This window comes from Podarcis erhardii (genome assembly GCF_964252035.2).
Source record: "Podarcis erhardii genome assembly, chromosome: Z".
NCBI lineage: Eukaryota > Metazoa > Chordata > Lepidosauria > Squamata > Lacertidae > Podarcis > Podarcis erhardii.
In genome coordinates this window covers 30071139-30131711 of record NC_138504.1, presented here as the reverse complement: position 1 = coordinate 30131711, position 60573 = coordinate 30071139, and the positions used below count along the sequence as shown (strand labels likewise).

At 44.1% G+C, this 60573-nt stretch overlaps 1 protein-coding gene across 1 annotated transcript; it reads left to right on the top strand.

The window, feature by feature from the left end:
- Positions 1 to 2774: 2774 nt before the first annotated feature.
- Positions 2775 to 17037, top strand: LOC309333606 (G-protein coupled receptor 83-like; the record flags this gene model as incomplete). Its single annotated transcript, XM_081847342.1, is given in 8 exon segments — positions 2775 to 2834; positions 2837 to 2894; positions 3254 to 3585; positions 8218 to 8343; positions 9512 to 9645; positions 10983 to 11537; positions 14813 to 14890; positions 15959 to 17037. Coding segments are annotated over 8 exon segments (1377 nt in total). The 3' UTR covers positions 15993 to 17037.
- Between the last annotated feature and the right edge of the window lie 43536 nt (positions 17038 to 60573).

Genomic DNA, 60573 nt, shown 5'->3' with positions numbered 1-60573 from the left:
AGAGATTAAACAAGGATGGGGGAGAACATCATTTGCCACTTTGAGTTTCTTGGAGGAAAAGATGGGAAAGAAATGCAATAAATAAAATAAAATAAATATGGGATAGGGTCAGAATGTTCTTGGGGAATGGTTTTCTTTTTGATATGAAGATATATATTTATTTAAATACATATACAGTACTTATATAGCACCAGTTATGTAGGCATCTCAAGAGTGTGTACAACAAAGCATAAAATACAAGACTAAAAATGCAATTTATTTACATTTATATCCCAACTTTCTCCCAAGGGGCTTAAGGTGGCATACATGATGCTGCTCTTTCCCATTTCATCCTCACAGCAATGCTGTGAGGTAGGCTAGGCTGAAAGGGGCAGTGGCTGGCCAGAGATCACCCAGTGAGCTTCATGGGCAAGTGGGCTTTTGAGTGTTTTAGCAGCTGTTCCCCACTTGTGATTCCCAGCAACTGGTAGAGAGTTGTGAGGCACTGACAGTGAAGATAGAGCACAGCCATCGTGGCTAACAGCCATTGATAGCTTATTGTCCTCCATGAATTTGGCCAATCCTCTTTTAAAGCCACCCATCACTCCCTGTGTTGGGAGTGAGTTCCATAGTTGAACTACGTGCTATGTGTAATATTTGTATTACAAGGTATAGTACATTGCCTTTATGGAAAAACTGTAAAAGAAGCTGAGAGTAGTCTCTAAGTCTGACAAATTTATTTCATCATGGCATTCTTGTATTAATTATCTCAATAATTAAAATAACAGTCAACATCCCCCTGTTGCATTATACAATAATTTGGCATGCTTAGTTTCATAAGAGCAGTACAGCTTTATTCATTATTACACAAACAAGAAATGAGTACCTGTGGCATTTAAAAGCTTTTGGATCTCATATAGATTCCCCCCTCCCCATCAGATATTCTTCACTCACTGGAAATGCCCTGTGAAGAGCTAGAAATAACAAATAAGGCTGTTCGTACTATATGGAATGCTTTTCCCCATTACATATATTTAGGTGCCAGGTGAAAACGTTCCTCTTCTCCCAGGTCTTTGGCTCCTTAAACAGGGGGTAGTTATTGTTTTGTTTGTACTATTTCATATTTTTGTGTTTTCATTCTGTAAACTGCCCTGTGATCCTTGGATGAAAGGCAGAATATAAATTTAGTAAGTAAATAAGTACGGTAAGTAAATGGTTTTCTGCTTCCTGTTACATCAATATTGTATGTTTCCCACCTGAACAATTTTTTCTTTTTATTTTCTTTTACTTACCTGTACCCTTCATTGCTTTTCTCTATCCACTTTCTCCAGGACATGCATAAATTTATAAACGTCTATCCTGTCGCTTCTTACGTACCCTTTCTCTAAACTGAAAAGTCTCAAACACTGCAACCTTTCCTCTTGGGGAATTGCTCCATCCCTTTGATTATTTGGATTGTCAAATAGCTATCCTGTAGGTACCTCTTTCAGGTATCTGTGTTCCTCCCCGCCCACAGCTTAAGCTGTCTGCCAACCTTCCCAGCTAAGGGTGCTCTCTCTCCCCACTTACTCAGTTTGCCCCCTGAATTATCAGGGGCAAAAGGTCTATTTGGAGACAGAGAAGAAAGGAGGGAGGCTCCAGGAAGGGGACACCTAACAGAGGAGTAAAAGAGGTTGCAGCCTTTGCCCTCCAGAACTCTCCGTGACTTTGGAAAAAAGGAGGGAGAGAACCAGTGCAGAATAAGGTTACAGCAGGTAGAGCATCAGGGTTTGAATTCCCACTTGACCATGAAGTTTGCTGGGTGACCTTGGAGCAGTCAATTTCCCCCAACTTTAGAGGGTTTGTTGTGGTGATTAAATGAGGAAGGGGAGAACCATGTACCCAACCTTGAGATCTTAGGAGGGAAAGGAGGTGTAGACTGTCTGTCTCTGGAGACAGTGGAAGACTGCACCTTTGGAGATGAAGTCAAACTGTTGGAAGGTTTAAGCTCCTGCTCTGGCTGGAGAGACATGTTTTGTTGCAGCTGGGGCAGATGAAGGTGTCAGGTTGTGCTGATGCAGGTACACCACAGAGTTTCTTCTTTCTGCACTCCTCCCAGAGGTCATTCCTCCTCTGGTATATAAAATATGTCTGGGTGGCAGCCTCTTCCTGCCTTCTATATGAATGGCATTCACTGTCTCATCAGTGGTGAGAGTCAGGGGATATGGCAATTAAGGCAGTGTGGTATAGTGTTTAGGGTGTCAGACTAGGACCAGGGAGGCCATGGTTCGAATCCCTGCCTGGCCATGAACCTCATCTTGGGCCAGTCACCCACTCTCAGTCTGACATAGACCAGAGGGTTGTTGTGTTGATAGTGGCAGACAGCAATGTTCCTGAATGCCAGTTGCTGGAAACCACAGGAGGGGAGAGGGCTGCTGGGGTGCCCAGGTTTCCCACAGGCATCTGGTTTGCCCCTGTGAGAACAGGATGCTGGGCTAGAGGGACTATCCGCCTGATCCACTTGGACTGGGTCTCTCGTGAGGATAAAATGGGAAGAGAACGGCGCCGCCACTTTGAGCTCCTCGGAAGAAAAGGCGGCTATGCGAACGTAGGAGTGAAATGAAACAAAGACGTTGCAGTTTTGACCCCCGTATGGGACAGCTGCATTGCAGGGGGTTGGGGCCAGACGATCCTTCCAACTCAACAGGTCTTTATTCCACTTTCTTCTTCGCTCCTCGCGTGGAGCATTCAGCTGGATGAGTCTCTGTCTCTCTCTCTCTGGCCGAGCGAGGACTCCTCCTCCTCCTCCTCTTTCAATGCAATCGTCGCCGCCTCGCCTCCAGAAGGGAAATGGGAGGGAGGGAGGGGACAGTCAGCCCCCCCCCCTACTCCTAGTCCCCATTCCTTGACTGTTGACGGCTTCGTTGCGCGGCCAGGTACAGCAACACTCTGGGCGCGCGTGGCGGACAGAGGGAGGAGCAGAGCGTGGTGGGGGTACTTTTAAGCAGGGGTAACAGCCCATCTCCGACCGGGTGGGGGGAGAGAGAAAGCAGATATAAGGCAGGCAGGCAGAGGCTGTCCAACGTCCCGGCGGCTCCCTCTGCCTCCGTAGCCGCAGCTGGGACGCAGCTGGCAACAGCTGGCTCGCAACTTTCCGGACCCCTCGCAAGAAAGCTTAGATCCGAATCCAATGGGCGCTGCAAGACCCTTGGCTTCTGACCAACTATGAGCCGGCAGCGGCCCTTCTGGCTGCCTCCGCCTCTCTTCCTCTCAAATCCCTTTTTCCGCAGCCAAGATGCCGAGAGCGAGAACAGCAGCGAAGACTTGTTTTCAGACTTCGAGGGCTTCGACAACGAGAGCTCCTTCTCCCTAGACGACTGGGACGTGGACGACCTAGACGGTTTCGACAGCGGCGCGCGCTACGAAGGGGCGTCCCAGAGCGGCAGGGTGAGAGCGCTGCTCATCATGGCCTACTCGGTCATCATCTGCATCTCGCTCTTCGGGAATCTGCTGGTCTGCCACGTGGTGGTGAAGAACAAGAAGATGCACACGGCCACTAGCCTCTTCATCGCCAACCTGGCCGTGGCGGACATCATGATCACTACTCTGAACACGCCCTTCACTTTGGTAAGAAATGGTCACTGGAAGGGAACGCTCCCCTACTCACCCAGCCAGCAAGTTGCAGTGAGCAAGAATAAGTTATGTAGCTCCTGGCTCCAGGCTTAGAATCATAAAGGGCATAGAACAAAAGGAAAGGGGATTGGGTGGGAAGAGGGGGAAAAAACTCCAATCCAGAGGCTAGCTCTGAGTTGCAAAGTTCTTATAAGTATTCAGTCTGGCAGGGAAGCGCAACACCAGCTGCATCTTCTCCAGTGGATGGATGAGACCAGGCTGGTTTCCCCCTCACCATGATGTTGCTCCTTGGGAAGAGTAATTCCTTTTGTAGATCTAAATCTGAATAAGCTAGCAGCAGCTGGGTCATCAGGTCTTAGAATCGCTAGCCCACAGCATTTAGGATTGTGCTGGCTCCCAAACAGGGCTCAGTCCCAAGACAGGAGACAAAATAACAGGGGCAAGAGTTCCCCTGATGGTATGCAGAGTGCCTTCCCTCCTCTTTCCAAGTGGCTGCTCCAAACTGCATCTCTGTGCTGGTGCCAGCCTCCAGCAAAAAGCTCTGCACACCATGTAAAGCATATAAGAGTTAATCAATAATTTTTATCTGTCTGTGCAATTGCTCCAATTTAAGTCTCAAGGTTAAGCAAGTTTATCAGAAAGTATTACAGCACCTTAAAGCTGATGAATGTACTGAACAGGCATAAACTTTTGTTTGTCTTTGCTGTTTTTGCAGGAATAGACTGACGGGAGGCGGGGGGGGGGGAGGCATGCCTCTATCCTAACCAGGAGTCAGTTTCCTTCTTTGAAAGCCTTTGGGGGCTCGCTTGTACCCCTCTTTAAAAAGCCCTACCCCAATCCCAGAAGCTAAAGGAGAACTGTCTAGTCCAGTGTTTCTCAAACTTGGGTCTTCAGCTGTTTTTGGACTACAACTCCCATTATCCCTAGCTAGCAGGGAATATGGAAATTGTAGTCCAGAAACAGATGGAGACCCAAGTTTGGGAAACACTGGCTCTAGGGTTATTCAACAAGGAGTGAACAGCAAACTACATTTTAAAAAGAAAATAATAAAATAACAATCCCCCTCAGGACCCTTGCACCTCCCATCCTTCACAACTATGCCACTTTTTGAGAACTAAGCTCTAGCAGGCTCCTATTAAGTTTATTTACTTACTATATTTATATCGTACCTTTCCTCCAAGGAGCCCAATGTGTGGACGGACATCTTCCCATTTTATCCTCATAGCAACCCTGTGAGGTAGGTTAGGCTGAGAGACAGTGACTGGCCCCCAAAGTCCTAGCCCAGGTCTCCCAAGTCCTAGTCCAGGACGCTAACAACCTTACCAACACTGGCTGTCTAGTTCTGGCTATGGTTCTCAATTTCTTACAATGTGTGCAGGTTGTTGGTATGTGTGTACTGGATTTCAACTTCCTGCTGTAGTTTTATCTGCTGGCTGGTAAGAACAGCTTGCCTATCTAGTCCAACATCCTGTTCTCACAGTGACCAATCAGTTTCCTCCTTGGGAAACATGCAAGCAGGAGTTGAGCACAAGAGCAAACTCTTCCCTCTTGTGGTTTCCAGCAACTGGTATTCAGAAGCATTGCTGCCTCTGACTGCGGTGGCAGAGCATGGCCACTGATAGTTACCGTAGTAGCCATTGGTAGTCCTCCATGAATTTGTCTAATCCTTTTCTAAAGATATCCATGTTGGGGGCCATCACTGCCTCCTGTGGGAGAGAGTTCCACAGTTTCACTATGTGCTGAGTGAATTATCTGCCCTGAATCTGCCAATGTTCAGCTTTGTTGGGTGTCCACGAGTTTTAGCATTATGATGAGAGAGGGAGAAAATCGTTACTTTCTCCATGCCATGTGTAGTTTTATAAACTTCTATCATGTCACCTCTTCCTCACCTTTTCTCTAAATGAAAAAGTCCCTAACTCTCCATCTGCTTGATCATTCTAGTTGCTCTTTTTCTGAACCCTTTTCCAACTCTACAATATCCTTTTTGAGTTGAGGCAACCAGAACTGAACACGGTACTCTGTGGGGATACTCTCCTTCTCTTCATTCAGAGAACTGTTATCTATTCCTGCTCTTTGCTTCCTGTGACTTAACCAATTCCTGACCCACAAAAGGACCTCTCCACACTAGCACAGTGTGTCAGAATGTCTTGGTTTATAGCGCCATCAGGGCAGGACTTTGGGGCAGAGAGCAGATGCAGTTGGACTGCCTTGCCACATGTTTGGTGTGAGTGAAGTTACACACATTTAAAAAGCCACCCACCCATCATATGACCATTAAGTCCTGAGTCTAAAATTACCAAAGTGCATTTCTAGGGTGTGCTTAAGCTTCTGTGTATTTTAAACCTTTTAAACTTCTGCAAATGCTATTGTTTTGGAATGCCGTGTATAGTCATGTACAGCCCCCAACTGTGCGAGAGTATGATTTCACAGGGGAATAAGAGGGAAGGTGTACATTTATTATTATTTATTTATTTACATTTTTCTCCCAACTTTCCTCCCAAGGAGCTCAAGGTAGCATAAATGCCATAATTCCTTTCCATGCTATCCTTGGAATGACCCTGTGAGGTAGGTTAAGCCAAAAGAAAGTGACTGGCTCAAGGTCACATCTAGTGAGCTTCATGGCAGAGTGGGGATTCGAACCCTGGTCTCCCAGGTCTTAGTGCAGCACTCAAACTGCTGCACCAGCACTGGCTGGCCTTATTTCTCTTCTGGTAATAAGCATTTGGAGTTTTTGTTCCTGATCCAGCAGGGACTTGCTCTGTTCTCTACTGGACCACCACCATTTGTGCACAAAGTTAAAACTCCCCCCCCCAGTATTGGGGCAAAGGAGAATGTGTACCATTCACGTCTCTAGAAAATGAAGGAACTTCCTGTCCCTTCTCAGTGCAACAAAAATGGTGCTCAGTTCTTTCAATCAGTTTTCAGTAATGATGTAGTTATCCCACACTTCCTCCATAGAGCAGAGGGTAACATACATAAGTCCCCCCCCTTTCCTTTTTAAAAAATAATCCTCACAACAAACCTGTGAGGTAGGTTAGGTGGGAGAGATTGAAGGACTGTTGCTCCAGGTAAAGCATCTTCCTTGCAAGCAGACATTCCCAGGTTCTGTCCCCAGCATGGCCAGGTAAGGGGAGGAGAGACTATCTCTGGAAACCTGGAGAGCCACTGCTGGTCTATGTATACAGTACTGAGGAGGATGGACCAATGGTCTGACTTCATCCATAATTTAAAATATATAAAAAATTTAAACCACTACAGAATAAATTAAAACAAATTAAAACTTTCTAATCATCTGGATAGGCTTGTCTAAATAAGAATGTCTTCAGCAGGCACCAAAGAGAGTACAGTGAAGGCACGTGTCTGATATCAACTGCAAATCTAACCCTAAATCACATATTCACCACCACCCACTCTCCTTACTTAAAGTACTTTAGCTTGATACTGGGCTTGGAGAGGTGTGCAGATAGATGACTCTTCTCTGACAGCTCCTGAAACAGCTCCTGACCGAACAGAAGAAACTGGTCGTCCCATCCCCCCCCGTCCCCCAAAGTAATGTTAGTTTGGGAAATGTTTTGAAAACACAGTGTACAGTCCACTGGGAAAATCTCTTGTACCATCCCAAATGGATTGTGGCCCCATTTCCTCACAGACACTTTTACAATTGGCCTCAGGGCCAGTCCACCCATGAGTCAAAGTGAGGTGACTGCCTCAGGTGGCAGAATCCCCAGGGGCAGCAGATCCCAATGCTGATCTTTATTCCCCTCTTGTTCCTGATGTAGATCTTCACTTATCCCTTCTTCCCTGGCTGGAAGCAGGGTGCTGTTTTGTACTTCATTTGAGGTGCCCAGAAGTCTTGGGCTGGCCTTGGTTGGTGTGATGAAAGTCTTCTGCCCTTGTTTACAACAATTCATGCAGTTCAATGGGAATTGTACCCTAAAAGGGAAGCTTTGGTAACTCGTTTTCAAATTTGCATCTGGTGTGTGTGTATTGATGGGGGGTTGTATGACAGGTTCACCTGTCTGCCAATCTATCTCACTATACAGTGCTCTTGTAAGGATACACTGAAGAGGAACTATGAATCCTATGTTCCTTGGTCTGACGAAGTGGCTAGAGTTTGAGGCTAAGACCTGGGTTCAAATCTCCACTCAGCCATGAAGCTTTCACTGGGTAACCTTGGGGGCTAGTCACACTGCCTATCAGCCTAACCTACCACATGGGGTTGCTTTGGAGATTAAATGAGGAGGAGCCCTCTGAAAGCCCCTGGAGCTCACTGGAGGAAAAGGTGGGATATAAATGCAATAAAACAAACAAACATACAAACAAGTAAACAACTAGGAGTGCTTCCACATGGGTGTCTACTGTGGGATGTGTCCTCAGATATGCAAATATTTTGTACACCCACATGGTGTCTCTATTACCCCCCTCAAAAAAAAAAAAAATAATAATCCAGGTTTGCCCTTTCTAGTAAGATTCTGATAATGTGAAAAAACATTTTGCCAGCAACCCATTTACGATATCTGAATGATCCGTTATGATATTAAGCTCCTGTTTGGGGGAGGGGGGAAAACCCCTTCACTTTAATCCACATTTGGGATGATTTAAAAACTGCCTGCTATACTTTTCTAGGTCCGATTTGTTAGCAGAACCTGGGTTTTTGGAAAGCAGATGTGCCACGTGAGCCGGTTCGTTCAGTATTGCTCTGTCCATGTATCTGTGCTGACTCTGACAGCTATTGCTCTGGACCGCCATCAGGTAGAGTATCGTTTTTTTAAATCCCAATACTTTACAAAGAGAATACGAAATCTGCACCAAGAGAATGCAGATTCCACAATCAGAATTAATAATGCACTTTAAAAGCTGAGAGAAACAGAATGGCCTGCTAATGGCAGGCAAGAAGGAACACTGAACGTTCCTTGGGCAGGTGGGTGGGACACTGGAACAGTCGATGTCAGCCTGTGCTGGCCTTCCAAGACAAGTGTATAAAGGCATTTTCACATATCAGCTGACAGCCAGTTTTACTGGTGTTTTCCGAGAATGTCTTTCAAACATAACACTGGCTGGAATGGGCTTATGTTGTTGTTCTTTTTTAAATGGGCCTCAGATTTGACCAATAATGGCTACCAACCTTGATTGCTTAAAAAGAGGATTAGACAAATTCATGGAATAACTACTGCCCTGGCTCCACTGTCAGAGGCAGCAACGCTCCTGAATGCTACTTGATAGAGCTGGAACAGAGAGCTGCTCCTGTGCTCAAATCCTGCTTGTGGGTTTTCCACAGGTATCTGGGTGGCTAGTAAGATAACCGGATGCTGGAACAGATGAGCCATGGCCCTGATCTAGCAGGCTCTTCATTTGTCCTTATGTTCATGAAATAATATACTAAGCAAATTCAAAGTGGGAGCAAGTAAACATCACCCATACTCTGAAAGGGAGAAGCACTTGTGCCCATATCTGCAATAACCCTGCCACCACCAACCTCAGTTGCAGAGACCATTTTCAGCAGCTTGCAAGACCTTTTGCAAAAACAAACAAAGCCTCTTTTCACCTCTGTTTTGACTCAGCCCACTTTATTACATGAGATTGAGTCCTATTGATCTCCATAAGACATAGGAATATGTTTGTGAGTCAAGGCCTGTACAGTGGTACCTTGGATTAAGTACTTAATTCATTCCGGAGGTCTGTTCTTAACCTGAAACTGTTCTTAACCTGAAGCACCACTTTAGCTAATGGGGCCTCCCGCTGCCGCCGCACCGCTGGAGCACGATTTCTGTTCTCATCCTGAAGCAAAGTTCTTAACCCGAGGTGCTATTTCTGGGTTAGCGGAGTCTGTAACCTGAAGCGTCTGTAACCTGAAGCGTATGTAACCTGAGGTAGCACTGTATGAGGATTTACAACCTTATTCATTCTGTGACTTCCTTAGGTCATCGTGCATCCACTGAGGCCTCGAATGTCCATTGTGAAAGGAAGGATCTGCATTGCTGTCATCTGGTTAATGGCAAGCTGTTTCTCCCTGCCCCATGCCATCTACCAGAAGCTGATGTGGCTTTCTATGGGGTAAGAGGAATAAAAAAGACACATCATTAAAAGGGGCACCTGCTGCATTATTTGTCGCTGCAAATATTACAAATGATGCCTGGAGAGATGGGAAGGTACTGCAGAGGAAATTTATTTGAAGGGTGCAGCTCTGACAATGCTGCTGCTGTCTTTTAGCTGCTTCTTTAGGTGTCCATGCTCTACTTGGGAAACATTCAAACCATACCTTTAAAGCACTGTGATACCACTTAAACAGCCACGGCTTTCCCTAAAGATTTATGGGACTTGGAGTTTGTTTAAGGGTGCTGAGAGTTGTGATGAGGCCCCTATTCCCCTCACAGAATTGCAGTTCTCAGAGTGGTTTAACAGCTGATCCTTCTTCACAGGGAACTCTGGTACTGTAGCTCTGTGAAGGGAATAGAGGATTTCCTAACAATACTCAGTGCCCTAAAACAAAACAAAACAAAATTACAGCTCCCGGGATTCTCCGGGGGAAGCCATGACTGTTTTAAATGTTATGTTGTGAAGGTGGCCTTGGTGTTCCCCAGAACCGCTTCCCTCCCTCCATACAAAGGCTGATAGACCTTTAAAAAAACCTCTTCTAAGTTGCTTCCAAAGTTCCCCACTTCCCCATAGCTTAGCAAGAGACCACACATTTGGTAAGTTAAAAATGGCTTCCTTACAAACTCTTCAAAATGCCATAATCCACCAGCAGCAAGAAAAGACCAGCAGTACAATTTACTTCAAAATTGGCAAATATTTATCAATAACTATTTGTATAAAACACAAAAATGGCTTGCTTAAGCAACGCAATCTAGGCTTGGAACATCCAAATTAGACCACCTTACTGGTAGGGTTCTCATAGTGGAAGAGAAGAGAACGGAGTTTGGTAACCCTTCCTCCCAAGGTGAGGAGATGTGACCTAGTAAAGCCTGGCAGCACAGCTTACTTTATGTTCTTAACCCCTTCATGCATTAATTAGGGTTAAACATGGTGGTTATATGATGCTAGATTTATCACACAGTCCGTCTCTGTCCCCCCGCAACTCCAACAGGTTTGGGATGAGAGGGCTGTTCTGTCTGTCTAGCCCAACTTATCCCATGCAAGATGGAAACCTGTTTCTCACCTTTTGCCTGAAACCTCTTAATACCTCTGTTAACAAACTGCAGCTCCCAGAATTCTCTGGGGGAAGCCATGAATGGTTGTAGTAGTATCATAGCACTTAAAATGGATGGTGTGAACTGGGCCTAGCTTGCCTAGTCTACACCAGTCTGGTGGCCTCCTGATGATTTGGGCTACAACTCCCATCAGTATTGTCTACTCTTCACGGAGGAATTTGTTCTTCTTCTGTATTCCAGAAACAGAACGATTCGTGTGGTCTGCCTCCCAAGCTTCCCCCCTCCAAAAGATCTTTATTGGAAGTACCTGGATTTGACCACCTTCTTTCTCCTGTATCTCCTGCCCCTGTCGGTAATCTCCATCGCTTACACAGTGGTTGCCAAGAAAATCTGGATGCGGAACGCCATTGGTGATGTGACCATGGAGCAGTACTATGCTCACCAGAGGAAGAAGAAGATGACTCTGAAGATGCTGATGGTGGTCGTGCTGGTCTTCGCTGTCTGCTGGTTCCCGTTAAATTGCTACTTAGTCCTCATGTCTAGCAAGGCCATCCAGAGCAACAACATCATTTACTTCGCTTTCCATTGGTTCGCCATGAGCAGCACCTGCTACAACCCTTTCATCTACTGCTGGCTGAATGAGAACTTCCGCTCGGAGTTCAAGTCCCTGCTGCGTATGCGCTGGAGGAAGAGGGCCTCTGGAAATCACACCCTGCAGTTAATAATGGCCCCTTTCAGGCACACCTGCAGTGAGAATTGCCCCTGCAAGCAAGGTACCATTTCAGCAAACAAGAGGTGCATCCCACAGGAATTTGGTATGGACAGAGATATCCAATGTCCAGCCAATAATAATGGGTAGATGCATCTCTGGCTCAGCCTGGTGCCCCCCAGATATTTTGGGCTACAACTCCTATCAGTGTGTTGCCTGGGGCTGAAGGGAGCTGTGTGGCAAAACTACTGTGGGGGCACCAGGCTGATGAAGGCTGCTCTGGGAGAATGAATGGGTTCAGAGGGCTCCCACAGCATTGTGCATGGAGCTAGCCAGCCAGTACAACTCTGGGATATCAGCAGCTCCATACACAGATGCATGGACTGTTCAGGCATTTGAGAAACAGAGGCATTATTGTTTTTTGGCCTGAACTTACGTCAATGCACTCTTGCACAAATCAGTCACAGCTTTAGGGTGCAGCTATCCAGGAAAGATGTGGTGATTTTGGTAGAAGGCAGGCATGGCCAAACTTGGCCCTCCAGATGTTTTGGGACTACAATTCCCATCATCCCTGACCACTGGTCCTGTTAGCTAGGGATGATGGGAGTTGTAGTCCCCAAACACCTGGAGGGCCAAGTTTGGCCATGCCTGGTAGAAGGGATCATTCTCACAAAGCACTTCTGATTGTGGCACAGAAGCTACCATTAGGACTGAGACTTCATTTTCAATCACAGGTTAGAAGGTCCCAGTCAGTAAATTGATGTAGAATGTATTTCCTTAGTGCCTCGCTTGCAGGCCCAGCTACAGAGGTTTTGCCACCTTAGGCAAAACAGAAAATGAAGTGCCTGGAGGTTGCATGGGGGAAGCCCCTGTACAGTGAAGGGGGAGGGGGAGAAAAGAGGCCAGAGAGCAACAGGCAGTGGATGTGGGTGGATAGTGGTGATGAGGATAACAAGTGCAGGAGGCTGCAAGCAGTGTGCTCCTCAGGGCCCAGATCTGCCGCCCCTCCTAGCGACCCCCAGCAGGCCACCTGAGGCAACTGCCTCACCGCAGCTTGTGGTGCCTCAGTTGCCACCTGACACCGGTGCATGTTTTGAAAGTATTTCCTGGGCTATTATTTGCGCACAGGAATGCATGCACACAAAAAGCAGCACTGGTGCATTTTGGACCAAAGAAGGATAGTTTCATCCCTCCTGAAAAGCAAAAAGCTCTGGTTTGGATCCAGCTTACATTTTGGTCATCAGGTGGAGAGAGATTGTGAGAGATGAAGGCATACACTCCAACATTTTTGTCCCCAAAATAGGGAAGTCAGGAGAGGCACACCTTCTGGTCCAGTGCTCTGGGGATCATCAGCAGGATCATTCCAGAGCATCTTCTGGCCCAGCACTCTGGCACAAACCTGCTGACTGACGCCAGAGTGTCTTTAGGTTTGGCGCTCTGGTGTGAGTACTTGCATCAGAGTGTTGGACCAAAAAAAAGAGGACATTCCGGGATCCAAACAGAAGCCAGAATTGACTTCTGTGATCCGGGATGTCCTGCTTAAAGTGGGAAACTTGTGGGTATGAGAAGGTCCTACACGCATCTTTTCCTCTTAAACATTGGAACCTTCAGCAGACCCTCCCTTGTTGAGGCCTGGGAACATGTTCTTTCTATACTTTGGAGATGGAACATTTTTCCTTTGGAGAGGAAATCCAGTTTTGCATTGTCAAATTTTGTCAAGTTATCACATTTTGGCCTGTGCTTAAATGGCAGGATGCTAAACAGATCTTTGGTGAACAGGCAACTTATTTCAGTAGGAACCAAGAGGGTGAATTTGACTGATGGTCGACGTTATGATGGAATGCCCATAATTCAGGATAAACCTGGTCTTCGAACCAACAAGGTGTGTGTTCAGTAATCTAGGCTGCATGGAGGCATCTTCACAATGCTGTAGAAGAGATTGGTTGTTTGTATCTGGAAGGGGTGCAGGGAGACTGAATCTATCACTTCATCCTTTTCCCTTAACAGCTGGTAAGTGTGATTTCTGATTCTGGAAGAAGCCTCTATTTCTTAATGTATAGGGGAGAAGAAACCATGGATGCCACCCGTTTACATGCATGGTTCTTCATCAAGCCTGAAATTCACAGGAGTTGCCAGCAGGATATTCTGTGCCTGCTACACTGTAGATAGTTTGGATCATCCAACTAGCTCATGAAACGGGGTACATGTCATATACAAGTTTGTGCCCTGTTTTGTGTGCCTACTGGAAGGCCCCAAAATAAACCAGTCACTACAAGTGTATGATAAACAACAAAAATGTGAGCATTTGGAACTTTCCCCATAATTGCATTTCCATGCTTGAAAGTGCTTAACCTGTTGAATTTCTGCCTGCCACACAGCTGTTAAAGGTACAAGAACCCTGCTTTCTCCCAGTGCCAACCCTAAACCATGCCCTGTACATACATCAAAGTAAGTCCCATTGATCACGGAGACTTATTGCTGAGTAGACATGTTTACCATTCTATTGTTTGTTAACTATATAGTGAATTTTTAAGAGTGACTGGACTTCAGCTCCTGCATAGTAGGAGATAAGCCTATGCCCTTTTTGCTTTTGCCATTTCAGGGAAGAGCGGTTCTTTGACCTTCACTTGCACTCATTGTGTGTAATAGTATTTGCAGGAAATATCTTCTAGGGTGTACTGTATCTGAATCCACTGCAGAAAAGATGCATCCTGTTTTTCTAGGAAAAAAGAAGGGCAGAGAAGAGAGAGAGAGCAAAGGACTGGGGAAAGAAATGAGACCAGGGCAGGAAAAGTGGATGAAAGCAGAGAGCTAAAGAGCAGCTCTTTAGGTGCCCAAACAACTCACGCATCAGCAACAACTCTTGACTTTACTCATCAGCTAAAAACACTACCAGGCAGGCTCACTTCACAGAAATCGTTTAGAAGGGCACCTAAACATTTTGCTTTATAACTTTCATTCCAGTAGACTAGAGACTTACTTTGAAAAAGAAAAAGAAAAATGGAAGCCCCAGGGGCTGTGTATTTGGTACACTAGTGTGCCCTATACCCACCTCTAGGTGGTGCTTCTGCACATACTATCTTTGCGCACATATGCTCCCTTGCTGGATGAAGACACAAGTTTGTGGATAGATCAATGGTTTTCTGTTAACCCTTGCAGAAAGTTAGACCTTACTCTGTGGCTCATCACTTTTGCTAACTATCATCCTTTCCTAAATAAGATTAAAGTAGTTTCAGAGAAAGAAATCTTATTTGGTTCCCCCCCTTTTTTTTTACTTCCATCTGTCTGGTTTGCAGGAACGAGAATGCCTGTTGTTTTATGCTTATATATTTGTTTGAAGCATTTTTACCTTACTCTTCAGGCAAAAGAAGACCCCTCAGGATAGTTTGCAAAGATCAGTAATAAGACAACTCCTGCCCTCAGGCTTGCAGCCTAAAAGGTACAGCATAAAAGGAAAAGCGGTTGGGGAAGAGGAAGAGGAAGGGAGGGAAAGCAACACTTGGGGTACTAATTCTAAAATACCTTTTTTAAAAAAGAAAAAGTCTAGCTGGGATGGAGACAGTTCAGGGAGAGAAGGAGAGGGTCCTTCAGCTGAGCTGGTGAAGTGGCTCTGCCCTCTGCTTCAACCTGATGAAATGGTTGCTGGTGGTGTCCCCAACTGCCTCATGTTGTTTTAAATAGTTTTGAATGTTGTATTGTTATGCTGCAACCTGCCCTAGGACCATAGAGTGAAGGGCAGGTAATCAATTAATGATGATGATGATGTTCAAATCATGTTCAGTACAGGGAGACCTGTTGCAAGCTCTAGGATTTGCAGTCAGTTCAAGTGGTTTACTGACAAAGAACTGACAAAATTTTGAAATCACAGTAGCATACATAACATACTTTAAATATTATATTTAATATGCAATATATATATCTATAAAGAGTTAGTTCCGTGATTTTAAAGAGTCACTTGTAGAACGAACATTTTTGTGAATGGAACACAAAATACAATAAGATTTGAACATTAGGGGGGAAATCCAGTATTTCAGAGCCAGCCAGTGCAAGGCATTGCAAAAGATCACAGAATTCTGGGCACTGTAAAATTCATTTCATAAATAGCTCAGGTAGAAATTTGCAGTTGAAATTTGCTACTTTTTCAAATTAATGAGTCAAATTAGCAACACTAATCTGGCATTTTAAATGTATGAAAATGAGTAACTGTTCAAACAAAACATGATTCATTATCACTCATGAAGCAGAAATTGATTGCTATAAGACCATGATATTCCCAGTATGCGCCAGATATTATTCCTGTTCCAAAAAACCCCAAAGTAATTGCAGTTAGTATGAAATAATATAATTTGGTGAGTCCCATCTTACTATGTGCACAAGTTTAATCATATCCAGGGCATCTCTTCTCAGAGATCTGTTAACAGAATTAGTAAAATACAAACTAATCTGGAAAACAAACTCATAAAGATGTAACTCTTTATCAGGTGCATAATTTTCTTTATTTCTTTAGGTGCTGGAATGGAAACCACAGATATGTTGATTGATCTCACCACCACTTCTGTAGTGCTGCAAAACTGGCCACCACACTCCAAAAAAATTAAGAACCCAATCTTCTTTTTTCAAAACACAGCTGTCTCCTACCATCAGGTGTCTTTAACAGCATTGAAACACACAAGTTCTCATTAGGTGAGCAGAGGGCTGATGCCACAGACCTAGCTGCGGATCTACACTTGTCGTTTACAACTTTAAAAGGTATTATTGAAATGTAACACCAGAAGGTGCTGCAGAGCAGCAAGCCATCAGCAAAGAGAAACTGCCATTAAATGTTATAGAATGTTATTTTTAATAATGTTTAGATGATCAATGTAGATCCAGCGCTAGAACCCCACCCCAGCTGATGCTCTTGTCTAGAAGATCTTAGATCAGTGGTTCCCTGGGGGTGGTAGGATTACCTAGGGGGTGCCAAGAGGCAAGGGAATAGCACACAGTCAGTGTAGGTGGGTCACTCTGAGTGCATTGATTGCTTCTTTACGATTGACCAGGCTAGAGTCTAGAGTGAAACACCACCCTTGCTTTTAGCTTAAAGCTCTACAGCTCTTGTCGCTTTCAAAGCTATTTTGTTTGGTCACTTTTGTATGTACGATTCTTGCTGCTACAAGATAGCCAATTATTGGTAATAGTTATTTATTTTCTTATAAATTATTTACCATGCATATGTGCAAGGTGAAGGTTTGTGTGTGTTTGGTAAGGAGTAATATATAAACATTTTATGCTATAGATTTCCTTCGTCATGCTTTTGTTAGTAACAATGCATAGAAATATTTCTCATGAAATATTCTTTGCTGCATATTCTTGTTTTAGCCTCAAGAATAGATCAGAGCATATATTTGTGTTGTGTTACAAACTTATGATTGTAAGCCCATCCATCATATTAAGAATTTACTGAAGTTGTGAAGTAGTTACTAAATGTTGTATCTAAAGACTCTTGCTAAATGACAATCAGGCTCTGAAAAGCTGTTATCACTGGATCAAGTTAATCAATATTGTGAAATTGTTTTTAATTGGATTGTGAATAAATGTGCAATTGAATTTTTTGGTGTCGTTATCTTCCTTAGTGTGTTGTGCAATCCACAAAACTCTAGATGCTATTTTGATGTCATTGAGTTCCCTTTGTAAAGAGTTGGTCCCCAGGTCAGCAGCATCCCAGATTCTGACCTTGAGATTTTAGGGCCCAAACCTGAGACCAGTCCAGACACTCTCCACTCCTGTCTCTCAACATTCCAATCTCCCTCAGTCAATTTTTGTCCTTGTTGTCTTTGACTCACTTGAGAAGAACAAAAGGCCAACCAGGAGTTGCTGAAGGTGGTAGAGGCAGCAAGGTTCGGCTCCTGTTGCTGCTCTTCATGTGCTCAGCTTACTTCTGCAGCCCTACCCCTTGCACCAGGTACACATGCACACTCACAACCTTCTCCTCCTCTTGAGCCCAGCCCAGTTCTTTTTCTTCTTCTGTGTTCCCTCCCATCACTGAGCCTTGGAAATGGAGGTTTATTGAGAGAGGGTGAGGGCAGGATCCCCTTCTCACAATAACTGCTATAATTTGTAGCCAGCTCCTGCCAAACTGAAGCTCACAAGCTGCCCACACAGTCTTGTAATTAATAAATAAAAATCCAGGAGTTCTCACTCACAGGGTGGGTCTGGCAACCTGAGCTGCACCAAGTAGAACCTGGAACTTCCCCTGCCATTTCTTTGAGGAATAATCTTATTGCAAGATGTATTTATTTGGGAGCAGGGAAAGCTGATGGTTCATATTTACCTGCTGAAGCCCCCTTCCAGAATGGGGGTCTGACTGGCTAGTCCTTCCTGGGATGTGGGTGGCGCTGTGGTCTAAAACACCTAGCCTCTTGGGCTTCCTGATCAGAAGGTCGGGGGTTTGAATCCACACGATGAAGTGAGCTCCCATTGCTCTGTCCCAGATCCTGCCAACCTAGCAGCTCGAAAGCATGCCAGTGCAAGTAGATAAATAGGTACCACTGTGGGGGGGAAGTAAATGACATTTTTGTGCGCTCTGGCTTCTGTCACAGTGTTCTGTTGCACCAGAAGCGGTTTAGTCCTGCTGGCCACATGACCCGGAAAGCTGTCTATGGACAAAACACTGGCTCCCTTGGCCTGAAAGCGAGATGAGTGCCACAACCCCATAGTCACCTTTGACTGGACTTAACCGTCCAGGGATCCTTTACCTTTTTACCTTTTCCTGGCCCCCCAGATATTGTCTACCATCCCAGCCATTCTGGTTGGGGCTTAATGGAGTTGTAGCCAAGATTTTCTCACGGAGGCAGCAACTTGTTCTTGGGACTGATTGCCTCTAAGAATAAGAGAAATGCACTGCTAAGGAAGACTCTCTAAATAAGAAGGGTGATCATGTAAGGGGATTCCATTATTAAGGCATCTCATCCTCCTTCCTTCCCCCATTTGCCAAGCACATGAAATCATTGTCCTTTTGTCGGGTCCTTAAAGCGTTGCATTAAAAGAGAGTGCCTTTGGAAAGTTTTCCTCAAGAGGCTTTTGAAAAGCTTTTTTGAAGAAGCTACACTTTTAGTCCTTGAGTAAACGACACTAGGGATAGGTATGTGCTGTACTTATTTTCTGCAGAGAATAACAGAGCATTGCGAGTGAGACCTGTAACGAAACGTTGCAGTGCGTTAAGTTTATTGTGTTTTGTATATTTTTCATGTTGCAAGCCACCTTGATCATGGTTTTTACTATAGAAAGGTGGCATAAGTACAGCATAAGTACAATAAAATGATGTATGCATGTGTGTGCTTACTGTTACAGGAAGCCAGCCAGCCATGCTCCACCAACATCGCAATATGCCACAATCCTCTCTACCACTGCCAGTTTTCTGGTATTCTATGGACTCTTAATTCACATTGGCTGTTTTAGCATTGCCGCTGCTGCTTAGGAATATTATTCTCTCTCTCTCTCTCTCTCTCTCTCTCTCTCTCTCTCTCTCTCTCTGCTGTACTTCTGCAAACCTTAGAGCTCATCTGAGCCTGCTGAGACCTCCCTCTTGTGTGTTGGTCACGCTGTCAGAGGTGTAGCTAGGGCTGCACATCAGAGATGAATTCAGGACCCTGCAGTCCAGGATAACCTCAGATTTGAGTGTTGTGTGATCAGAAGGTCCCAAACTACAAGAGAGATGGGTCTAATGACACCTACAAGGAAAGTACTGACAGGATAACAAAATTGTTTATTTCAATAACAGCACTACCTCAGGTTACAGACGCTTCAGGTTGCAGACGCTTCAGGTTACAGACTCCGCTAACCCAGAAATAGTACCTCGGGTTAAGAACTTTGCTTCAGGATGAGAACAGAAATTGAGCGGCAGCGGGAGGCCCCATTAGCTAAAGTGGTGCTTCAAGTTAAGAACAGTTTCAGGTTAAGAACGGACCTCCAGAGCAAATTAAGTTCTTTTTTTTTTTAATAAATATTTATTAAAGTTTTTTGAATACCGATACATAAATAATAAACAACATTACTTATATCATAACATAATTTCAGCACTTCTTTGGACTCCCTCACGTCTCCCGCTCCCACTTACATCGTTAAAAAAATTTTTTTTTTCAAGCAAATTACCATCTTGTTTACAATCTTATATCCGCTCATTTAAATAGAATCTAGCAGTTCTCCAAAAGGTTTATATTTTCCTTAATCTCACTTATCGTCAGATTCAAATCTAATTTAGTGGTGGACAATTATTTATGATCTAGCATCCTTCTTAACATTCAACCAGATTACAATATTTTTGTAAATAAATCTTAAATTTCTTCCAGTCTTCTTCAACCCTCTCTTCTCCCAGGTCTCGGATTCTGCCAGTCATCTCGGCCAGTTGCATATAGTCCATCAGCTGCATCTGCCACTCTTCCAGTGTGGGTAGATCTTGAGTTTTCCAGTTCTTAGCAATGAGTATCCTTGCTGCCGTTGTTGCATACATAAAAAATGTTCGGTCCTTCTTTAGCACCTTCTGGCCGACAATACCCAGAAGGAAGGCCTCTGGTTTCTTAGTGAAGGTATACTTAAATACCTTTTTCAACTCATTATATATCATTTCCCAGAAGGCCTTCACTTTAGGGCAAGTCCACCAGAGGTGAAAGAATGTTCCTTCATTTTCTTTACATTTCCAACATTTATTATCAGACGAATGGTATATTTTGGCAAGTTTAACTGGGGTCATGTACCATCTATATATCATTTTCATTACATTTTCCTTCAGAGCATTACATGCAGTGAAGTTCAGCCCAGTGGTCCACAACCTTTCCCAGTCCTCAAACATAATGTTATGCCCAATGTCCTGTGCCCACTTTATCATAGCCGATTTAACCATTTCGTCTTGTGTGTTCCATTTCAACAGCAAGTTATACATTCTTGAAAGTACCTTAGTCTTAGGTTCTAACAGTTCTGTTTCCAACTTCAATTTCTCCGCCTGGAACCCTAACTTTTTATCATTTTTAAAAACTTCTTTAATCTGAGCGTAATGTAACCAGTCTCGCACTTTATCCTTTATTTTCTCCAAACTCTGCAATTTCCAATTGTCTCCATCTTTTTCTAGAATTTCCCAATACTTTGGCCATTTGGCCTCCATATTGGGTCTTTTTCGGGCCTTAGCTTCCAGAGGTGAGAGCCACCTTGGAGTTTTGTTTTCCAATAAGTCTTTATATTTTATCCAGACATTAAACACTGCTTTCCTGACAATATGGTTCTTAAAGGCCTTATTGATCTTAACCTTATCATACCATAAGTATGCATGCCAACCAAAAGCATTGTTAAAACCTTCCAGGTCCAGTACATCAGTGTCTTCGAGAAGTAGCCAGTCTTTTAGCCAGCAGAAAGCTGCGGCTTCATAATACAACTTTAGGTCTGGCAGGGCAAAGCCCCCTCTTTCTTTCGCATCAGTTAATATCTTAAACTTAATTCTGGGCTTTTTGCCCTGCCAGACAAATTTAGAAATATCTCTCTGCCACTTCCGGAAGCACTCCGTCTTGTCCACAATTTGTAACGTTTGAAACAAAAATAACATTTTTGGCAATACATTCATCTTAATAGCGGCAATTCGGCCTAGCAAAGAAAGTTTTAGTTTTGTCCAACTGTCTAAGTCTCTCTTAATTTCAGACCAACATTTTTCATAATTATCCTTGAATAGACTCAGATTTTTTGCTGTTATGTTTACCCCTAGGTACTTTACTTTTTTAACCACAGTTAATTCTGTCTCTCTCTGAAACCGTTCCGACTCTGTATCTGTCAAGTTTTTCCCCAACACCTTAGTTTTCTGTTTATTTAGTTTGAATCCCGCCACCCGACCAAAGTCTTGAATCAATTGTAATACTCTTTTTGTACTAGATTCTGGCTCCTGCAGGGTCAGAACTAGGTCATCTGCAAAAGCTTTAAGTTTATATTGTTTCGCTCCGACCTGAATCCCTTCCACCAACCGGTCCCCTCTAATCATATTTAAGAGCACCTCCAGAACCGAGATAAATAACAAAGGGGAAATCGGGCAGCCTTGTCGTGTTCCTTTTTCAATTTTGAACTCTTCTGTAACCACATTGTTAACTATCAATTTAGCCTTTTGTTCTGAATATATTGCCTCAATCCCATTTTCAAAACCTCGTCCCACTCCCATTTCTTTTAAATTTCCCTTCATAAATTTCCAAGAGATATTATCAAAGGCCTTCTCCGCATCTATGAAGATTAGCACTGCTTTTGTGTTTATGTCTGTTTGCAAAAGTTCCAAGATGTCAATAATGTTCCTTGTGTTAGCAAACATGTGTCTACCTGGGAGAAAGCCTGCCTGGTCTTTATGAATTACTTCATTTAGAACTTTTTTAAATCTACTTGCCAAAACATCTGCAAATATTTTGTAATCCACATTTAAAAGGGAGATGGGACGGTAGTTCTTGAGTTGTGTCTTTTCAGATTCCGATTTGGGTATCAATGTGATGAAAGCTTCCTTCCACGATTCCGGCGCCCTCTTCCCCTCTAAAATTTCATTGCTGACCTCCATCAGTGGTTGTATCAAGTAGTCTTTTAATGTCTTATAATACTTGGAGGTCAGCCCATCTGGCCCTGGAGATTTGCCCAGTTGCATGTTCTGAATGGCTTGTTCAATCTCCTGTCGTGTTATTTTGCTGTTCAGGAGTGATCTATTTTCTTGTGACAGTTTTTTTAGTCCATTTTTTCCCAAAAATTGTTTAATCTCAACCTCATCCTGTGGCCCTTGAGTATATAATTTTCTGAAAACATTTTCTAATCTCCGCGGGGTTCTGAATGTTTCTTCCTTCAATTTCCAGATTTGTGACTGTATTAAATTTTTGTCTCTTCTTCAACTGCCAAGCTAGCAGTTTCCCACATTTGTTTGCCGATTCGAAGGTTTTTTGTTTCATTAATTTAATCTTCCACTCTATTTCCTGATTTATCAGTTTAGAATATTGTGCTTGATAAAGTTTGATTTCTCTCAGAATCGGCTGTGACTTCGGATTTAATCTTAACTTCTTCTCTAATTCTTTAATTTTCTCCAAGATCTTTTCTTTCCTCTCATTTTGTGTCCTTTTCTTTTCAGCATTCTGTTGTATCAAGAACCCCCTCATCACAGCTTTGCTTGCATCCCAAATAGTTCTTTTTTCCACCGTAGTGTTCATGTTTATCTCAAAGTAGTCCTTCAAAGCTTTTTGGGCCTTCTTAATAATCTCCTGATCTCTAAACAAATTGTCATTCATCTTCCATCTAAAGGAGCTGGTTGGTAATAGTGTCATATCCATTTTCAGTGCATTATGGTCGGAGCAGGTCTTTGGGCAGATTTCCACCTTTCTGACCTTGGGTGCCAGACCTCTAGTTATCCATATTTGGTCGATTCTTGTCCAAGTCAGCTGGGCTTCAGAGAAAAATGTTCCTTCTCTTCCCAAGGGGTTCTTCATTCTCCAGATATCAATCCAATCCATATTGTCTGTCATTTCAAAGAAGGTCTTTGGTAGTCTACCGTCTTTTGTGACATTTTGGCTTTGTGACTTATCCATGTTAGTTGATACGACCCCATTCATATCTCCCATCATAATGATGTTGTTATAGTCCAGATAGTCCAGCATAATCTCATGCAACTTCTTGTAAAATTCCGATTTCCCTTCATTTGGTGCATAAATTCCTAATATCAGAATCTTCTCTCCTTGATGTTGTATTTCGATTGCCAAAATTCTTCTATGTTCATCTTTGAATAAAAATTTAGGTGACAGGCTCTCTTTTGCATATATCACCACGCCTCTCTTCTTTACTATGTCCGAAGATATGAATTCCTGGCCAAGCCTTTTGTTTATTAACACTTTTCTGTGGAGCCTAGTCACATGTGTTTCTTGTAAACAAATAGTGTCCAATTGTTCCTTTTTTAATATATGAAAATTTTTCCTCCTTTTTTCCGGGATGTTACAGCCATTTATATTCCAGCACAAAAGTTGCAGAGACATCCTGAATAAATCTGGTTATTTTCCCAGAGCAAATTAAGTTCTTAACCCGAGGTACCACTGTACGTATTAAATGATAAAAACATGATTTGCACTTGAATTAAGGGGTGGAATATTCATACATGTGGCATAAGGGTCTTAAAGGTCATTGAAAGTTTAAAGACAGGGAACGGCTGTAGCTCTAAGGTAGAGCATCTAAAACTTCTCCTTTACATGCAGAAGGTCCCAGGTTCAGTCCCCAAATGGTAGAGCTGGGAATGTCCCCTGCCTGAGAGAACTGCTGGCAGTCAGTATCACTGAGCTGGATGGATCAATAGTCTGGTTCCATGTTATTTATTTATTTGGAGCATTTGTACCTGCAGAAGCTTACCTATAATCCAAACAGGACATTCCCTGTCCACAGGCTTGCAACCTTTAAAAGGCATGACACACAAAGAAAAGGGAGCAGGGAGGGAAGGGGTGGTGGAAATCCAGTCCTTAAACAGTTGTGTTTATATACTGACCAGCTGGCCCAGTTTAGGGGCAGGGGATGCCTGGTGGAGCTGGGCTTTCAGGAAAGCTGATGTGCACATATGACAAGCATGCATATGGTCCCTATGAACATATTATTGCATGCCACCCCAAACTTCAAGCAGTGCAAGATTCCAGGGGTTCCAGGCACTTACGCAGGGTTCATACTTCCTTTCAAATGAGGGACAGTGGAGTCTGTGTTTTCATTGGGATATATGGTTTATTTACACATATATACAACCTGAGCCTACAATGGAGGAGCTTGCAGGATTAGCAACCAAAAAAGTCTTGCTTCTCCCATAGCCACATCCCTGGACTCCAAGAGAAATCAGGCATAGCCCTGTCTCCCAGCTGCCCAGCCTGCAACCTTGCCAGCTTCCAGTTCACACAACTCAACTCTCGACTCTGTCTTTCTAACTCCCAGTAAGTTGAGGGATTCGGCCCACTTATTTGCTGTCTGGCACACAATCACTTCCTTTCTTCCCTTAATGTACCATTATCTACCATTATCTAGGGCAGGCATAGACAAACTCGGCCCTCTATATGTTTTGGGACTACAAATCCCATCATCCCTAGCTAACAGAACCAGTGGTCAGGGATGATGGGAATTATAGTCTCAAAACATCTGGAGGGCTGAGTTTGCCTATGCCTGACCTAGGGTTATCACTGTTATGATATAGAAGCAATGCAGCTGCAAAGTGCTAGCTTGAAAACAAAACATGATGGGAATGTTGGGACTGTCCGTGGGAAACAGAGGGACAGTCAATTCACAGTGCGAAGCACCGGAATTAGCTCAGAGTGTAATATGTACTGGTCTTTACCAGGTCTCGGAAAACTTACAGCTGGAAGTTAGATGGAGTCCAATTAGAACAGGTTTTCAAATTTAAATACCTGGGAGTCTTTTTTCACTACAACCTAAGCTGGAAGCCACAGATACAGTATTTACTGAACAAAGGGAAAACAATACTTTACACTCTACTCCAATTTTTTGCGGTCGACGGAGCCTCCCACATCCCTTCTGCATTGAAGGTGTACCACGCAAAAGTGGTTTCCACCCTCTGTTATGCTGCCCCGCTCTGGGCCCCAGGGTCCAATTTAACATCGCTGGGGACATTGCAGAATCAGTTTCTCCGTCGCCTCCTGAAACTCCCCATGTGTGTGAGCAATGCAGCCATACATCTGGAGCTAAGGATTGCATCATTGGAGACTGTCATCTGGAAGCGAGTCTTTGGCTATTGGCTGTCCAGCTGGCATAGGCTTCCCGATCATTACCTCTTTCAGTGCCTCTGGTGGGATGACTTTGTTAATCCGTGGGTAGGGAAAATCCATGCCAAACTTCTGAGCATCGGAATTTCCCCAGCAGACTCCTTAAAGATGAACCTACGCTCAGCCAAAAGCCTTATCGAGCAAAGATTAACAGACATTGAAAATCAACACAACCTCTCCAGGGGTGGGGGTGTCTGCTCCCCCAGGTATCATGGAATAACCCCACCACTTGGCCTTCCATCATACATGTCATCTCTTTCATCTGTACCACACCGACTTGCATTTATTCGTGCAAGGTTCAATGTTTTTCCATCGAACCTGCTGAGCCACAGATTTTCCAAGGGTTTGGTGTCTCCGCTATGTGAGTGTGACGGGAGAACAGTTGAATCTCATCCACATATAATGTTCAACTGTCCCTTACATAGCATAGCCAGGACTAAATTCCTGGGTCCTGCTTTACTGCGCTTGGTTGGCAGGCCTGTTGAGTCACATGCCGCACTGCTTTTGCAGGATACAGATCCTTCTGTAACTCTGCAGGTGGCGAGATTCCTGAATGCGGTTATCTCACACACAAAAACCACCAAAAAACAACATCAACAACAAAAACTAATCGGACAGTTATGCTGATAGTGCAGGACGGATCTCGTCTCCAGTTCTCCTTTTTCTGTGAACCGTCCCTTGGATCTTTCCGGGCCCCAAGCTGTTATTTGTCACTGCTCAATGACCCACCCTTGCATTGTGGTGTTCCCCTTCTGTTGTTAGATGTATTGGTTTTTATGTTTCTGTGCTTTTATGTTTGTACATATTTTATGGGCTAATAGCCGTAAATAAATTATTATTATTATATTATTATAATATGAGCTGTACAGGAAGTACAGGAAGTGTTTGGTGTCTCGACTGCTGGAGCTTGAAGAGAGCAGTCATGCTTTTGTAATGCTGCAAAGACAGAAATAAAGGAATGTAAATACGTTTCTGTCTATCTCTTTCCCCTGCTGGGGGGGCAGGAAAGAGGGTGTGTGTTCTTCTCACACCGAGAAGAATCGCCTATCGCGACCTAGCCTGTATCTTGCTGGGGAATGCAGACAGGGAGGTCAACAGGAGATCAAGCCGGGTGCCTGGAGAGTTGCCAGTTTCTCCTGATATAGGCTTGATTCCCAACATCTGGTAGCAGAGGATGGTTTCGATCCATTGACCTCTGCTAAGGAGGTTGATGGATCGTATTCATCCTCTGCAAAGGGATAAAGGAAGATATGGTAGCGTGCGGATGGAGGCTACAAAGGACGGCTGAGCACCGGAGGAGGCGTTTTTACTGATAAGCCATGAGCAACGGAACCCCTAAGGTATGCTGAATTATGGGCTAAAAGAGTGAACGCAGATTGATTCTTCTCTGGTTCACAAAAGCTGCTTTTTGGATAAAAAACAGCACTGAGAGCCACATTCTTCGCATTCCTGGGACTGATAAGGTTTGCTGCTCAAGCCTGGAATGTCCAGTTGCTAAGCAACGAGACGTCAGTAAAGTGGAAAGTTACTAGCCAACACGGAAGTGAGGTTGGCACTGAAAGAGGCTGGAAAAACACTGGAGAAAAAGCGTTTGTTTTGTCTGCTATCTCACTGCTCTTGGAGGGACTTCCAAAGCAGCCTGCGTTTAGCTGCCAGGTGCAAGGCAGTAAACAACCCAATAGACTTTTGGATTTTACAGGCTCGAGAGTGAGAGCTAAGGCTTGGATTCAAAATGGATACCAAGAAGGGGGGAGGCTTACGTTACCCACCTCCACTGACTAATGACAATTATTCCTCATGATCTGTAAAGATGAAAGCCCTGCTTCAGAATCAGAGGATTTTTGGGGTGATTGATAATCCCATCACTGCTGCACCAACGCCAAGTTGGAATTCACAGAATGTGAGAGCCAGGACGGCCATAATTCTGTGTGTCTCTGATGATCAACTTGTGCATATTCAGGATTTGGAATATGCGCGTGAGATTTAGCAAACGCTGCGTAGAATACATCAAAGAGATGCTGGTTCTTCAGCGTTGCTGCATTTTGAAAAGCTGACCAATCTAAGGCTAGCGCCTGATAGAGATGTACACGCGCATCTGACAGAGATGAAATTCTTACGCCAGCCGATGGCGCAACGCAATTTCCCTCTACAGGAAGAGATATTCTGATTCATGATTATTAACAGCCTTAATCGGACTTATAAAACTGTTGCAAGTCAGCTGGGTTCTCTGCAGATCTTACGGTGGAAAGAATTTGTGCCATGGTTTTGAATGAGAGAGACAGACTTGCTGCAATAGATGTCAAAGACAGGGGGAGAGAAGCTCGGAGTTCTGACACCCCCACTGCTACTGCAAGTGAAGAACAGGCTGTTGCTTTGAACGTTGTCCGTTGTTACAATTGTGGGCAAACTGGGCATCTTCAGCGGAACTGTAAGAAGCCATGTCAACAGAATGGAGCTAAGGGGAGCTCTGCAAAGCCTGAGGCATCAGGCAAAAGTCGTACCAAGTCCCAGATAAAACCTGCAAAAGCATTGCTGTCAACAAAAGCTGAATTTTCAACAGAGAATGCTTTTGTTTTGGACACTGGAGTGACGCAACACATGACATCGCGCAGAGAACTGTTTTCTACATTTGAGAAGCAAAGCTTCACTGTGAAACAGGTCAATGGCCAGGAGCTGGAAGTGACTGGATTTGGAACTGTGTATCTTGAGAGTCTGAACTTGACTATAAACAATGTCTATTTGGTTCCTGATTTAAAGTTCAATCTGCTGAGTGTTTCGCAGATCGCAAAGAAAGGACTGACTTTGTCCTATGATAGAGAAAGCTGCAAAATCTTCAAAGATGGAGAACTGTATCTTTCTGCCAGAGAGAAAGATGGACTGTATCTGTTGACGTTTGAGGAATCTGATTGTAATATGTCTATTGCATGTGATTCTAACATGATTTCTCTTACAGGTTTGTCGAAAAACGTCCAGAAGACGACAAAAGTAACCAAAGCTTTTCAGCGAGTGTATGCTGATGTGATTGGTCCTCTAGCACCATCTAGAGGCAATGCAAGATATTATCTTGTTTGTGTGGATTATTTCTCTCATTATGTGTGGATATACATATTGCAGAAACCACATGAAGCCTTAGAAAGGTTTAAAGAGTTTTGTGACAAGGTTAAAAATGTTCATGATGCTAACATTGTCTTTTCACAGATGAAAAGCCAGTTTTTCTTTTACAGGATTTTCTGGATTTTCTGGATAAGCAAGGCATAAGGCACAAGACTGCTGTTTCAGCAGATGCATGGAACAAAAGTGTCTGTGTGCAAGTGAACAAAGAATTGCAAAATGGGATGAAGGCACAATTGCTGAGTTCACATTTGCCACATGAGTATTGGGCTGAATCTTTATCGTGTTTTTGTTACACTTGGTTGAGAAAGGTTTCAAAAGATTTGGGAAGTTCACCTTTTGAAAAGCTATTTCATAGAAAACCTTCTGTTGCCCATTTTAAGGTTTTTGGGTCTCATGTGAAATCTGATGCTCCAGGTGGAGTAAAGAATGCTAGAGGCATTTTTGTGGGTTATGAAAAGGGTCTCTACAGAGTAATTTTGTCTGAATCTGGTCAGGTGATTCTCACAAAATTTCTAGAGAGTGCTCCTGAACAGGAGAGAGTAATTGTTCACACATTTCCCACTGAGGACAATTCAGATGATGATGATGATTTTACTGATTACAGTGGTACTGAGAGTAACAGTGATAGCTCTAAGAGCTCAGTTGACACAGTCATTGAGAGGAAATCTCACACAATGGCTAGACCTTCACAGGTGAAGGATCAACCACTGTTTACTATCGGAACTGGTTCTCCAAAGAATCCTGAGACTGAACCAGTGAGCAGAGAGGATCAGACCTCATACGCAGGTCCGAGAGAGTTACAAAGGGTTACCACCCAAGAGGTATTCCAAAGTGTTTGCTAACTCAGCTGTTGCATGTGTTACTATTGTTGACAACTCAAGAGAGGTTAAAGGTGTGTCCAAGTCAGAAACAAAGACACAACAGGGAGTTGCTAAGCATAACACTAAATTCCCTAGCCAAGGTAATGCAGATGCACTCATTCCTTGGAAGTCAGATAACCAGAGAGGTACAGTGGGGAAACCAGTGGCGGGTAGTTCCAAGGGAGGAATTGAAACAACAGGGGATTGTTATATGTATAACAACTGTTTGTTTTCTTCTCTGGATCAAGCTTTGTTCGCAGCTCACATTGATTCATATGAGGGAGTATGTTACGATATAGAAGCAATGCAGCTACAAAGTGCTAGCTTGAAAACAAAACATGATGGGAATGTTGGGACTGTCCGTGGGAAACAAAGGGACAGTCAATTCACAGTGCGAAGCACCGGAATTAGCTCAGAGTGTAATATGAGCTGTACAGGAAGTACAGGAAGTGTTTGGTGTCTCGACTGCTGGAGCTTGAAGAGAGCAGTCATGCTTTTGTAATGCTGCAAAGACAGAAATAAAGGAATGTAAATACGTTTCTGTCTATCTCTTTCCCCTGCCGGGGGTGGGGCAGGAAAGAGGGTATGTGTTCTTCTCACGCCAAGAAGAATCGCCTATCGCGACCTAGCCTGTATCTTGCTGGGGAATGCAGGCAGGGAGGTCAACAGGAGATCAAGCCAGGTGCCTGGAGAGTTGCCAGTTTCTCCTGATATAGGCTTGATACCCAACAATCACCTCACCAAGAAACTTGCCTACTCCAGGAATCAGAAGAGTCTCTGCATGCAGCCTACTGCCCCCACCCTGCCATCCAAACTCATAACACTATAATGATGTACATACACAGCTCTTCCATGTGAGGGATCCTGGCTGGGCCAGGATACACCCTCACATGGAAGAGCTCTATGTGCTCATATGACATATATGTCCATATAGCTGTTTCACATGATGGGCTGGCAGTGGGGGTGTGGGCACAGCATACCTTGGTGATAACATGGCTATCCTGCCCGATTCCCCTCAATATGTTCTTCATGAGGAGTCTCTGAGGCTCCCAAAATACAGAACTGGAGTTTGTGCCAAACCCTCCTAATCTGAACAATCTTTCTACATTTAAATATTTGGACAGAGATGCTTTGTCATTTCGCAGCCTTATGAAGATGTTCATGCAAAGTGCATGAGAGAGCATTATCCCCATTCATGTTTTAGTTGTCAGCTCTGTGAACATATAATTTTCCAGAAAAATTAATTTACTGCATTTATATCTGTCACAGTGGCATCGCAACAGGGGGGGCAGGGTGGTGGTGTGCCCCAGGTTCCACATCTGGGAGGGTGGCAAGAAGGCACCCCGTGGGGTGCTTGCCCTGCCGCCCCAGCCCGGGCGCGGTGGTGCGAGCAGCCATCACACTACACCCACAAGCAGAGGATCCCGGCACCATCTGTACGGCGCTGGAACGCTGGCGCCAGCAAACCGCTATGTACAGCGCATGTGCGTGTCGCTACGTACAGCGCATGCATCATATGTAGTGACACCGCGCATGCGCCCTACGTAGTGATGCCCCGCCTTGGGTGTAACAACGCCTTCGTTCACCCCTGATCTGTCATGGACTGGCTGTATGCAGAGGACCATGTAAGATCTGGACTCCCTCCATGCAGACTGCAGGTGTAAATAGGTGACTAAACCATATTTCTTAAAGCTATGACAATCTCTGCCATGTCTCAATTCTCCAAAGGAACAGAGGTCCAGGGTGAGTGTCTGGAACCCCATGGGCTCTTGCCACCGCTCAGTAATACTTTTGTAACACTGGTGTCAGCAGTGGGATCTCTGTTTCCTCAAGAGAAGGTCTAGGAGCAAATTACACCTTCAGTCTGCATGGAAGGGCTTGTCCCCCACAGCAGTGCACCCCCAGAGTCCAAGGCATCTCTCCAGCCTGCCCAAGGTGGATCCCAGACCTTCTTCTTTCTTCTCCCAGCAACCCTTGCTCAGGAGTCTCTTCCTGTCACCTCACACCTAGCTACCCTGACAACCTTCCAAACCCTTGTCTCTGTTCACACCTCAGGGCAAGGGGGAAGAACAGTTCTCTAGCATTGCCAATGGCCCTCAAAGGCCCTCTATTGTTCCTTAATGACCCTAGCCTGGTCAGGTCATTTTGCATAGACTAGCCCAGGAATTCCTCTGCAGCTTCTGTTCTACCTTCACATCCCAAATAATTAAAATCCTAGCATTTGTTGATTTCCAGGGTTTAGTGGTAGGGCTTTCCAAACTTGGGTCTCCAGCTGTTTTTGAACTACAATTCCCACCATCCCTGGTTTAGGGAGTCCCCACCCCCCCAAAAAAAATTAGGGTTGCCATATTTCAAAAAAGTGAAAATCCAGACCCAACAGTTGTTTTTTGCTAAATCAACTTATGCCCAGGTTTTTTGGGACATTTTAACCGCTTTCCGAAAATTCCGCTAGGATGCCATTTTCAACGAGCGAATCCTGGCTATGTCTGGGAATTTCCCTACCCCAAATCTATAACAATAGATAGAAACAGAGATATATTGATCCATACCTTGATCTGAATGACAGCCTAGACAGCTGCATTTATCCTTATAAAACTATGGAAGATCTGATCTCCCACCATCATTTCATCCAGGTTTGCCCTAAGCTTGGAGCCTGTGGCTTGTCTGTGAGTAGCACTTCAGAACAGAATATGTTGTACTTTCAATCGCTCTGTTATTCTTCCTGCTTTTCTGGGATTCTGAAGAGAGCAAATTAGAGTATAAAGTTGCTTCTGCTTCTGAAGAGTAACCAAGAAATAATATTGGCAATAATTGCTAAGAAATAATATTGGCAATAAGATGCCTCTTCTCTGTCTCGGTGTCCTTCTGCCTTTTACACATTTTTTCTACTCCTCCTTTTGCAGCCAGATTTGATAGCGACATCTGATGAATTTTTAAAGGACCCATGTGAACATTTCACAGTCATCCACTCATGTAACTACTAAGCAAGCAATCATATACTCGCAGTCACAGAGAGCGAAGCGAACGGTTTGTATCATCTTGATGAGTAATTCAACCAGCATTACAGGAAAATAAGCCAAATCATGTCAAAACTAGGGTGCATTCCTCTTTCCAATAAGGAATCACTATGTCTGTGGAGTTCAGCACGACACCTTCATCTCCCTTGTTAAAATTACACCAATCACAAGATTTCTCGAAACCCTCTCCTGAAACAAATGGAGATTCTCTTGGAAGCTGAGTCGGATAACTTGGAAAGGGTAAATTCAAGCAGAGAGAAACTGCAGGAGAGAAAAGTGCAGCATGAAAGAGGCACTTCAGAAATTTAGAGTGGGAATCCACAATAAGTTGCCTTATACCAAGTGAGATAAAATCATAGAATCATAGTGTTGGAAGAGACCCTGAGGGTCATCTAGTCCAACCCCCTGCAATAAGCTCTATATTGCAACCCCCTGCAATAAGCTCTATAATTAATTAACTCATTGCATTTATATCCCACCTTTCCCCAAAGCTGCTCAAGTCTATACATGGTTCTCTTTGTTCCAAGATATTGAGACAGAGCTTTAACCTCTTTTCTAATACCTTTACCCATTGTGAATCAAACCAAGTTGCTCCCACATTCCTACCCAACCTGATTTCAAAAAGGAGAATGGCGGTGGAACTTCTAAACACCGGAGAAGTTTTGAAGACAGGCTGTTGCTTCTATGTCCAATTCCTGAGCCTCTCCAAAGTGGCATCTGGCTGCTTGCTGTTGACCGCTGGACTAAGATGGGCTTTTAGATTGAACCAACAGTACAACCGCCCCTGCAATTTAGGAAGCTGCTTAAATGTCACTAGGACCTGCATGTGAATAAGCGACTAGTTAGTTCAAATGATATTGTGCTGTCTGTGAATTATTAACTAGCTCAGGAATTTCCATTAATGCAAGTTGATGACTCACTTTCCAGGAAACAGCACTGCCCCCCCCCCCCCATTCTCATTCAAGCATAGTATTGTATACTTCCTTCCAGATGGACCTCTACCCTAATAGCTAGTTAATTGATTCCTGCTCCATTTGCCATCTATAATTAACAGCAGCCCAGGGACAGCCAGCTTCTCAATTAGCTGATAACAAGTATGCCTTGGCCTTCTGGCCTCATTGGTCAAAGGCAGTGCTTTTTTGCAACATGAAGTTGTTATAGTAAGTGCCACACTTTTACCAGTTTAGGGGGGAAATGTATCACTACTGCGTATCATTGAGAACCCCTAGAAAAAAAGGCACTGGCCAAAGGTACAAGACTTTTCTTGTACCAGAAGTTACAGCTAGCGATGTAATTGATGATGTCATGTTACTTCATCCATTTTATTGTGAATTATTGAGCCCAACCCACTTTCTTGTGCAGCATTTTGATTCTCTTTAACAATATTTCATTGTTTTTGAAAACTTCAGTGCCTGTTTCGGTTTACGTAATTTTGTGAAGTCTTACTACTGAGATCAGATATGCGTATGCGCAAAGGGAAGCTAACCTAGCAGGTTTTATTATTACAGGAAATAAGTTTTAACTATTTAGAAAAGAATATGGTCCAGGGCATTGTAATCCCAAGAACATTCACTGAATTCCACTCAATGTGTGCTTGCTTCAATAAGGGCACAAAATTGTGAATTACATTGTGCTTCACATAAGCAGTTTCAACCCCCCCACCCCCCCAAAAAAACAACAACCATGAATTTGGTGCACATACCTAGTCAGAGACTTGAGCTGGAGTTTAGAGTCAAATGAACAGCATTAGAGGAGTACTGACTTGTTAAGCAAATAAAGACGAAAGGCCTAAGTATTTATAAATTGTGTCCCCCCTAAAAGAGGGCACGTGTTGTGGTGAGACCTGGAGACCAACCTCGTGTGTTGTGGGTGGGTTGGTTTGGTTTGGTAGGTCCCTGATTGGTAGGTCCCTCGATGTTGGGTTCAATCTGACCAATGGGGCGCAGTCCAAATGGATCGAGGGACCTGTTTATACCTATGCACGTAACTCAGAGCTTTCTCTTTTGGCTCGTGCATTTAGAACAAGCTAACAGCATGTCCTCTGTGCAGACAAGAGACTTACCTTCGATGGATCGTCTTGATTTCTTTCCGTTTTTTTAATTCCCCCTTTTCGTTATTGCCTTTTATTGTTCCTTTTTGAGTTGTCCTCTTCCCCTTTCCGTCCCTTTCCCTTCCTTCTAGGGGAGCTTTGCCCCTCTGGGGCTCCAGCCCCCGGAGCTCTCATTGTGGAGCTTGCCACTGCCTGTTTATCGCTCCCTCAAATTGCAGCGGCTGGTGTTCCGGCTCCGGCAGCAGCCTTGTTCTTAATATGCAACTTTGGGCAATTGCGATTGCTGCTCTATTAGCGCTTGTTAAGTCCTTTATTGGTTTCATTGCAGCAAGAGTTCCCTCTCCTTGCCTTGATTGTGCCCCTTTTGTTTTAGCTTAGTTGGGTATTTGTTAAGGGTGGGGGGAAATCCCCGTTTCATTCTGGCTCCCATTTTAGATAGCAGGGACAGGTTCGTTCCTGACTAGTTTTTTGTGGGAGCACTATTTTGCCTTGGCGGGAGTGCCATCTTGTTGAGGCTGGAGCACCATTTCAAGGCCTGGGTCCTTTTGTGTGATTGTAATTAGTACCCCTAAGCAAGAAGAAAGGATCGCAATGCCTATTAAAAGGAATCCCAGTCCTGTTCTCCCTTCTAAGAGGGTCATTAGAGGTCCCTCTCAGTCACTGCGTTCTGTGCCAGCCCCTGCAGTTCATCAGCCTATGCTGGATCGCTTGAGTGCAATTATAGCCAATATTGGCTCAGACCCTACTGCCATGGCTTGCTTCAATACAGAACTTGAGTCACTGGCCCAGCAATTTGGGAGGCAGCCTGATGTTCAGCCCGGCCCCTCTACATCCTCTAATATTTTTGAGGATCATGGTCCTTCGGATGTGAGTGAAGGGAGTGAGGTTTATGATCCTTCTGGGGCTTTGCTGTCCCAATTTCAGCCTTCCAGAATACAAGTCCCAGCTAGTCCTAGGGGTCGTCCTAGGAGTATGAGCACTATGGTGCCTTTCTGTCAGGGCTGCCTCATTTGCAGTCAGCACCCCCAGGTTCTGGGAGCTCGGGGCTTCAGCCTGCACAGCATGTGGGAGGTGAAATGTTTTCCCAGCCAAGCTCCTCACATATTTTTAGTTCTGCGCAGGTCCAGTCTGTTCCTTCGAGGGAAGCGCTCAGTGTCCAGTCTTCGGAGGAGTATCTCCCGGTGCCTAGAGTCCCTTCATCTGGTGGCAAGTGGCAGAGGAGTCGTTACTCCAAACGCAGGGCTAAGAGGTGCAGAGATTTGGACGCAGTCTCGGGCTCCCCGACCACATGTGCGTCTCCTGGGTGTCCAGATGAGGAATGCATTGGGATGAGCTTCTCCCAATGGTGCAGAACAAGGTGTCTGCGGAAGGCACGCCTGCGGCAATGGTGGTGCAGCTCGGCAAGAACGATTTGCCAGAAGCTCCCAGCTTGAGTCTGCAGACCTGCATGCAGGAGGAGTTGAAGGCAGCTCTTCCTGGACTCAAAATCTTTTGGTTGCAGCTGTTGCAGCGACGTGCGTGTCAAGGAAGCCGATGCCCAGCTGCCACCAAGAGGGCCAGGAGGCACGTGCAGAGTGCAGTGGCCAAGAAGGTTCTGACCTTGGGCAGGACAGTGATCCGTCACCCAGGCATTACCTTCTGTGTTGCGTCCCTTTACAGGCTTGATGGGGTTCATCTGTAATTGGGAATGATTTTTGGCTGACCTCCGTGTCAGCAGAGTTAAGGGATTGGTTACAGGTCTGAGTGGTTGGTGGTGAGCACGGGGCTCGTGTGGTGGATAGGCTCTGGTTCAGGTGATAGGGGTGGGAGAATGCTCTCGCCATCCCTATGTAAAGGGTATTCCATTAAAGGAATCCAGAGACTCAACTGGTTTGGTCAACCCCTGAGAGGGGGTTGTGCCTGTACCTGAGTCCAGGGGGGCATCTGGGTGGTGAACGGAGTCTGTTCGCGGCTTTTCACCTTCCCAGGTGTTCACCCTTGGCTGACCTATGTGGTGCCCAGTGTCAGCACTGCCTGCAAGAGTGGGGGGAGCTAGTCGAACCAGAGCCTATACAACCACTCACTTGCTGTAATCAACAAAGTTGTGGCCTAAATTCTGCCAAAAACCAAAACTAAAATCTGAGTCATGTGTGAATTTATTTAGGGGGGAGGTCTCTGTGTCTGAACATGCAACATGTTGGGCCAGTCAAAAGGCTTTCTACTGCTTGCCAGTCACAAAGGCTAATGTTGCAGGCTACAGTCCCCTTCCCAGTCTGAAGAAGATGGGGAGAAGCTCTTTATTTCATAAAATGTATAAACCACTTGATGTGGGGCTTGAGGAGAGAGAGACAGTTTACAAAAATGATAAAACAAAATTCTCACCAAGACAATTAACAACAATAATGTAAGACTTATGAAAAGTTAAAATAACGATAGACTGGTGGTTTTTTTCTGGGGGTACTCAAGGGTACACAGTACCAGCACCCCCCCCCCCAAAGTGTGGCACTTACTGTATCAATAACATGGTGAGAATTGCCATCTTTATTTCCTAAAAAAAAGAACTGCAATAGACTAAAACCAGGTTGAAACTCGCATCAGCTTTCTAAACCGCTGGATAAGCTTATCTAAAAAGGTTTTTTTTAGCAGGCACCAAATAGAGTACAATGTAGGCACCCGTCTGATATTAATAGGCAGGGAGTTCCAAACTAGGTGCTGCCTCATTAAAAGATCAAGTTCTTACAAATGCGAAACAGGGATTATGTGGCACCTGTAGGAGTTCCAGTTCCATTGCCAGTGTGGTGTAGTGGTTAAGAGTGGTAGTCACGTAATCTGGGGGACCGGGTTCGCGTCTCCGCTCCTCCACATGCAGCTGCTGGGTGACCTTGGGCCAGTCACGCTTCTCTGAAGTCTCTCAGCCCCACTCACCTCACAGAGTGTTTGTTGTGGGGGAGGAAGGGAAAGGAGAATGTTAGCCGCTTTGAGACTCCTGAAGGGGAGTGAAAGGCGGGATATCAAATCCAAACTCCTCCTCCTCCTCCTCCTCCTCCTCCTCCTCCTCCTCCTCCTCCTCTTCTTCTTCTTCTTCTTCTTCTTCTTCCATTGACTAAAGTTGTAGGAACTGAGTTGTGGAATTCTGCACTATGCAATTGTCTATAGAGCCAGATATGAGAGAAGAGAGGAAGGTCCCAGGGGAAAGTGATCTGCAACTCCCCAAGGGGCACAAATTTTTACTTTTGTGCAGAAGTTTAGGCAGGTGTCATAGCAGGCATGTGTGAGATGAATGACTTCCATCTTCACTTTGCTCCAAAAAACAGAATGACCCAAGATCTTAGCTGTTCATTTAAAAGAAAACCATATCTTTGACAAAAAGGATCTGTTCCAACTGTGCAGATGGCAAGGGGAAAGGTTGGGAGTTGCACTGTAGCTTAATCATCCTGTGATCTTTCCTCCATACTTCACCCATGAGAAACATCTGACAACACAAGGCTTAACTGGAAAATCACTCTCTTGCAGAATCATGCAATGATTCAACGTTTCTGCTTCTTAAATAGGAAATTGATATAAACTGTGTTGATCATATAATTGATAGCTCACTACTGTGTATCAAATCTAACTGCACAAGAGGGTGTTTCAGAAACCAGCAGAGGTTGTTTTGAGTAACTATTGGCAATTTTCAACCTTTTTAAATATGGGCTGAGGCCATGGTCTGAATTCCAAAAAGCACCTTCATAATGTATATAGTAGACATAAGTTCTTATACCTTACATTAAAAAAATTCTTGAGAGGATGGTGTTCAGAATAACTCCTGCTATGACACACCACACTAACTGCCTCCAGCCTCCTGTAATGCTGTCACCCACTGTTGCACCACGAGGAAGACATTAATGTGATTTCCAGACAAAAGCAACCTGCTGTGAAGCTGGAGGGCAAAATAATTCTATTGATTGCACAGATCACCCCAGTTGCCTGCTGACAGTTGCTGGTCCCTTGGGCTTGTGTTTGCTAGGAGCCCAAAACAGCCACATCACCAGGTCTGAAAGCATTTGTGGGTGTGGAAAGTAGACAGGAAGCTGCAGAAAATTGGCAGTCGGTGGTCCAATTTTTGTCTGTGGATTGATGGGCCTGTGACTGCAGAAGGAGGTACCTAATGCTGCTGGCATAAGCTGCCTTCACTACATGTGCAAAGAGACGTACTTCACTGTATAGTACGATCACATTTTGTGCACATATGCAGTTGAAAGCCACTGGTTGAAATTGCACATGTTAAATGCAAGCAAGGCAGAGTTTAAATCAGAGCTTTCCAAACTGTGTGTCTCAACACATTAGTGTGTCAGCTGCAATGTGTTGCACGATTGCTCCCTGTGCTCCTCCCAGGGCTGGAAAGCGGTTAGTTTAACCTCTAACTTGCTAGTAAAACTAGATTATTGTATCGCAAAATGATGCATATCTAAAAAGTTTGGAAAGCTCTGGTTTGAACACTGTTTTTGCACCAAGAGAACTTGGCACAAAAAGAGCATTTAAGTTCTGAGGCTCACTTGGGAAGCAGGGCCTTTGTTGCACACTGGGTCTCAGATGCTCCGAGATCTTTTGGGAACTTGGACAGCTCAATGAGATCTAGGGAGATCTAGGTCATGGTGCATTGGCTCCAGAAGTCCTGGGAGGCCCTGGTTCCAAAGATTTGAGTATGAATTCCTATGTAAGATGTGATCATGCCATACTGCTTTTGGTGCCTGCTAAACCAAAACAATTTTTAGACAAGCCTACGTTGTTGCTTAGAAGATTAATGCAAGGGCTGATCCTTTCAGTCCCCTAATAAAATATTTAAAGGGGCTACCCCTCAAGTTGATGGGTGCGTGTCAAATGGTGTGTGCCTTGTGATCAATTATGCTGTGTGGGGCTTACCTGCCCTCCCCCTCAATATTTTATCCAAGTTGGCACCCCTGGGTGTGAGCCTCCATACAACGTTAGAAACTGAGATATAAAAGCTAGGAGCTAAATGGCTCCTTAAAACTAGGTTATGGAATGTCTAAGTGCACTTTTTTATAACAAGAATATAAAGCTGAAAATGAATGAAATGCAGTTAAAATATTATGTTCATTTTTCACAGGGTCTAGTCCTTCCCCTGCCTTCCCCCTAATATTCTTAAGAGGGTCTCTTCTCCAGTCTTCAGAGAGTAGCTGGAAGTGGGGAGGCAGAAAAAGGTCCTCCGTTCCTTCCACTCTGCAGTTTTAATCTGAAATCTTAGGTGCAGTACTGCGCCCAGAGCTCAGAAACCTCTCACCCTAATGAAATTCCCTGTCACAAAATGCACCTAGAACAATAGGAGTTTTGAACACTGCCTCCATATTGGACCCTGAAATGGTGTTTTCTCCCACCCTTCATTTCAAGGAAACCAAACCTGGGTAAACACAGGAGCCCCTGGAGTTTCTCACCACTCAGAGACTAGGGTGGTGCCTAACAGTATGTTGAAGAGTGCCTTCTTTGTCCCAGTGCTGCAAAGCAGACCTTTCTCAATCTGAGTTCATCCAGATGTTTTGGGCTACAACCCACATAGATCCAAGCCAGTTCTGTCGTTTTATTGTGATGATTATTGTGTTAATGTTGAAAGTGGGATAGAGGGCTCCTGAAACAAATTAGAAAACATTGGAAGAAAGGTCATTTGTACCAAACAAATTCTGCCCAGCATAGATTTTTTTCTGCTCCCATCTCATTTTGGATTACCTTCATTAAAGATCTGTAATTTAAAGCATGCAATTTCCCTAGAGTTTTTGGAATATATGTTCCCTTTATTTTCCAGAGTATAAGGTCACGAGAGTATATGTCCATGAAATTCATCTATATATAAAAAAAAAAATAAAGGAAGATGGAGAGGAACTAAATTGGCTACATATTATGAAGCATTCCAGCCTTGACAACTATGGAGACTCATCCACACTTTCCTGTTGCCCCATGCTTTCTAGTCACAGGTCTGTGCTTGAAAGCGCTGTGTCCGAGTGCTTTCCCCTTGCCCCCAGGGTTCCCTGGAAAACCCCCTCATAAAATGCTGAATCAAGACAAATGGCAATTCGGATTTTCTGCAGAATGCTGTTTGGTGGTAAATAGTGTGTCTTTGTGGGGAAAGCACCAGGGCAAAATGAAAAGTGCTCAAACATGGAACTTGAAAGCTCAGACCTATGTATGCCTATAAAAGTGGCACAAAGGGAAATCTGTATTGGATCCCAGGTTGTCCCATTTTGTTGTTGTTGTTTTCCATCGCTCTGGCATGAGTCAGCTGGCTCAACCCAGAGCACCAGACTAAAAGACACTCGCTCTGGCATGAGTCAGCTGGCTTGCACCAGAGTGCTGGACTGGAAGACACTCCCCTTTCAGTCTTGCACAGTACACCGGAACAAAAGTCATTCATTTTTTGGTCTTGGACATGTGCAAGAGCTTGGGGCCAAAAAAAGAAGCACCTCGATTTTGGTTCCCAGGATGTTGGAGGGTATGAGATTAGGGCTGCAAGTTTATAACTGGCTTGACTGGTAAACTTTTAGTAGTTGTTTGGTGGGGTGCAGCTGAAGCAGGACCCTAGAGGATTATTATTCTTAGGCTTTTCATATAATCAGTTATTCATATAATCAGTTATCAGTAATCAATATATTCACATATGCTCACACATAATCAGGGTTTACAGTGATTTTTATAATCCATTTAAATAAATAAAAAGCTTTTTGCCTAGTGTGACAGCAAGTGGCTCGACCTTTCCCCCAGTGCTTTTTGCACCCTAGAGAAAGGGGAAGCTATAAATCAGAAGATGCTGGTACATCTCTCCCCCTCAGCTCCAGACTAATTCTGGACACGAAACAAGAAGGGCTGACCGCAATACCCCTACATGAACAGATGCATGAGGGAGTTAGCGCCAGGAGATTCCCTCCTAGCTGAAGTTTCGATTCCCTGTTCCATCAACTAGGGAAAAGGTCAGACTGTACTTTAACTGTACAGACAAAGAAAGCAGAAGTTGGAAGTTATACTCTGTGCGCGGTCAGGAGCCGACAGAATGCGCTTATTGGTGATTTGTTGCTGGCGTTCGTGATTGTCTCATGATTGTCTCATGATCTGTGATGCTGTACTCCGGTATATAATCTCAGAACTTGAATGCTTTGGGGTCCCAGTCTTTTGGAAAGGATTCCAACTGGGTCCATTATTGCTCAGCAATAAAACCTCACCTTCTTTTTCACCAATTTGCTGTGTCTGTCCATCCTTTGTCTCCATTAAGTGGGTACCATTTTAAATTTATTTGCAACACAGCAAGCAAGCAGAGGGTTCCCATATTTGTTTGTTTGCTTGATAAATACATACACTGCTTGGATGTAAAAGAAAACCTCAAAGCTGTTCACACACACAAAAGACAACACAACAAAACTATCAATAAGAAGAATTAACAACAATAATTTAAGACTTTCAAAAGGTTAAAACAATGGACTAAAACTAGATTAAAACTTGTATCAACTTTCTGAACTTCTGGGTAGGGTTGTGCAAACAAAAATCATTTTAGCAGGCGCTGAAAATATATCAATAGACAGGGAGTTTCAAAGGATAGGTACTGCCACACTAAAAGGTTGAATTCTTACAAATGTGGAATGGGTTAATTTGTGGCTCCTGTAACAATTTGTACCTTCTGCCAATTGAAGTGGCTGAGTGGGTGTGTCTGGGGTGAGGTAATCTCATAGGTAAACCTATTGAAAAGTCACCTGTGTTTGAATTCTGCTAATATGAAAGGATTTAAACTTAATCAATGAGCCAGCCTGTAAGAAAGTTGCTGCTCAGTCAATCAACTAAAAAAATTAACCTGCTGATCTCCTGAAAATACATGTCAGTTTCTGCAACATAGACTGTGGGAACTGCAGTCAGGCCAAAATCTTTTGACACTAAGGGTTGTCAAGAAAATTCCATCTCCACAAGGTAATATCTCTTTTTCACAGCTGCACCATTAAAGCAGCAAAGCCGCTGGGTCTTTTACCCAATCTTTATCCTGAGAGCACCTTTAGAAGAGGCAAAATTCAGAGGTCACAGAATTCAGCTGGTTTGAAATATCACAAAAAAATTGTACACACTGAACTGTTATTCACCCTGAATAAACCAATGATACTTTGACTAACAGCAGACCTGCTTAATAGCTTAAAAGGCACCATTCTGGTACTATTCAATTTTCAGTCTTCTAATGCTCAGCCAGTCACTCACTGTACTGACAGATTACTGTGAACATTTTAACCTCCACAAAGAGTATAGTTAATAAAAAGGAGTTGCATTTATTCAAATGATTTCGTTATCTGCCATGATATAATGGTTTGTCATAAAGGATAATACAATGGGGTGTCCTAAAGAATATTTAAATTTGACAGATCATTGGACTTGTTCAGCCCCTTTCACAGTTTATTGGGCAAAGCGAAACCCATTATTTGTTCTTGCCCATTTATCTCTCCATCAATTCAGGAGAGAGGGAGAAAATGCTAAATGTTCTTGGAATCAGTTTGGCTGTGAATCATTGGAAGCTGTGCCCATTACCAAAGGATGATGGGGAACAGCCATAGTTAACTGGCAGCAACACCTGTCTTTTAAGCAGGAGGTCCTGGGTTCAATCCCTGATGGCATCTCCAGGTAGAGCTGGGAGAGACACCTGCCTGAAATCCTGGAAAGCGGCTGCCACTCCCTGAGAACAATAGGTGGACCAATGGTCTGGGGCTTGCATAAGGCAGGTTCTCATAGTAAGGGGTCAGTCTAGGTGATAACTATTGGTCCCTTCCAAACCTGTGATCCTGTACCTGTGAGACTACAATGTATAAAAGGAAGCCTGCTAAATTGGCCAAATCACTTCATTTGGTAAGGTAATGGCCAGGGCCAGGCAGTTAAGTACTGTTATTTTCATATACTTAGAAGTTGCCATAGAGACAAATGGGTGGGCCTTTATGCACCGCACCTGGCTAGATGCCACATCACCTAGGATGGAGAATAACAGGCAATAGGTTACAAGCACAGGATAGAAGGACCCACAGCATTAGCACTCCAGCCAATCTGGTTTTTGCCATCAGGTTTCCAAGAAAGCCCAAATCCCAAGTTTTGAGTCCAGCAAAAAGCAGGACACAACTCTGTGTCTCCAGCTTCCAGCATCAGTCAGAAACACACAAAAAACCCTGTGGCTCTTGTTCTCCTACCCTACAAGGCGATGTTGCTTCCAAGCAGATATGGGGGGGGGGGGTTGCCCCCATTTGTCTCTATAGCAACGATACAACCTCATTCTAATTGGTTGTCTCTTACAGATTCAACCCTTAACTACGGTACACAGGATCATAGGTTTGAAAGGGACCCTCAAGGATTTTACAGATTGACCAAACTGAACAAGTTGATTTCCCCCATCCCCCAACCCTTGTTACAGTATTAAAGGCACAGGAGTTTTTTCCACCACCGGCCAGAAAATTTGCAACCCCCCTCACTATGTCGCTACATCCTTAGTTCAGTAAACCTCTATTTTCCCAACTATCTCCACTAATTTATGACCCCACTCCTTTCTGCTGTGCATCAATAGTCTTTCTTTGTTCTTGCAGAAAGAGGCATAATGGGGGCAGCTTGTCCAAAACACCCCCTGCCCTGTATTTCTTTCCTCCTTGATGAAATTCCCAGTCTGTGTGGCAGATATTCACAGTATATCTTTTCTTGTCAGGAGCTATCCCCTTTCATCAGCTACACATTTATTAGAAGAGAAAGCATAAAAAAGAACCTGGAAATGGTTTTTCAATGCAGTGATGGAGATGTGAGAAGGTGCTTCACCGTGGAGGATGGGATTCAGCATGATTAAAGAAATGCCTACAGAATTGTGTTAAGATGAATCTGCCATAGAAGAATATCATTATAAGCTCACCATTTTTCTAAGAAGTCAGAAATTACAAGGTCAGCATAGCAAGGCTTGGTTTCTTGTAGAAGAGAGAGAGAGCACACTTATTTATTTGTTGCATTTATATCCTACTTTTTCTTCAAAGGAGTTCAATGTGACTTATATAAGAACATAAAAAAGCCTGCTGGATCAGGCAAGTGGCCCTCATAGTCCAGCCCATGTAGTCTAGCCAATCAGATACCTCTTGCAGGAGACTCACAAGCAGGACTCAAGCACAAGAACAACTCTCCCCTCCTGTGGTTTCCAACAACTGGTGTGGGGGATGATGGACTGGTATTAAGGCATCACTGCATCCAGTTGTGGACCCTGAGCATAGCCATCCTAGCAGTGACTGGCCCAAGGTCACCCTGTGAACTTCATGGCTGAGTGGGGATTCAAACCCCTGCTCTCTCAGGTCACAGTCCAACACTCCAACCACTACACCACACAGGCTCTCACTTACAGTAATATTAGCTTTATTTGCAAGTATGCAAGTAAAGCATTAGCAAAGGCAAAGAGTCACTCTCAATTATTATGCTCATCATTGCTGCAAGCAGGCCATTCCATCCTAGGTGACAGCTGACAGTCAACATTCCATATGTACTCCCCATGCTCAGTCTTCACTGATGTGTGACTTGTTTTGTTTTACAATCTTCTTTTTTTTTAATGCACTTTGACCAACCTCAGGGGTCCTCTCAGAATTATAATGCTTCCATCAAGCTTGCAAAAATTTACCATTTGCCCAAAAATAAATGTTGGAAATGTAATGAGATTGAAGGTACATTTTTTCACCTTTGGTGGACATGCCCAAGGATTAAGACATTCTGGGAGATGATTTATAATGAAATGAAAAAGGTATTCAAATATACCTTCCTGAAGAAACCAGAGGCCTTTCTCCTGGGCATGGTCGGCCAATTGGTGCCAAAGAAGGACAGAACTTTCTTTATGTATGCAATAACAGCAGCAAGAATACTCATTGCGAAGCATTGGAAGACACAAGATTTACCCACCCGGGAAGAATGGCAGATGAAGTTGATGGACTATATGGAACTCGCAGAAATGACTGGCAGAATCCGAGACCAGGGAGAAGAGTCGGTGGAAGAAGACTGGAAAAAGTTTAAAGATTATTTACAGAAATATTGTAAAATTAATGAATGTTAGAAAAATGATGGAATGAAGTTATATGGCTTTAGCAGAAATGTTATAAGGAATTAAGTACAGATAGATTGTAAATGTATTAAAGGGACAAAACAAGGTTAGAATATGTTAAGATAAATTACAGGACAGAAAACAAAGGAAGATGGAAAGGAATTGCTGAAACAGCTAATTGAAGTGGAATACAAAAAGGGAGGTGTGAGGAGGTCGCTGAAACAAGTGAACACAAGTTATGATGTTGAAATTATTGGATGTGTTTTTAATTGTTTTTGTTTTGTTCGGTTGTTTCAATGTTTTTGGGTTTGGGTTGTGTGGTGTTTTTGTTTTGTTTTTGTATTGTATTGTTGAATTCTTTTGTATTGTCTTGTTTAATTCTTTTTCTTTTCTTTTGTAATCTTTAAACTGCTAATAAATATTATTATTTTTTAAAAAAAACAGAATTATAATGCTTCCTTCTTCTCAGTAGACCATTTTGACTTCAGTCTTACCTGTTCTTATCATCTGAATTGTCTGTTAAGAAAGAGCTGATGTGGCTTTGTTGGTAAGATTATGCCCTACCCTGGAAACACATTTTTCAGAACAGCCATACAAGGCAGCACACCCTTCCCCCAAAAGAAAACCGCTCACAGCTCTCTCTGCCCCTTACTACTGCCTTTTCCAAGTACAAAAACAGTTATATTACTCACACTCTACCTTACAAGCACTCACCACAAATCTCCAGGACATTCATGATTGTTCAGGAGATTGAGAGGCTGCATTTAAAACCTGCTATCTTTAGAAATATTACTGTGGTGTGCTCTGATTTTACAATATTTACCAATATGGGCATGGATACGGTTCATATGGAGAGAGGTGGTCCTTGAGGCATTGCAACAACATGATCTGCCTCATTGCACTGGCATGCTAAGCAATTTGTCTTTGAATACACTCATTTCCACAGCCCTACGAAAGCCAGACTGTTCCACTTCTCTCCACTCCACCGCAAGCAATCTATTAATTGATTCAGTCAGTGGCTCTTTGTTTTGTTTTCTGTTTCCAGTTACTCCAGTGCAGGCAGATAAATATATTAAGTTCTGCAATGTTCCATCTGAGTGCACTCCAAAGGATTGCTTTGTATTTTGGAAATGGCAAAGCTCTCCAGGGTTTAAATTACATTATGACTCAGGTGTGTAGATCTGGTTATAGATCAGATTATGGCACTTGTAGGCCAGGTTGCTCTGCTTAATTTGCGAACAAAGCCTTGAGAAAGATCTGATTTAAGCTGTTGCTCATACTTGTTTAAATCTTCTGTTGGGTACTTTTCCATACCTGCATCCCCATTCCCCAAGAACAGCTCCAAGATAAGAATGGTGCTATGAGTTTGACTAGTAGGCTATATGCGAGATCCTTCTAATCCATGGATCCAGCAAGTGTGTTGAGGTGATAGTCTGGGTGGTGGGCCATTAAGAGAAGAGACGAGACGAGACGAGACGAGAAGAGAAGAGAAAAGAAGAGAAGAGAAGAGGGGCTCTTTGTGAGATAGCAAATGGGTGGGGGCCTTCCCCTAGCTTGTGGTTAGTTAGAATGACGAAGCCAGAATATAGAGCTGAGTTGCAGTGATGTGGGCCAGAAGCAAATCAGCAAGCATAGACAGAGAGAGAGAGCCATGCTAGATCTCTGCTTGAATCCAAGGCTGTGGCTATGGGAGAAACAAGACCCTTGGGGGTGTTAATGCTGTGAACCCCTCCATTGAAGGTTCAGATTGTATATGCAGTATGCGTTAAAAAACCCCATATATCTTAAAGACTACATGGCCTCTGCTGTGCCTCATTCCAAAAAAGAAAACAAAAAACAAAAAAACCATGAACCCTGGGTAAGTGCCTGGAACCCCTGGAATCTTACACCATTCAGAGATTGTTATATAAACTAGTTTGAGAAACATGCATGTTTAGATCTTCAGAACTGGGATCAGTTGCAGCTGGAGTCCCACAAGAGGTAGTGATAGTGATCACCAAATCAGATGGCATTAGAATAGGATTAGACAGGCTCACAGAGGTCAAGGCCATCAAAAGCTTCTGGTCACAAGGTCTGTGTTCTGCCTCTACGGTTCCTCTGAACACCAGGGAGTCACAGGTTAGAAGAGAGCTGTTGCGCTCAAGTCCTGTTTGTGGGCTTCTCTTTGGGGCATCTGGTTGGCCCCTGTGAGAACAGGATGCTGGACTAGATGGGCCATTGGTCTGATCCAGCAGAGCTCCTCTGATGTTCTCCACCACCACCACCACCCCTTCAGAAAAGTAAAAATATGTTCATTGGATTCAATACCAAACCAAAGGCAAGCAAGATGCACAACCAGACCCTTCCACACCCTCTTCTCCCACTTTCTAGAGCAAGCTCTCACTTCAGTAAGCGGTGCATTCATCCTGTTTCCTCTGATGAAATACTGTGTTTTGATGCATTTCCCACCCCAAACCAGCTTTGATCTACATTAAGCAAAAGAACGACCACACTGAATTTGAAGACAGTAAAGTGAGCCCAGCCCTTGTCCCTTAAAGGCTGAGGGGGGTGGGGAGGGAAAGATAGCTTGATTTCTGAAAGTAAGAAGAACATGCTTGATGCCATGTGTTCACACTTCATATTTTCAAGCTTACAGTTAAGCTTAAAATGTCTTATTGTGCTGGTCCCGGGGGGAGGTTACTGTGAGGCGTGGTCAGAGTCCGGTCCTGGGTCAAGGGTCTGGAGACTGTCCACCAAAGGCGAAGCGGGGTCCAAAGCGAGGAGCCAGGCAAGGACGGGAACTCTGGAAGAACAGGTCTGGGTGCTGGCAGAAACAGGTTTCCAACAATGTTGCTCCCGAAACCTGGGACCGGGCTGACTGGCCTTTATCTTCTCTGAGGCCAGGGGTGGTCCCGGCCCACAGGTGATCCGCCTCTCCTGGCCTTAAGGCGAGCACTCCTTCTGAGAGAACCCAGTTCCCTCCGCCTCTCTGCCCTGAGCCTCTGCAGCTCAGGAGAGGCTGAAGGGTTACTGGACCCAGGGGGAGGCTCACCTTCCTGACAGGGCTGGGAGAGGCACACCTGTAGGTGATGGGTCCTCAATCACCTCCGGAGCCAGAGTGGATTCATATTGTGTCTGCTCCTGAGGATCTGGCACAGGTGCAGGCGCTTCAGATTCAAGGCCCTGCCCCGGCTCAGCCGGCCCTGGAGGCGGGGACTCCTGTGCAGGCTGGGATTCCTCTGGTTCAGCCTCTGAATCAGATTCCCAGGCCATCACACTGATGTAAAAAAAAGTAATGTGTTGTGGTAAACAAAAATCTGCCCTTTTCCCTTATGGGGTATCCAAGAGACCATATAGAGTCCTTACGTAGGTTCCCTATTGGTAGGAGAAAATAACAGGCCAACCAGAGAATACTGAGAAGCAAAGTAGCTAGTAAGCCTGATCTTTAGTGATCTGTTGCAACAGGGTGCTCCCCTCACACGCAGGAAAGGAGGAGGAACCCAGAACAAAAGTGTGCCTGCTCTTATATAGACATTTTAAATTCCCTGCGCTGGAGCTCAAGACCACCCCTCCCTACATCATACATACATCACAGAAGGGGTGTAATCCAAGACCACCACCCCCAGATACATCATACCTACATCACAGAAAAGGCGGTCTACAGCAGAAATCTGAGTGCGTTGTTTATCTCATCTGACAGGTTTACCTGTTAATGCTCACTTGATTGGATACCCTGGGGAGCCTGGCCAGTCTTTTATAATGATAAATACTTACCGTATTTTTCGCTCCATAAGGCGCACCTGACAAAAAGTCGCACCTAGTTTTTAGAGGAGGAAAACAAGAAAAAAAATATTCTGAACAAAACAGTGGATGTATGATTTTTGTGGTTCGTGCTGTGGCCACAGACATGTGATCTGACGGTGAGTTTGGGGTAGCCCAATGCAAAAATCCTGAGAATCCGTGTGGATCCGTGCTTTGTAACCACGTTTTTGCACCATTGCAGCCCCAGGCAACAGTGGGTGCGTGATTTTTTTGGTGCAGGCTTTAGCCACGGACATGCTATGTGATCTGATGGTGAATTTGGGGTCACCCAATGCAAAGATCCTGAGAATCCCTGTGGATCCATGCTTTGTAACCATGTTTTAAGTGGGGAGGGAAGGAAAAGTACTCAAGGGACAAGGAGCACCTGTGGGGTGTATGGAGAAGGAGCTTTTCAGCTCCCTGAGCCGGGGAGGGAGAGAGGGAAAGAGAGCACAGTTGCTTTAAAGGAGCCAGCCGGACAGGAGCCGTGTAAGTGGCTCCTCTCCTCTCCCGCTTTGCTCCTTTAAAGAAAGCGGGCTCTCCTTCTCTCCCTCCTCCCCGGCTCAGCGAGATGAAAAGCTTTGCTACTATTCAGCCAGCTGAGCGGGGAGGAGGGAGGAAAAGAGAGCACGCTCACTTTAAAGCAGCCAACTGGACAGGAGCCGCTTACACCCATGTAAGGGGAACCATGGATCCTCTGCTCGCGACTGCAGCAGATCCCCCCGCCATCCATAGGTATCCACTCCATACGACGCACAGACATTTCCCCTTACTTTTTAGGAGGAAAAAAGTGCGTACCGTATTTTTCGCTCTATAAGACGCACCTGACCATAAGAGGCACTTAGTTTTTAGAGGAGGGAAACAAGAAACAAGAAAGCAATGCAAAGCCTCTTGAGCGAAGAGGCAGGAGCGCTCCGGCTGCACTCAAGAGGCTTTGCGTGGCTATCCCCGAAGCCAGAAGAGCAAGAGGGATCGCTGCACACCAGTCCCTCTTGCTCTTCTGGCTTCTGGGATAGCTGCGCAGCCTGCATTCGCTCCATAAGATGCACACACATTTCCCCTTACTTTTTAGGAGGGGAAAAGTGTGTCTTATAGAGCGAGAAATACGGTAGTTCCCGAGCCAGGTCACAGGTGCACCCTATTCAAACACAGAGAGACATACCCTTGAGACAGGATTTGTGAAGGAAAAGACAATGGGGAGGCTTTTCCATTTTCCTTTGACCTTGCAGAGAAAACATCTGGTCAGTTTGGGAATAAAAAATGGTTTCAGGTCGGTCTTCCTGTGCTGATCTATGTACGTGCTTGGTTGGTACATTTATGAACATTATATATATCTAAGACTTTAAAATTCTTATCACAGTGTAGCTGTACTAAAAGAAGTAAATTTGGCCTGCTCAGTTCTAAGCCAGCATTGGCACCTAAGTGTTTTAATTGGGCTCCTAAAACTTTGGAGTATTTTCCTCTCATAAGACCCCATGAAGAGCCTGCTGGATCAGGCTAGTGGTCCATATAGCCCAGACTCCTGTTCTCACAGAGGCCAACCAGGTGCCTCAATGAGAAGTTCACAAGCAGGACCCGATCATAAGAGCCCTCTCCCCTCCTGTAATTTCCAGCAGCTGTGGAAGCAGATCATAGACATTGTGCTTAATAATCATAGATAGCTCTCTGCTCTGTGGGTTTGTCTAATCTTTTAAAGCCATATAAATTAGTGGCCATTACTGTCTCTGGGAGAAGTTGCGTAGTCTAACTATGCACTTTGTGAGAATGTAGTTACTTTTCTCTGTCCGGAAACTTCCAACGTTCAGATTAATTGGATGTCCACGAGTTCTTCCCCGCCCCATCCTCTTAATGAGAAGGGCACTTGACTGAGTTCCGCAGATGGGGACTGAAGCATAAAGAAGCTATAAAAAAAAAACCAATCAAGAAGACGGTGGAATCTTTCATTTATAAAGTCCTGCTGTTGTCAAAATGTCAGGGCAGCCACATCTCTATTACTTGAGTCAAAAATAGACAAAGAAAGAAGCCAAGACTAAGAGAGCGGGAGATGGGGCTGGTATGCACCGCTTGCAGGCAGAGAAATGTTCATTTGAAGAAAACAGTCTTACATGGGAGCGGGGAGCCCCCCCCCCACGCTCCCTATTGTTTTGGAAACCATGTTCCGTACATTGAAGGGTGCCTTGCGGTGATGGCTTAAATAGGAGACTGAAATCAATAAGATATAAGTGTCTTAAGGATGGAAGGTCACCGCGGCCTGGCTTTGCTGCCTAGAGGCCATACAATGGCAGCAGAAGATGTTTAGCAGCAAAGACATCATCAACCATGAAATATTTGATGACATTGAGAGGTTTCTCATTTGCAAAGAGAATGGCTATGACTCAGGGAGGCAAGCGGAATTGAGCCTGGATCCCAAGAACTCTTGTATTATTGCAGCCTAAAGATGACAAGATGGGAGGAAGGAGTAGGAAGTACTCAAACAATAAGTTTTCGGCCTTTGTAATTAATCTCAACAATATAGAAATAAGCTCCAATAAATAATAGCGGAAGACTCGAGGACAACGGAAGCAGATCTCAGAACACTCCAAGTAGCCTTTGGAAGGCACTGCCAATAGAATGATTCCTGCTACTCCCCAGAGGAGGAGGAAACGAGTGGGGGTGAAAGCTGACTCCCCACTGAGGGGAACAGAGGCAGCAGTGTGCAGAGGTAACAGGATGTCCTGGGAAGTGTGCTGTCTTCCGGGTGCTGCCCTTTAAAGCCCTAAATGGCCTCGGCCCAGTAAACCTGAAGGAGCATCTCCACCCCCATTGTTCAGTCCGGACATTGAGGTCCAGCTCTGAGGGCCTTCTGGCAGTTCCCTCACTGTGAGAAGCAAAGTTACAGGGAACCAGGCAGAGGGACTTCTTGGTAGTGGCACCCGCCCTGTTGAACGCCCTCCCATCAGATGTCAAAGAGATAAACAACTACCTGACATTTAGAAGACATCTGAAGGCAGCCCTGTTTAGGGAAGTTTTTAATGTTTGATTCTATTTTTAATATTCTGTTGGGAGCCGCCCAGAGTGACTGGGGAAACCCAGCCAGATGGGCGAGGTATAAATAATAAATTATTATTATTATTATTATAAATCTTTCTCGTTAAGCAGCCATTTGCAGAGTGGCCACATGGACCTTCCTGCACACCTTTCCCAGACACTACAAATTGGCTTTGTCTGACACAGCCTTCAATAGGAAGGTGCTGCAAAGGGTAGTACAACCATGTTGTCTCTCCATGCCTGCCCTGTCAGTAAAGCTCTGGCAAATCCCAACATAAATACTATCCTCCAGGAGCCTCTGGGGAATGAAAGAAAATTCTTAGCATGAATTTCTATTCCCAGAGTCTCTTGGAGGATAGCACCCACCAATCTAGCCAAACATAGCTAGAGAGACAACTATTTCCCTTAGGGGGTACCAAAAGGAGAGGTGGCCTGGGGTTTAAGGTTCTGTAGAATACTAATGTTATTCGTATCCATCCCTGAGTTTTTTATTTCATGGAGCTGTGAGGTTACAATACAATCTTGATGGGGAATGCAAAGCAGAACAGGATGCCACAGGGAAGTGATGGGGAGAGATTTCTTCCTGCTTGGCCAGCTGGTCTGGCGAGTGTAGAATGACTCCTCCCCCGTGCAAGAACCTATCCCATCAGAGGAGAGGAGCCATCCCAGGAGACTCTGGGAATAGAAATTAATAGTAATAATTTCATTTCATTTCATTTTCATCACAGTTATAATGGTACATGAGCTGTGCCCTCCTTTGCATCTGAGCACCCTACAGTGTCCATCATGAGATCAAAGTGGAGATCAGTCAATTGATGCTATTATTCTCTGCTTATGCCTCTCTCAATAACAGCCATTACTTTAATGAGCTGCATTCATCCACCTACCAATGGATAGAGGGCTGTGTTCGTGGGTATCTCATCATTTGCTATTGGGAAAAAATGGTTGGGGATGGATTTGACTAATCTAGTCAAATTTTCAGATAATGCACAGAAGGAGATCTTCGTTCTGTAATTATGAAAGGGACTTGTCAAAAGGAACAATTTTTTTAGAAAAGATGCAAAGCATTACAAAATGAAAGATTTTAGTGCAGCGGACTGGGTAGGTGAAGAGGATCCTCTTTCATGTCAGGTTCATGTGTACAACTATGTGGGCAAGGTTCAACTGCTGTTGGCTACTGCACTCCAGCCATTTGTGCCAGCTTAATCCCACTGAGTTCAGGGAGAATACTTTGCTTTAGATAGGCTATAAGCTTTTGATGTTTGCAGCGCGTGACAATCCAAATCACATTTACTCAGAACCAAGTTTCACTGAGTTCTGCATGTTTTAAACATAAAAAACCCTAGCAAGAAACTGCAGGAACAGCCTTGATAGTGCCAAACAATGGCCACTTACCGTCTTGCTTGTGAGCAGCTGTTGCGGCCTAATGCAGTGTCTCCTCTCTCCTCCAGACACGCAGCACCATTTTTTATTGTTTCCCTGTCTCCTCCTGCTGCCACAGAGGCTCACGTGTTTTCGCCTAACCCATCCAGACAACCAGTGCCTGGAGTCAGTCTTCCCCACTATTGCAAGATGTTCTGTATTTCTATTTAAGTTACAGCAATTATATCAAAATAATAAAATTTGCATCTATTCATATAAGCTACAAACTGGAAATGTTATGCACAGCTATATCCTTTTTGGGGATGCATAAATAGTGATCCTATTGGAACTAACACCCTAATAAGGACATTGTTACATCCTGCAATCTTCAGGTAGTAAGAGACTCCAAGGGTTCTTGCACTTACAAGGTTTCAGTTTCCTTGGAATGAAAGTCAATGGAACCTGTGGTAGCTTTGAGAGCTATGGTTTTATCTACCCATATATACAACCTGAGGATAGGATGGATGGTCTCACAGTATTAACACACCAGAATATTTTGTTTCCACATTAGGTTTCCCGGGAAGCTCTATGCTCTTGGCTCCAGCATAGGGCAAGGCAGCTTCCAGCTTCCAGTATCAGCCCAAACACACACCAAAACTAACTCCCTTGGCCTATTGTTCTCCATCCTAGGATGATGGGACGGCCATCCAGGTGAGGTGGGAAAAGGCCCACCCTTATGTCTGTAATCATGCAGGGGTGTCCAAAGAGGGCCAGATTTGATGAAGTAAACAAACATGTGTGAGGGCCGACCAACGGGCTGACCAAAGTTGTTGAGCTTTTTTTAGGATTTTACCCCACAAAATAAACTGCCACAGGGTCTGGATTAGGCCCCCAAAATGGACTTTGGACATGCCTGCTGTAATGCAAGCTTTTGTGACATGTAAATGGCAGTATTTAACTGGTCAACCAAGGTTTAACTGGCCAACCAATAACCTTAAATAAGTGGTTTAGTTGGTTCAGCAAGCTTCCTTTTATACAGTCTATCCTCACACGTGGGGAGAGTGCTCTTGTGCTTATGTCTTGCTTATGGGCTGCCCACAGGGATCATCTGGTTTGCCACTGTGAGAACATGATGCTAGACTAGATGAGCCATCGGCTTGATGCAGCAGGCTCTCCTTATAATCTTATGAACAGGGATCAGCACCCTCTGTCAGCTGCGGGCCGGTCCACCGTCCCTCAGACCATGTGGTGGGCTGGACTATATGGGGGGGGGGAGAGAACAAACTCCTATGCCCCAGAAATAACCCAGAGATGCATTTTAAACAAAAGCACACATTCTACTCATGTAAAAACAGAGATGCATTTTAAATAAAATGACACATTCTACTCATGTAAAAACACGCTGATTCCTGGACCATCCGCAGGCTGGATTGAGAAGGCAATTGGGCCGCATCCAGCCCCCGGGCCTTATGTTGCCTACCCCTGCTTATGAACATAAGGGATAAGAGTGCTCTTACACTCAAGTCCTGCTTATGGGCTTCCCACAGACATCTTTGACATCTGTGAGACGCTGAACAAGATGGGCCATAGGTCTGATGCAGATTCTTATGGTTTTTATGGTTTTTTTCCCCCTCCCTTGGTCAGATTCTGCTTCATCTACGGCAGCCTGACTGGATAGCTCCCCTGAGTGAGTCAGTGTTTCCATCTTAGTTGCTCACACTAAAAAATAAGTAATTCGGAGGACTTCCGGGTTAGCGCCATCGGCAATGGCGGCGTTCCTCTGACTGAGAGGAACCCGCTCCGTGGAATTCAGGTCGTGCCGCCGCGGCGAAGGCGGAGACCCTTTAGAAATCCCAGGCGGATGAAGCCTGGGAACGTGGGATTCGGCTGACACCAGAAGCGCCCCCCCCCACCTGCAGGGAAACCCCTTTTTTGGGGTTCCGAAGTGACGTGGGGTGAGCGGCACGGTGTTTTGAATCGACCGCTATTTTTACGGAGTGAAGCCGTGTAGCCATTGCCAGAGAGCGCTGACTTTTTCTTGTGGAAAATTGGATTTCAAACAACAACCCGTGAGTAGAACGGAAATTGGACTTTTAAAGTATCTTTAAATTGGCACCGATCGGGGAAGGTCTAAACAGGAAGTCCACCTCCCCTTTCTGTAAATATACTGAAGCAAATAATTTGTTAACTAAGGTCGTGGAGAGTCTTACGTAGAGGATTTAAATTCCACTGATTGAAACTACTATCAATATTTTTTTGGAAGCAGGGGAGCCTGCAGGAGAAGGTTAAAATTTGGGAATTGAAGTGCCACCTCCCTAAACCCGGGAGTGGTCTGCGAGAGCCCATTGACGGTGAATAGATAAATTTGACAGCTGTCAAGCTAGCTGTCAAGATACAAAAGAAGGACTTTGTTTCTACTGTCCGTTTTTGTGTTTTTAAAAAAGGAAGGAACCGTTACAATTTTACGTTTAAAAAGAAGGAAGGAACTGTTACAATTTTACGTATGGGATCTTTGGGACTGTGCTGGAAGGAGTGATAAAAGGAACTTGTGTCCCTCTAGAGGGAAATTGCTTTTAAAGATAAAAGATCTGAGAAACTTGTTTTTGAACTTGGACTGTTTAAGGATGGTGGTCGGGAAGGAAGTCGAGTGTGAACTGAACAGGACATTTTATCTGTTGGGAAAGCTGCAAGACCAGATAAATGTTATGGCTACCAATGTTGTAATCTTGGGAACAAAAGTGGGCATTAGTAAAGAAGCTGACAAGAACTCGGCACAGGAACCTCTTTCAACTGAACAAATTGAAGAATCTGAGAAGGAGAAACTTGTTGTGATTAAAGTGATGAAAGGGGGAGCCGTAACCCTACAGAGGCAAATGGTGGATTATAATTCGAGGCCTTACATGATGGCAACCAGGAGGAGCCAGTTTTTGGAGATGGAAGCCTGGCTTGGTTTAGAAAATGAAAGATGGAGAGATCATCTTATGTGGAGATCAAATGACTTTTGGGATATAAATCTGAGCCAGGTGGAGGCTGGAGCTTTTGGGGCCTTTGGATTTGAAAGGAGTGTGAAACAAGATTTGGAATATCCTATAGGCCCTACTTTTAACTACCGAAGTCTGGCATACCTGCTAAGAAGGAATATGACTACCGATGGGTTGGAGCTTCCCCGAGATCTGTTCTTTAACACCAAAGACTACCAAAAAGACCGGCAGAGGGGACATGAAAGAGATTTAAGAGCCTCGGACTTAAGATCTCCGGGTTGATGGTTTTCCGAGATTGGTGGAACTATTGCTAGGGGCCGAAACCAGGCAGGGGAGTTGGTGAAAGAAAATTGGGAATTTAAAATGTATATATTATAATTTGTTTTTTTTTTTTTCTTTTTCTTTTAATGAGAGATGGGGAAATCGTGGAACGGAATTTTTTTTTTACCCTAGGGGAAACATTTCAAGAATAAGTTCAGATATATAAGTTTTAATGAGAAATAAGATTAAATAAAGTAAAAGTGGATGGTTAATTGGTGAAAGAAAGAATGGAAAATTACAGTATAATAAGATATAAGGATAAAAATAAGGTGAAGGATTTGCTGAAATATCTATATGAATTAGAATACAAAGAGGGGAGATGTGAGGAGGTCAAGGAGATAAGTTAAGAAAGGGAGTTATATTAAGGTTTAACTTGCTCTTTTGCTTTTTTTTGCTTTTTTTTGGATTGTATCCTTTTTCCTTTTTAGCTGTTTTTGCTTTTTTATTTTCCTATTTTTATTTTTCTTTTGGATATGTTTTGTTTTTATATATTGTGTTCTTCTTTGTAACCTTTTAAAACTTGAATAAATATTATTGAAAAAGAAAAATAAGTAATTCGGGAATGAATGCATTTGAATAAACCTTCACATTTTCCCCCAATGAGACCTTGAGGGTGTTTCTGTATGTGTGCAAAGAAAATGCTGCAGGTCAATGTGTGAACCTGCAGAACAAAAGCCAACTCTTTCAAAATTGGCTGGTTTTGTTGGTATCTTAAAAATAATAGCAAGCACGTCGCAAACCGGGTGTGCCACATAATCCCATACATTCTAGAAGACGAGATGACAGGTACATTTGGAGAGAGACATATTTGAAAACACCACAGCATACCCATCCCTCCAAAATGAACTAAGGAAAATCCTCACAACACTAAACAGGTTCACACAGAAGGAAAGGGTAAGCAAACTATCTCCAACCCCATCCCCAGCAATCCCCCTGGTTCATCACCCACTATTCCAATATGCAGCACAAAACCTCCAGATAAAAACCTGGCAAGCCCATATCGACACAAGAAATACAAGACAAACTAGGGGAGACCCAAATACCCTGGCTAACACATCACCAACTACATGCCTTCTTAAACAATCCAGCAGTAAAATCAGCAGCCACTAGGCCCTTGACCACCTTCGAAAATCTCTTCCTGACAGCAGAGGAATATGGTAAGGGGATGGTATCTACAATATACAAAATACTGCTCCAAAATCCCACAACACCCCCCTTGACGCAATAAAAAAATAATGGGAGCATGACAGGCTACAAAATTAACTCCACCCAATGGACTAGAATGTGATCTAAACCTCCCTTTAAATCCAAAAGAAGAGAACTCACTCTGAAACTTACAGATGGTACCTAATACCATGGGAACCGGTGCTGATACATCCAGGAACCTCACCAAAATGTTGGATAGGCTGCCCTTCCACAGGCCTCTCTACCTCCATGTGTCGTGGGAATGCCCCCAAATCCAACCCTATTAGACAGCAGTCCTGCAAGAAATATACAAAATAACTAAACAAGTATTAGAAGTCACCCCAGAACTGGCCCTACTGAACATCTTCCAAAATAAGAATGCTCACTCACACTAGAAAAGCTCATAACCCACCTACTCTCAGCAGCCAGAAGCCTCATAGCCAGACACTGGAGAGACCTGTCAGGAATAAACATGGACCACTGGGATCAAGTAGTATGAGAAAAGGCCTTACTAGAAAAGCTAACTAATAGACTGAAACTGACACAGGGACAAATAGAAGAGGATGCCTTCACCCCAGTATGCCTCCCCTTTATTACATACATAGCCCAACAAGACAAGAACGTGAATCCACTGACAGCGTATGAATCAATATGGCTAACTTGACCCAACAATCCTTCCCCCCCCCCATAAACAAATCACACTGCAGCCAACCAAAGGTAACCAACCTCACCCTAGGCCACTCCCAACCTCTCTCACCAGCAAGGAAATGTAACAAACAAATAGAAAGAGAACCTACTCAAGGGTTGCTGACACAAAACCCCACACACATACACTAAGTAGAAGAATATAAGCTTTAGCACTCCACTCTACCCCACCCACCCCCTCTCTCCCCTTTTTCTTCCCAACTTTATACTGTCTCACAACGAATGTACTTGATCTGTAGAAAACACAACCTGAAAAAAGAGACAATACACGTACTTTTCTACACTAAGAAAATATTTAATATAATTTGTTTTGGGGGGTTTTAAATAATAGCAAGTAACAGGTTGTTTCCTCAGATGCTTTTCCCTTTTTAGCAGATAAAAGAATTGTCCCTCACAAAAGTGGGACTGTCCTTGACACAACTATGATTTTACTAAAAGGAGAAGTGACAGAAGGGGTCAATTATTATGAGCACAAGCCGAAAAGGTACTGTAATTTTGGGAGCTATTTTTAGAGGCCAAATATCAAAAATCATAGGCTGTGTACAGAATACCAGTTTAAAACTGGTAGGCTGTAAGAACCTAAGATCATAAAATGAGGCTGCTGGATCAGGCCAATGGCCCACCTAGTCCAGCATCCTGTTCTCAGTGTGGCCTACAAGATGTCTGAAGAAAACAAGCAAGCAGGACCTGACTGAACACAACAGCCCTTCTCCCCTCCTTTGGTTTCCAGCAACTGGTATTTAGAAGGATTGCGTTTTTTCTCCATTTGCATCGAAGCTAATTTGGGAGAAAACACATCAAAATGCAGCATTTGATAAGAAACATCAGGATAGATGCAGGAAAAATACTAACTGTAGCTAACGTTGTTTACACTGCTTCACAAAGGTAGGGAGTGCACTGGATGTTCTCTGAAACATAGAAATGTTTTATAATACACAAAATAAATAATGTCGGTTGGGTTAGGCTGAAACCATGTCTATTGGCTAAAGATGCCAAGTGTGGGAGAAATCTCCCTTTAGGGGTTCAATACATAGGCCAGGGTAATAGAGCTTTTTTGGCAAAATCTCATAGTTTTTTTGCGTGCACTCTCTCTCTCTCTCTCTCTCTCTCTATATATATATATATGCAAGGCTCAATTAAGGATAATATACCACAAAGGCTTCAGTAACTACTGGGGATGCGAATTTTAGAGGAAGGGAGGCCAATTCAGCTGAATGAACACACAATATTCAACCTGTCCTCTCCAGTGAAGGCTCTCAATAAAGCCTCTCATTGCTGCATAGTGTGGTGTCTTGGCTTTCCTACAACAGAGCTTTTATTTGAGCAACATCTTAAAACTGGAAGCAGGTGCACTTTAAAAGTAACAGGCGGTGGAGATGGCTGCAGGAAGGCATGATATGAAATTATAAAATTATGAGTGGCAGGGAGAAATTGGACAGAGGCAGCTGCTTCCTTTTCTTTAGAACTTGGAGTCACCCAATAAAAATTATCAGTAGTAGGTTCAAAAGTAAGCTGCACTTTGGACAGACCCCAAGCTGTGGTGATGGCCCCTAGCTCAGATGACTTTTAAAAGGGGTGGGTTGGGGGCAAGCACTGTTACATGTCGAATGTTAGAGGATCTTTGCTGTTCTTGTTGTCTTCGGTAGATAAAATACACGACTCTCGCTTCAAATGTCAAAGGAGAAGCCTGAGTCAGAAGGAAAGGAATAAAGTCCTCATTCATTATTCATGGTCTTTGCTGCCCTCCAGTGGGTGTATGCAAACACAGCTTGCATGGACTGTTTTTTATTGAGATAAGAGTGGAGATGGTAGGTTCAGCAGGCTTTACGGAGAAGAGTCTTTTTTGTTTTGACACCTTGGGAAATTAGATTGGCCTCCTTACTATATAGCTTCTGTCTGCAGCTATTATT